Source organism: Cryptomeria japonica, chromosome 8, assembly GCF_030272615.1.
Source record: "Cryptomeria japonica chromosome 8, Sugi_1.0, whole genome shotgun sequence".
NCBI lineage: Eukaryota > Viridiplantae > Streptophyta > Pinopsida > Cupressales > Cupressaceae > Cryptomeria > Cryptomeria japonica.
Genome location: NC_081412.1, coordinates 442,150,948 through 442,223,036, shown reverse-complemented (window position 1 = coordinate 442,223,036; position 72,089 = coordinate 442,150,948).

Below are 72,089 nucleotides of genomic sequence, written 5' to 3'. Positions count from 1 at the left end.
ACCAGCTAAAGGCTTCAGCTAGAAGAATAAACAAAAAAGGAGAAAGGGGGTCACCTTGTCTCAAACCTCAAGAAGAAGAGAAAAAACCACATGGAGACCCATTTACCAAAACCAAAAACCTAGCAGAGTAAATACATGAATATATCCATTTAATCCAAGACCTCGCAAATCCTAGTTTTGCTAAAACTACACACAAAGAGCCCCAGTCAACCCTGTCATATGCTTTCATCATGTCCAACTTGAGAATCATAGCTGGAAGTTTATGTGATACAATAGAATGAAGGACCTCATGGGCAACAATTGCCCCATCCGATGTCTCTTTACTTAGAACAAAGCCCCCTTGTTCAGCTGTAATGATCTTAGGGATGATCTTAGCCAAACAAATAGAAATTGCTTTAGTAAAAAATTTGTACAAAGTATTGCAAAGAGCAATTGGCCGAAAATCTACAAAGGATGCAAGGTGTTTAAGTTTTGTTATTTAGAAATATTAGAAATGATTTTTTATATTTTTAAATCTTAAATACAAAATAATAATATTTTTAATTTCAAAAAATCAAAATTACATGTCTATACAAATAGTACAAAAATAGTGTTTAATTCTTAATTTTTAAGTTCAAAAATCAAAAAGAATTTATATGATTGTAAATATGAACACAAAAATATAATGTTTCTAAATTCAAAAAACCAAAATTACATGCCTATATAAATGATGCAAAAATAATATTCAATTTAAAAAGATCAAAAAGAATTTATATGTTTCTAAATTTTAAAAAGCAAAATTACATGCCTATACAAATGGTTCAAAAATAATATATAATTTTTTATTTTCAATTTACAAAAATCGAAAAGATCTTTTTATTTTTTAGAAAGATTTTATTTTTTAAGATTTAATTTTATATTAAATTTAATTGTTTTTCATTAAAAAAATTAAAAAATAGAGTTTAATTTAATTTTAGAATTTGAATTGATTTGTATGTAAAAAGGAAAAATCTAATAGAAATGTTTTTTATATATCTACATTAATTGCTATTTTTTTCAGTTTCACAATAAAAAGACAGTCTTCTTTTTAAGGTCCCATAATTTCTACTAATGCCTACACAAAAATATAAGAAAACATAAAAATATCAATTACTATTTATCTAATATATAAACATTAATCAAATATTACTAATCAAATAAATATTTATTTATTCAAGATATTTATTAATCAGATATATATTGATATAGCTTTGTTAATTTGACGTTGTACATGGATTGAAAAATTTAAATACAATTAAGTCCAAGCATTATTTTACAATTGTAATCCTAATTGTAGCATAACCCTTATTTAACCATAACTTTAATTATGTTTTAATGATAATTAAACTATAACGAGAACCATATTTGATCTAGCCACAATTGAACCCTAACCTTAAACTTAATGCTAATCCTAATTTAAACCCAATAATAATTAAATTATAACCCAAACCCTAATCTTACTTGAACTCTAATCCTAATGTAAGCCTTACCTAATGTAATTGAATCATAACTCTAATTATGATTGAAACATAGTTCTAATTAAACTATAACTACAATGATATTTGAACCCTAACCACAACCAAAATTTATCCTAGAATAGTAACATTAATGATAACATAATATTAACCCTAACCCTAATGTAACCCCATCTCTTGCCACAAGAATTATCCTAGAATAGTAACTCTAATTATAGTGTAACCTTAACCCTATTAAACCTTATCTCACCCTAACTCTTACATAACCTTGACCCTTAACTCTAAACCTAACTCTTACTTAACCATATCCCAAAACCCTAACCCTAATAATAATCCTTTGTCCTAACCCTAATACCTAACCCTAACCATAACTCAAAATGTACCTCCAACCATAACCCTATTCTTAATCTTAATCATGAAGTCGACCACATTCTTAATTGTAGTCCTAACACTAATTCTACACCCTAATGCTAACCCTAGTTCTATCCTAAACATAACCATTATTTAAACCGTAACCCTAGCCCTAAACCTAATCCTAACCATTATTTAAACCCTTATGTCATTTAAAACTAAACCCTAACCCTAACCTAACCATAATTTTGTTCACAACCCAAACCCTAAACATGATGTAAACCCAAACCATAATCCTAATCCTAACACTAACCCCTAACCCAAACCCTAAAATTGATGTAAACCTAAACGATAATCCTAATCCTAACACTAACCCCTAACCCAATTCATAACCCTAAACCATAACGGGATCCTAAATGTAAATATAACCTAATTGAATTCCAACCATTACCTAACCCTAATCATAACTCTAACTATAGAATTAAACCCTACCTACAACTTCAACCTTAATCTAACCCTAATTAAACCGTAACCTAATCCAAACCCTAACACTTATTAAACCCTAATCCTAATTGAATTTTAGCCCAAACCCTAATCCTAACTAAACTTTAGTCCTAATTTAACTATAACCCTAATGTAATTGAATCATAAAGGTAATTCTTACCCTAATTGAACTCTTATACAGACCCTAACTATAATTAAAACCTTACCATAATCAAAACCTAACCTTGACAATATCCCTAATCTAGATCTAATTGAACCCTAAACCACAACCAAATCCTAAACTTTAACCTTAATCTAACCATAATTGAAACCTAACCATAACCTAACCCTAAATTTAAATATAACCCTATAATTAAGCCCTAACTACAACTTGAACCCTAATCTAACAATAACTAAACAATTATAGTAATTAAATAATTATATTATTATATAATTATAATATAATCCTTAAAATCAAGCTTTATTATATGTTCCTTAAAATCAATATTTATTATATAATCCTTAAAATTAAGCTTTATTATAATCCTTAAAATCAAGCTTTGTTATATAATTCTAACCCTAACACCATGCTTTATCCTTAAAACCTAACCTTATTTGAATACTAATTCTAACTCTAACCATAATTAAACCCTAAATAAATTGTAATACTAACCCTAACCCTAACGCTAACCCTAACCCTAATCAAGATGTAAATCCTAACCCTAACAATAACCATAATTATAACCTTAAAACTAACCATAACCCAAACCCTAAAACTAACCCTAATCCTAACAATAATGTAAACCCTATCAATCATCCTAATCCTAATCCTAAATCCTATCCCAAACCATGATTTGAACCCTAAACCTAACCATAATCCTAGGTCCTAGCCCTATCCATAATCCTAACAATATCCCTAATCATGGTGTAAATCCTAACCATAATGCTTACCCTAAACCTAACCATAACCATGATGTAAACACTAACATTAATCCTATCACTAACCCTTAACCCTAACCCTAACCATGATGTAAACTATAACCCTAACTATAATACTAACATTAATCCTAACCCTAACTCGAACCATGATGTAAACCATAACCTTTACCATAGTCCTAACCAAAAATCTAAACCATTACTCTAATCATAAACCTAACACTAACCTTAACCTGACCTAATCATAACCCTAAACCCCAACCTTAAAAATAGGGAATGGCTCGACAACCCTTAGGATGCACCAATCATGTATTACAATGTATTCATAATATATGAAGGGTATTAATATCTTTGTGCATCCTACAGGCTGGATAGCTGTTTCCCTAAAAATAACCCTAAACCTAATGCTAACCATGATGTACACCCTAAACCTAACGCTAACCATGATGTACACCCTAAACCTAATGCTAACCATGATGTACACCCTAACCCTATCCATAATTCTAACCATCATGTACACCCTAACATTATCCATAGTTATAATCATGACATAAACCCTAATCCTAACAATGATGTAAATCCTAACCCTAATCATAATGATAATTATAAACCTAAACCCTAAACCAAGCAATAACCCTCAGCCTAACCCTAACCCTAACCATGATACAAATCCTAACCCTAACTCTAACCATTATATAAACACTAACATTAATCCTAACACTAACCCTTAACGCTAACCCTAACCAAGATGTAAAACCTAATCCTAGCCATAATCCTAATCATAATTGTAACCCTAAGCCTAACCATAAACCTAACCCTAACTCCAACCCCGACCACGATGTAAACCATAACCCTAACCATAACTCTACGCCTTAATCCTAACCTAACCATAACCATAAACCCTAACGCTAACAATAATCCTTAGCCCTAACCCTAGAACATGATCCTAACAATAACCCTAACCCTAACTTGAAACCTCTCCATAATCCTAAGAGTTACAAATCCTATCCATAATCCTAATCCTAACCTTAAACCCTAACCCAAACCCTAACCCTAACCCTAACCTCAATCTTAAACCCTAACCCCAACCATAATTCTCACCCTAACCCTAAGCATGATGTAAATCCTAACCCTAAGACTAAACCTAACCCTAACCATGATGTTAATCATGACCCTAACCCTAACCTTAACCTTAACCTTAACCCTAACCCTAGCTATGATGTAAACCCTAACCCTAGCCATAATCCTAACTATGATCCTAACTATAATCTTAAACCTAACCTTAACCCCAATCATGATGTAAACAATAAACCCAACCATAACCCCAAACCATAACCCTAATCATAATCCTTACCCTAACCCTAATCATAACGCTAACCTAACTATAATCTAAACCCTAACCCTAACGATAATCCTACGCTAAACTTAACCCTAACCCAGATTGAACTTTAATCCTAATCTATACCTAACATTAATCTAGCTCGAACCCTAATCCTTATTGAACTTTAATACTAATTTAATCCTAACCTTAATGTAATTGAACCATAAGCATAATTCTAACCCGAATTACTTTGATGTAAACCCTAAATTTAATTGTAACATTGACACTATACACTAACCATAAACTTAACCTTAGCACTAAACCCTAACCATAACCATAATTCTAAAGCAAAACCAAACCCTAACCTTGATGCTAACCCTAACCATGATATACACCCTAACAATTATCATAACCTAACCTTAAATCCTAACCCTAATCATAACCCTAACCATGATGTAAACCTTAATCCTGACCATAATAATAACATTAACTTTGATCCAAAACATAACCATAAACTAGATCCTAATCCTAACCATAGGGTGAACTCACAATACTGGTTCCCACTTTTTGACCAACTTTGACACTTAGGTGAGCATTTTGAAAAAAACTTCAGTTTCCGAAACCTTTAACTTTTAAACCATTGAGAATTTGAAGATCATGTAAACTAGTGATTTGTAACATCTTGTTTGTATATTCTAAATATTTTTTTTTCAAATTTGTTTGAATAAAATTTTATTTATTTTTCCATCTCCCTCAAAAAGTAGTTTTTTACAACAAACAAAATTTTTTAAGAGTGATGTGCATCCCAAAATGGATAACTTTTTTTCTATAAATGATAAAAACTTAATTCTTTTGAATTTTGGTTTGTAACATCAATACCCAGGGCATGTAGCTAGTTTGATAGTGATATGTTGAATATTTTTCATTTTATTAAGTTTTGAAGTCCGACTAATTATAATTTAGATATAGGTGTACGTTTGAACACATAACTTGTTGTATATATATCAAAATTTAATTTAACTTTATTTGTTAGAAAGAAGACATCAATACCTAGTGCATAGATATTTTTCAGATTTTTTTTGAATTAGTTTACTATTTTTCGCAATGCGTTGAACAAAGAAGTTCATGTTCGGTGAAAAACCTACATTCATAAGAAATAAAATAAAAATATATTAATGAAATTAAATATATTAAAATTTATACTAATAAACTCCTGAGGAAGGAAAAGAGAACAGGGTGCACGAGGGTCTGCAACTAGGGTTTCACCGATGTGGACCTCCCTTCCAGGCTCGACGACGAGGTTTCCTCATGAAAGTGGAGGAGGTGGTAAGGCCCTTGATTTTTCCTCATGCCTGCATTCATTTCTCCCTCATTTAATGTGTGTGGTTTTACTCTGTAACATGCGTTGTTGTACATGTTGCCCTATGGGCTAGAAATTAATAGGTCCGAGCATTTATTCGATCAAGCCATTGGTTTCTACGACTGAGGCCGATGTATTTAATGGAAAAACCTTTAGAGATTCCATTGTTGGCTCGACGTTGCAGGTTTTGGATGAAGCCAAGTTCATGCTAGTAAGTGATTCTGAACTAGGGAGCGATGGTGGTGGAGGAAACCTCGACAAGGACCCTCCCTCTCCTTTACCTACCTTGTCCATTTCGCCTAATGAATAGATGGCTAGGGCTACAGATTTAGTAAAAGTTAGGCTCCAAGATATTGCTATTTTTTTTGCTACTACGAACATTGATAGATTCCTGTCTGGGAATTTTTTGGATGATTGGATGAGAAATGTTTGGATTAATAAATTAGGGTTTAAGTTTTCTTTCTGTAGAATGGTTCAGAAAGGTCTGTTCATTTTTATCTTTAATGACAATAAATCTCAAGCAGAAATCCTTAAGAAGCAATTTTGGGCCATGGGGAAAACCACACTTGGGGCTCTTAAATGATCTTTTGATGCTAACAATGAGGAAATTCGGGCTCTATCAAGCCCCCGTTGGATATAAATTAAGAATCTTCCTCCCATTTTTTGGAACTTCATTCCTCAAATCGTGGAACCAATTGGCATAATGATTAGGGTAGATTGCTCATCAAACTTGGTTCCTCCCCTGGATGCCTGCATTCTTGTTTCTGTTAACCCTCATGTAGATATTCCTAGGTTCTTAGCCATTGATCTTGGAGATGAACGATTTACATGTCTTGTTGAAACCCTAGGTGGACTTAATGCTTGTTTTCTGTGTAGGAAGGAAGGGAACATTAGAAGATCTTGCCCTATTATTAACTCCAAGAAGAAGACTTCTAAAAACCCTACCAATTTTGTTTCTGAATATGATGTTTTCCCTCCTTTGGCCCCCAATCTGGGCGACATCTCTCCCTTAGTGGGCAAGGTTGACTCTCTTAAAGATGCTATTGATAGAGCCATTTTAGGCTTCCTAAGTGAGAAAGATGTAGTGCTCCCTTCTATTGATGACTTTGCTATCTTTGGCACCTTCAATGCCAACCCTCCTCCACATTTAGCTATATTATAAGTCATCTCGCATTTGGAGGAATCAAATGATATGGGCTTTTAGGTGGTAACTAGGAAGGACAAGTGGTCAAGGAGGAAGAATGCACAACAACTCGCGTTGGAAAGTATTAGGGCACGTGGACATGTGTAGAAATGCCCCTCCATGCCATGTATGGAAGAAGATGTTCCTGAAGCTCTGCCTGAGAGTAACTTGTCTGATAAAAATGGTAGGTGGTTTCTAGTCAAGACTATCATTAAGAATTTTGAGGGGGTTGATCGAGGTATCTCTGGCTTGGGGACGATGGTGATAATCATCCCTCCTCTCAACAATGACCCCATTCTACTAGAATCCAATCAATTTCAAATTCTTGATTCTCAGTTTGGGCCAATTAAGGATTTCATTGATCATGTGCACTCTCGAGAGGAGGGAGATTGCCCTCGCCATTGTCAAGACACTAAATCCATGATATCTACCACCCCTATGTCTAAAAAGTTGATAGATATTGACAATGTGGTCTATGAGATCATCCATGTTGACCCTTTGGTTGGCAAGTCAAAACCTAACGATTCCCCCAGTCTTGCCAAAGTTGGCATAATTGAGAATGATAACTCGTAGGATGGCTCCTCGTCGGGCATCCATGAGTTCGAAGTTGAGATAGAACTAGTTTCCAACTGCTTGGTCATGAGTGGTGAGGGGGTCTGGGAGAGAGGAGTTTTGGATGAGGAAATTTCTTAAATAGAGGCTAATGTGAGGAGGAAAAGAGGCAGACCTCCAAGATCCAAAAATAAAAACTCTCTGCTGCATACAAATTCTAATCATAGATCTAGCATGCCCAAGTGTTTTAGTAGCTTCCAATCTACTAAGGAAGAAAATTAAGTAATTGTTGATTATGAAGTGCATGTCATGGAATGTTCGAGGGTTGGAATCTCTCGATAGGAAATATATTGTTAGAAGAATGCTTAACCAACACAGAGAACTAGACTTTGTCATGCTTCAAGAAGTCAAGGCAATTAGTTTTGCATTGGATGTTAATCTGAATTTTGTCTGGAAAGATGCTCTGAAGTTTTGTACCAAACATGAAAAAGGGAAAGGGGAGCCATGATCCTAGTCAACCCAAAATGGAGAGAAGCAATTGTGTGCTCCGGTGTATCCCCATGTAACAGAGGAGTCTGGATTTTTGTTCAAAGTAGTGACAACACATTTGGTATTTGTACAGTCTATGCCCCTAATGATTATAGGGAGAGAGCTAAGTTATGGAAATGGCTTGCTTCCCTACCTGACATGCCATGGATCATTGGAGGAAACTTTAACATGATTGAGCAACGAGGGGATAAGAAGGGAGGTTTCAAAGTGGATTGGAAAGGAGGAAAGAAAATGATATGGGACAAATTGAAAGGAATGAAGAAATTGTATAACCCATTAGAAAGTATGAGATCTTCCCATAGAGGTATTTGGTTTACTTTGTGCAACTACCAAAAAGGACGAAGTAGGATTTACCCTAGATTGGATAAAGTTTACGCCAATAAAGACTTTTTTTTCTTTGCTCGTGACTCTAATGGTTGTCTAGTGAGATCTTGGCCTTCCTTTCTCTCTTAACATCACCCCATTATTGCCCAACTCTCACTCAGAGACAATTTCAAAGGACAGCCAGAGGGCAGTAGAAAATTTATTCTTAATACTAAGTTGTTAGATGATCAGGATGTCCTTGCTGCCCTCCACATTGTGAGGTTTTTTAATAGATGAAACTCTCACTCTAGTTACCATATTGCTAGATGGAATGCCTTTGTGGTTGGTTGGAAAAATGTTCTTAAGACCATGGGAAAAAAGAAAGCCAAGGATGGGAGGCATGTTGAACTTATCCTCACATCCAACTTGCAAGAGGTTGAAGCGCAGATCCAATCTGACCTGAGTAATGAGACTCTTGCCCAGCCGGTGTCATTGACAAGAGATAAACTTAGAAAGCTACAACATGATAGATCTTTAGGAGCAAGGGCAAGAGCCAGAATACAATGGTTGCAATAGGGAGATTCAGGTTCTAATTTTTTCTTTAAGTATCTTAAGTAGAAGAAAACAAGGGACATAATTGATAAGTTGTGGATTGAAGATAGAGAGATCTTTAGTGAGTGGTAGAAATCCTTTCCTTTTACAAGAATCGCTTCACTACTGAGGACTCACCCATCTCCATCTTTGCTTGGGATAGATGTTTCTCTCTCATCCCTTAGCTCCTTTCACCTGAAGATAACCATAGGCTAAACCAACTTTTATCTGTGGAAGAAATCAAAAGTGTCATTAATTCACTACACAATGATAAGGTCCCAGGCACAAATGGGTTATTCATTGAATTCTACAAAACCTATATCAATTGGATTGTTGATAACTTGCTGGAAGTGTATACAGAATGTCGTGCCCAAACTTTTGGGCAAAAAAGCGGAACAACAAAAAAAATTTCTGAACACATAAACTCATAACATAGTCTGACTTTATAATAACTTCAATAGAGTTTTGTCTTAACTAGGATGTAAATAAAATTGTTTTCTAAGGTTGGATTAATTAACTAACTCAAACGAGCGACTTTATTCAGTGGAGATTAATTAATGTCGCAAATTAGTTAGTTAGTTCAATTATCTTAATTAAGTTGTCACTAATTAAAAATGAGGAATAATTAGTTATCTCAAATGCATTTAAATCATTCCCGACAAGATAATGATAATGCTATTAATTAATTGATACACACGCAAATTTATTATTTAAATCCAACTGATAAGGGTTCAAAATTCTATAATGATGTTTGCCAACTAAATCCGATACTAAGATAAAGTCGGTTTTAATTCCCCTAAACCTTTAAATTTGACGATATAATTAATCTGGCCAATATTGGCCTCAAGGGCTAAGAATTCCTAAAAAAACTTAAAAATCTTCAATTATTAATTTTTTTCCAATTTTTACTTTACTGACTATATACAAATGAAATATATTAAATAAATGTAAAGTGTCCTTAGCCGAAATAATTTAAATCAACTATACGATTAATGTAAATGATATTAATCTACCATATTAATTTTTTAAGAAAAAGGCCACACTAAAATTTAATTCTCTTCCCAAACGAATTAATGATTTTTTTTATTTAAATAACACATATGACTAAAGTTATATGGGGGAAATTCTTTTCCAAAATTGAAAATCATTTCGCCCCCCCTTTTTCTTATTTTAACTTAAACTTTTAAATTTTAAACCCTAAATAGGGTTGAGTAAATTTTTCCTTAATCTAATTTAAATTCTTTTAAAATCTCTTATTCTTAAAATGTTAACCCTAACGCGAAATTGGGTTAGGGTTGCATTTTCTTTTTATTTTAACACCTCTTTATTTTCTTTCTATTAACTTATACCCTAACCCGAAATGGGTTAGGGTTTATTGTATTATATTTTTCTTTTGTTTTGTGGTGTGTGTGTGTTTGTGTATGCAAGAAAAGGGTCGGATTAGGGCACGATGGCCATACGAAGCGAAGAGGGTTTGAACAGGGAGGAAAGAAAACATAGGGAGACCACCGTGGAAGCCCACAGTGGTGCCCCCAATGCCACCCACTGTGGACACCCATAGTGGTGGCGCCGACGCCGCCCACTATGGTTGCCCACAGTGACGGACTCGGCTCTGCCCACTGTGGTTGCCCATAGTGGCAGACTCGGTTCTGCCCACTATGGGTTTCCACAGTGGCGGCACGGCCCATGACGTCTCTCATGAGGAGGGGTAGGGTTTCGGCCCCCCCACAAATCATTATTTTTTTTTGTAAATTTTTTTTTATGATTTTTTTTTAATAAAATAAACATATATATTTATAAATATTTATAGGTATATATATAGATATATTTACATATATCTATATATAAATGAATATAGAAACAGATCTGAACATATTCTAATGTTTTCATTTGAGTATGTTTTTAAATACATGATTTTATATATATATATATATATATATATATATATATATATATATATATATATATATATATATATATATATACATTTATATATATATAAATAAATATCAAGCTATTAGGGTTGGAAATCTTTATTTTTTTTTAATAAGTTAACACCTAATCATACAGGCCCTATTCGTTTAATAGCAATACATATTTTTTTTGTTTTGTTTTAAAGCTTACAGGATTGGATAAAATAATGACAACATTTCAATGACTGTGTGTTTCATTTCCTAGGTGTGTTTTATTTTAATATGCAGCATTAGGGATTTTATAACAGTTATACAAACAAGTTTTCTACATCAAATTTTTTTTGTGTATGGGTTAATTTTCTATTATGTAAAATCAGAAAATGAATAAATGATAGAATTTAACAACATTTAAACTTTGCAAGTAAATACTTATTAAAACATATTGCATTTCTTTTTTTTCTTTTTTTTTTTCATTTCTTTTCTTTACTTAAATTTGCAGAATAAACAAAGTAACAAAATTCCTTTTGAGACAGAATTTAATAAAATTTACAGCAACATTATAGATTTTAGAATTCAAATAAAATGCACTTTTCTTATAGAATTTTTTTTTTGAATACAATGGCCCACTATTGCGATGGGTGAAATAACCCAACTGGTCTCTCACTCTTAATAATGAGGACTTGAACAAAAGAATACATTTCCTTATACAGAAATAAAAACAACATTGAGTTTCCCTATTTACATTGCTACAACAAATCATACTATTACATTTCCTATTTCCTTTTCTACAACTGAATAAAATCTGAACCAAATAGAATCTACAACTCCTAGCTTACTTTCCTCTTTCCAAGCAACCTGTAAATAATCATAAGGCTGTGACCATGGGGTGCTCACCTCCCAGCCTAGGCTTACTAGAAGCCACCCCCAAGCTTGGAGAACCAAATCCTAGATGGGGTTACAATCAAGCAAACACACAACAAGCAGGGGGAAACAAAACGCCACAAACACATTCCCTTCCCAAGCTGAAACTTCATCACATAATGTGATGTTTTACTAGGGTGGAAGTGGACCAAGTACCCTAGGGGAGATTCTGCTAGATAGAACTCACAGCCAACTCATGGCATCCAAGAAAACACAACCAAAACTCATTCTTAACCCCTACATCCTTATGACCCCCAAAAAGGCAAACATGCCATATTTGCTCCCCTTATGACCCCCAAGTGAAATAACACAAAAATGCAGCAAGGGTCACATGGACAGACCCTTGAGATCACTCTCATAATGACAACCTCTCACCCTAAGGTTGTCATACTGCTTCCACCCCCAAGACCAATCTGCCCTCCCAAGGGAAAGATGGTCTTGGGCACTCCCCAAAACACAACAATGCATAAAATAGAAAATAAACAAGAAATCACATAAAGCTTTCATAAGTACAACACAAATAAAATACAACATTTTCCATTCAAGCATTCTACAACAGATTCTCATATTCACAAGTAAGAAAAGAAAACACCAAGGATTGAGAGTGGTTGATTAGCTCACTAAGCTTCCATTCCTAGCCTGAGAAGGCTTCTCTCACTCCTTCCAACCTCTTGGATAGAGTGAGGGACTCCCATTGGTTGGCCTTGCCTAGATCTTACACACTCCCTAACCAAGGCACCTAGAGGAGGGGAATGAAATGAGGAAGAGGGATTACACCTATCAAGAAGGTTACCAAGGATGGCACTCTTATAGATGGAATTCGTCCATCTTGGGAAATCCACTTTTTTGGGTGGTTAACAAGGCCTAAGAGAAAGACACATGGCCAATTTTGGCCTTCACCCATAGGTACCCCATGAGGCCTAATAAAAATGCTCTAAAATTGACTCTAGGAGTTGATTTAACCCTTAGAAAGTCCACCTAAAGTTAACCTACGGGTCAACTCTAAGTTGACCCTCCTTGTGGCTCACTAACCTAGATATCTTGGTTCCTTCAAGGATAATTAGGAGATATAACAATTAAGAAAAATAAAAACTTTCCAAAAAGGTGACATGACAAATTGCCAACACAACATACAACATAGGTGTCAAGTGACACTACAAAATAATTCCACATCACAAATACACACATGGCAATTGTCCCTTAAATAATTTAAACAATTCAATAAATACAATTTACACTCATGCAACATTTTACATTTACAAATAAAATACAATACATACAGGGTGTTGTCTCTCCAAATAGACAACCCCTAGTTTCACGAATGCACATAGACCTAGGCTTGGTTCTCCATAATATTTCCATGGTCACATGGATTATTTCCTGCACATCTCAATTTAAACATTAGTACTTTCCAATAGCCTCATATAATATAAAACTCATAATTAGATTACAATACAATCATTCTACACAAAATTGACATTATTCAATATGATTGTCACATATCAAAGCAATTCACATAGGCAATTCATCATAATCCTCAAAATTTGATCCATTTACAAGATATGCAAACATATTTTTAGCATCATAATCAAGTCCTGCAAATCAGATAATGACATACATCATCTCAATGTTACCCTATTCTAGGATCATATAAAATTCTATATCCACAAAGCATAGAAATGAAGCATCAATATATATCAATATTACCAAATTTGTGGGACCAAATAAAGCCCTATATCCATAATGTATCAAAATAAGGCATCCATAATAGTTTGAACATGAAAATAACTGAAAAGATAGGATGGGTCAGGGTAGGGCCTCACACCCTCCCCCTCTAGGCATGAACGTCCTCCTAGAGTTCATCAAAAAGATGAGGGTACCTGTGATCTCATACATGCTGCATCCTCCCATGAAGCCGTAACCTCATCATAGCAATCCCACTGGACCATAACCTAGTCTAGATCTCAACCTCAAAGGGCCAACGTCTGGTGAGCCAAAATGCGAATGGGCTCCAAAGCTAGCTTCCCGTTTGACTCCACCTGCAAGGCATCCCAATATAAAATATGAGACTCATCATAGATATACTTCCTCAAAATTGATACATGAAACACATCGTGGATGTGTGACAGGATAGGTGGAAAAGCTAGGCGATAAGCAACTGGTCCTATCCTCTCAAGGATCTTAAATGGTTCAACAAAATGAGGTGCGAGCTTAGAACCCTTTCCATAATGGATTGGACTCTTATGCGGTCATACTCTCAGGAAAAATCGATCCCCAACCATGTAGCTCCGGTCTATCCTCTTTGCATCTACATATTTCTTCTGCCTATCCTGTGCCCCTCTAAGGTGCTGTCTAATCAAAATTACCTGCTGCTCCATATCATGAACCATCTCAGGGCCTATGGCCACTCTATCCTCAATACGTTCCCAACTCAAAGGTGTCCTGCAAGGTCTTCCATACAAGGCCTGAAAATGTGACATCACCAAGGATGTGTGATGCCCATTATTGTAGGCAAACTCTACTAAATGCAGGTACTCCTCCCATCTGGTCTGATGATCCATGATGTACATACAGAGCATATCCTCTAATTCTTGATTAACCCGCTGTGTCTATCCATCCATTTCCGGATGATAGGTTGTGCTGAAATCGAGCTTGGTGCCCATAGCTGCCTGTAATGCCTTCCAAAAGGAAGAAGTGAAGAGGGAATCCTTGTCAGATATAATCTTGCATGGAACACCATGAAGTCTAACTATGTCTCGCAAGAACACCTATGCCACTGCTGGAGCTGTGAAGGTAGTCCAGACTAGTGAGAAGTGGGCCACTTTTGTCAACTTGTCAACTATCACGAAGATAGCATCATGGCGATGAGATGACATGGGAAGACCAATGATGAAGTCCATGGATATAGTATCCCACTTCCACTCTAGTATAGCATGAGACTGGAGTAACCCACCTGGATGCCGGTGCTCCGCCTTGACTCTCTAACACTCAAGGCATCGGGCTACCAACTCAGCGATAAGCTGCCGCATACCTAGCCAATGATATAACTGCCTCAAATCTGCGTGCATCTTCTTAACCCTAGGATGCACTACATAAGGAGCTCTATGAGCCTCCATGATAATGAAATCTCGCAATCCCCCAGGAGAAGGTACATAGATGCACCCTCTATAGCGTAATAAACCATCAGACTCTAAAGAGTAATCCACAAATTTCCCCTCCAAGGTCTCCTGAGATCGGATCCTTTGGCAACTACTGCAAAATATAGTCTCTCAAATCTATGCTCATAGATATGGTGTAAACCTCATTTCATCTCCTACTCAGGGCATCTACGACTATGTTCTCCTTCCCTTTGATGTAGTGGACATCAAAATCATACTCACAAAGGAAATCCATCCATCTCCTCTAATGCGCATTAAGGTTAGACTGGGTGAAGATGTACTCCAAACTCTGATGGCCCGAATGAAGCTCGAAGTGATGACCTAAAAGGAAGTGTCTCCACCTCACAAGTGCATGTACAACTACTGCAATCTCTAGGTCATCCGTAGGGTAGTTAAGCTCATGAGTCTTAAGTTTCCTAGATTTGTACGCTATAACTCTACCCTCTTTCTTAAGGACTGCTCCTAATCCATCTAAGGAAGCATCTATGCATACCATGAAATTGGTTGTGGGGTCTGGCACAATAAGAATAGGTGCACTAGTAAGTGCCCTTTTCAGATCCTGGAAAGCCCTCTCACACTTCTCTGTCCACTCAAATTTCTTTCCTTTTTGCTGGAGGGATGTGATGGGGTGTGCAACTCTGGAAAATCCCTCAACAAAGCGTCTGTAGTATCCTACTAAACCCATGAAGCTCCTAACCTCTATCACACTAGATGGCGCTGGCCAATCCATAATAGCTCTGATCTTTGATGGGTCAATTGAGATCCCATCGTCGGATATAACATGCCCTAGGTACTTGACCTCTGATCTAAAGAAATCACACTTTGACAAACTACCAAACAACTGGTTGTCCCTCAAACACTGCAAAACCTAGCTCAAATGCTCCTCATGCTCCTTCTCATTCCAAGAGTATATCAATATGTCATCGAGGAACACAATCACAAATCAGTTGAGGAAGGTGTGGAATACCCCATTCATGAGACTCATGAATATAGATGGAGCATTCGTAAGACTGAATGGGGCCATAGTGAACTCATAGTGGCCATATCTGGCACGAAACGTGGTCTTGTGGATATCACTTTCCACAATCCTCAACTGATGATACCTTGACTTCAGATCTATTTTGGAAAACACTTTAGCACCCTGAAGCTGATCATACAAGTCATCAATCTTGGGAAAGGGATAGCGGTTCTTGATGGTTACTTTATTCAGTTGCCTTTAATCCATGCATAACCGAAGGGACCCATCCTTCTTCTTCACGAAGATGACTGGTGCCCCCCAAGGGGAGACGCTAGGATGAATGTGACCCTTCTCTAAAAGTTCCTCTAGTTGCATCTTGAGCTCATTAAGCTCATGTGTGGTCATCCTATAAGGTGCTCTTGAAACTGGCTTGGCTCCTAGTACCAAATCTATGTGGAAGTTAATCTCTCTGCTAGGTGGTATACTAGGTAGCTCGACTGGAAACACATCTGCAAATGCTTCAAAGATGGGATGATCATCTATGGAAGGCTCCTTCTCATTTTCTTCCTCTCTATCACTAATAGTGATAGAAAACAATTGGCATCCCTTCTGCATGCTCTGCTTAAGCTGCATAGCAGAAATCATACGAAGAGACACGGGTCTCTGAATCCTAGTGATTACTATGGGAGCACCATGATCATCCTCACACTCAATCTTTTTCAAAAGACAATCCATCTTGGCTCTATGGGCGTAAAGCCAATCCATGCCAAGTACGATGCCATAAGATTTGAGTGGCGTAACTCTAAGGTCTACTAAGGTGGTGGTATTACCAATCTAGAGCAGACATCCCCTAACCTCTGAATCCACTGACACTCTAGCCCCTGAAGCTAACTCCACTTCCCAATTGACACCTTGCCTAACTACCACTAGCCCACAATGCTCCACAACCAATGGAGATATAAAGGATTCAATCGCTCCTGAGAAATGTCATTACCTCTGATCTTACCTGCAGCCTCAATGACTATGGCTTGGTACTTTTCCTGGCAGTTGTCAACCACCGTGAAGACTCTATGGGACTTGCCCATATCTCCAACTATAGGCTCTGATGTTGCCATCCTCTAATTTCTTGTCAGCTGACCCTGCAGACACTCTCTCGCCATGTGCCCCATGGCTCCACATGTGAAACAAGCACCACATTCCTGAAACTATGTGCCCTGAGGCCTGGAGAAAGGCTGCCCACTTGTCCTACTAAAGCCACTGTACCCACCCCTGGAGGACTGCTGAGTTCATGCCAGAGGTGTGTATGTACCCTGCGCTCTCTGGTCACGCCTAAGACCCTGTGACTGCCATTGCTTGGGCCTGGAGCCCTGCTGTCCTTGAGGGGGCCTCTATCTTTGACTCTACTATGACTGCTATGGAGGAGGGGGTTTATAGGACCCTGATGCATTTATATGGTTTCCTTTCCAATGGGGTTTCTAAACCCCGAAAGACTGGGGTGTCGGGTTTTAGTTCTGGAATCGATCCCTCATGTCCTGTGGCATGATCTGAATCTCCTCGGCTATCAAGGCCTTCTCCATGGCAACCTGAAGGCTTCCTAGAGTGGCCATCCTCACCGGTCCTGCTATCCTGACATTAAGTCCCCTGATAAATCAGTTGACGAGAAGCTTCTCGTCCTTCAGGTAGTCTACATAAGGTAGGAGCTTAATAAACTTGCTCTCGTATAGGGTCACTGAGAGACCCTTCTGTTGGAGGTTGTGGAACTCATCGATCCTACACTGCTTGAAGTGCTCTGACAGGTACCTCTCCCTGAACCTCTCTGTGAAGATTTCCCATGTGAGGGTGTTTGCAGTGAGACCACACTTGAATTCCTCTCGTTTCCACCATGTGGAGGTCGTCGATCTCAGAAGGTGGACTGCAACTCATGCCTTCAGATTGCTTTCATAAGAACACAATGTGAAGCACTGATCCAGGCTCAAAACCCATGCCTCGACCTCTACCCCATTGGTAGATCCCCCAAAAGATGGTGGCTGGAGGCGCAAAACCTCCCTAATCAGATCTCTTGGTTCCCGACGTGCTCTCTCAAGGTACACAGGTGCTGCTACTAGAGGTGGTCCGGGTAGGTGAACGGACTCAGGCTCATGCTCAGCCTCACCCTCTATGGGATTAGGAGGTGGACTCCTACTCTGTTCCCTATCTACTGACCTATGGCTCCCCGAGTTCTGATTATCTGCATGACGGTCAACTACTGGAAGGCTATCCTGCACTATCCCAATTAGGTTCTGTAGTGCTACTAAGATGTCTTGGTTAGGGTCAACCGGTGGTTCAGGAGGGGATTCTGGGATCCCTTCTGGAACTAGTTCCTCCCTATCAACATCCTCATGTGCCATATGTGTACGCTTAGGACCCCTTCCGCGCTTGCGAGCTTGTCGCGTAGTCAGAGGCATCCTTATGAGAAAATAAAAATAAAATAAAATGAATAAAGAAAAAAATAATTTTTGGGGAAATTTTAATTAATTTAAATAATTAAAGTGAAACATAATGGAGAAAGGTTCCTAGTGTTGGAAACCTTTCTCTGATACCAAAATGTCGTGCCCAAACTTTTGGGCAAAAAAATGGAACAACAAAATTTTTTTTTGAACACATAAACTCATAACATAGTCTGACATTATAATAAATTCAATAGAGTTTTGTCTTAATTAGGATGTAAATAAAATTGTTTTCTAAGGTTGGATTAATTAACCAACTCAAACGAGCGAGTTTATTCAATGGAGATTAATTAATGTCGCAAATCAGTTAGTTAGTTTAATTATCTTAATTAAGTTGTCGCTAATTAAAAATGAGGAATAATTAGTTATCTCAAATGCATTTAAATCATTCCCGACAAGATAATGATAATGTTATTAATTAATTGATACACACACAAATTTATTATTTAAATCCAACTGATAAGGGTTCAAAATTCTATAATGACGTTTGCCAACTGAATCCGATACTAAGCTAAAGTTGGTTTTAATTCCCCTAAACCTTTAAATTTGATGATATAATTAATTTGGCCAATATTGGCCTCAAGGGCTAAGAATTCCTAAAAATACTTAATAATCTTCAATTATAATTTTTTTTCCAATTTTTACTTTAATGACTATATACAAACGAAATATATTAAATAAATGTAAAGTGTCCTTAGCCGAAATAATTTAAATCAACTATACAATTAATGTAAATGATATTAATCTACCATTTTAAATTTTTAAGAAAAAGGCCACACTAAAATTTAATTCTCTTCCCAAACGAATTAATGAATTTTTTTATTTAAATAACACATATGGCTAAAGTTATATGGGGGAAATTCTTTTCCAAAATTGAAAAGCATTTCTCCCCACCCTCCCCCCCCCCCCCTTTTTCTTATTTTAACTTAAACTTTTAAATTTTAAACCCTAATTAGGGTTGAGTAAATTTATCATTACATCTAATTTAAATTCTTTTAAAATCTCTTATTCTTAAAATCCTAACCCTAACCCGAAATTGAGTTAGGGTTGCATTTTCTTTTTATTTTAACACCTCTTTATTTTCTTTCTATTAACTTATACCCTAACCCAAAATGGGTTAGGGTTTATTGTATTATATTTTTCTTTTATTTTGTGGTGTGTGTGTGTTTGTGTATGCAGGAACAGGGTCGGATTAGGGCACGTCAGCCATGGGAGGCGAAGAGGGTTTGAAGAGGGAGGGGGCCGAACATGGGGATACCACCATGGAAACCCATAGTGGCAGCCCTGCCGTCGCCCACTGTGGACAGCCACAGTGGTGGCACTGACGCCGCCCACAGTGGCGGACTCGGCTCCCCCCACTGTAGGTTCCCACAGTGGCGCTGCCCACGCCGCCCACTGTGGTTGCCCACAGTGGTGGACTCGGCTCCTCCCACTATGGGTTTCCACAGTGGTGGCGCGGCCCGCGACATCTCTCATGAGGAGGGGTAGGGTTTCGTTCCCCCCACAAATCATTATTTTTTTTTGTAATTTTTTTTTTGAATGATTTTTTTTTTAATAAAATAAGCATATATATTTATAAATATTTATATGTATATATATATATAGATATATTTATATACATCTATATATATATATTTATATATCTATAAATAAATGTATATAGAAATAGATCTTAACATATTCTATTGTTTTCATTTGAGTATATTTTTAAATACAAGATTATATATATATATATATTTATATATATATATATACATATACATATACATATACATATATATATACATATACATATATATATACATATACATACATATACACATACACATATATATACACATATACATATACATATACATATACATATACAATATATATATATATATATATATATATATATATATATATATATATATATATATATATATATATATATATATATATATCAAGCTATTAGGGTTGGAAATCTCTGGGTTTTTTTTAATAAGTTAACACCTAATCATGCAGGCCCTATTCTTTTAACAGAAATACATATATATATTTTTTCATTTTAAAGCTTGCAGGATTGGATAAAATAATGATAGCATTTCAATGACTGTGTGTTTCATTTCCTAGGTGTGTTTTATTTTAATATGCAACATTAGGTGTTTTATAACAGTTATACAAACAGGTTTTCTACATCAAATTTCTTTTGTGTATGGGTTAATTTTCTATTATGTAAAAAAAAAAAATGAATAAATGATAGAATTTAACAACATTTAAACTTTGCAAGTAAATACTTATTAAAACATATTGCATTTCTTTTTTTTCTTTTTTTTTTCATTTCTTTTCTTTACTTAAATTTGCAGAATAAACAAAGTAACAGAATTCCTTTTGAGACAGAATTTAATAAAATTTACAGCAACATTATAGATTTTAGAATTTAAATAAAATGCACTTTTCTTATAGAGTTTTTTTTTTTAATAAAACGACCCACTATTGTGATGGGTGAAATAACCCAACTAGTCTCTCATTCTTAATAATGAGGACTTGAATAAAAGAATACATTTCCTTATACAGAAATAAAAACAACATTGAGTTTCCCTATTTACATTGCTGCAACAAATCATAGTATTACATTTCCTATTTCCTTTTCTACAACTGAATAAAATCTAAACCAAATAGAATCTGCAACTTCTAGCTTACTTTCCTCTTTCCAAGCAACCTACAAATAATCATAAGGCTGTGACCATGGGGTGCTCACCTCCCAGCCTAGGCTTACTAGAAGTCACCCCTGAGCTTGGAGAACCAAGTCCTAGATAGGGTTACAATCAAGCAAACACACAACAAGCAAGGGGAAACAAAAGACCACAAACACATTCCCTTCCCAAGCTGAAACTTCATCACATAATGTGATGTTTTACTAGGGTGGAAGTGGACCAAGTACCCTAGGGGAGATTCTGCTAGATAGAACTCACAACCAACTCATGGCATCCAAGAAAACATAACCAAAACTCATTCTTAACCCATACATCCTTATGACCCCCAAAAAGGCAAACATGCCATATTTGCTCCCCTTATGACCCCCAAGTGAAATAACACAAAAATGCAGCAAGGGTCACATGGACAAACCCTTGAGATCACTCTCATAATGAGAGCCTCTCACCCTAAAGTGGTCATACTCCTTCCACCCCCAAGACCAATCTGCCCTCCCAAGGGAAAGATGGTCTTGGACACTCCCCAAAACACAACAATGCATAAAATAGAAAATAAACAAGAAATCACATAAAGCTTTCATAAGTACAACACAAATAAAATACAACATTTTCCATTCAAGCATTCTACAACAGATTCTCATATTCATAAGTAAGAAAAGAAAACATCAACCTTGACTCTGCCAAGGGTATTCTAGGGGAAAGCTTGATGAAGAGCAGCCCAATCCTCAATCTTTTCTGCAACACTTAGCCCAATTTTCTATCCCAAACTGGTTTTCCTCTAGAAATTCTCAAAAATCTCCAAGGATGGAGAGTGGGTGATTAGCTTACTAAGCTTCCATTCCTAGCCTAAGAAGGCTTCTCTCACTCTTCCCAACCTCTTGGATAGAGTGAGGGACTCCCATTGGTTGGCCTTCCCTAGGTCTTACACACTCCCTAACCAAGGCACCTAGAGGAGGGGAATGAAATGGGGAAGAGGGATTACACCTATCAAGAAGGTTATCCTACCAAGGATGGCACTCCTATAGATGGAATTCGTCCATCTTGGGAAAACCACTTTTTTGGGTGGTTAAACAAGCCCTAAGAGAAAGACACATGGCCAATTTTGGCCTTCACCCATAGGTACCCCATGAGGCCTAATAAAAATGCTCTAAAATTGACTCTAGGAGTTGGTTTAACCCTTATAAAGTCCACCTAAAGTTAACCTACGGGTTAACTCTGAGTTGACCCTCCTTGTGGCTCACTAACCTAGATATCTTGGTTCCTTCAAGGATAATTAGGAGATATAACAATTAACAAAAATAAAAACTTTCCAAAAAGGTGACATGACAAATTTCCAACACAACATACAACATAGGTGTCAGGTGACACTACAAAATAATTCCACATCACAAATACACACATGGCAATTGTCTCTTAAATGATTTAAACAATTCAATAAATACAATTTACACTCATGCAACATTTTACATTTACAAATAAAATACAATACATATGGGGTGTTGTCTCTCCAAATAGACAACCCCTAGTTTCACGAATGCACATAGGCCTAAGCTTGGTTCTCCATAATATTTCCATGGTCACATGGATTATTTCCCGCGCATCTCAATTTAAACATTAGTACTTTCCAATAGCCTCATATAATATAAAACACATAATTAGAATACAATACAATCATTCTGCATAGAATTGACATTATTCAATATGATTGTCACATATCAAAGCAATTCACATTAGCAATTCATCATAATCCTCAAAATTTAACCCATTTACAAGATATGCAAACATATTTTTAGCATCATAATCAAGTCCTACAAATCAAATAATGACATACATCATCTCAGTGTTACCCTATTCTAGGATCATATAAAATTCTATATCCACAAAGCGTAGAAATGAAGCATCAATATATATCAATATTACCAAATTTGTGGGACCAAATAAAGTCCAATATCCATAATGTATTAGAATAAAGCATCCATAATAGTTCCAACATGAAAATAACTAAAAAGATAGGATGGGTCGGGGTAGGGCCTCACACGGAAGCTACTGTAAAAGGCTCTCTTGGGGATGAGAATAAGAGAGGACTTATTAAATTGCTTCCTAAAGAAGGGGACAAGGCCCTCACAAAAAAAATGGAGACCTATCACTCTAATCAACATCTCATATAAAATTATAGCCAAAATCATAGCCATCATATTGGAAAATATTCTTCCTAGGCTTATATGTAGCACTCAAACTGGCTTTATTAAAGGCAAATACATACTTGAAAATTTGATCACTACTTTGGAGGAAATGGAGTGGGCTAATAGTTCAGTCCAGGAGGTAGCTATGTTTCTTCTTGACTTTGAAAAGGCCTATCATAGGGTTGAGTGGAAGTTCATTATCACGACGCTTGAATCTTTTGGTTTTCCCAAGGTATTTTGTCACCTTGTCTAGGTCCTACTCACAAAAGCCCATGCCAAATTGAAATGAATGGCTCTATTTCACAGGCTTTTCAGCTTAGTAGATCCATTAGGCAAGGTTTCCCTCTTGCTCCTACCCTTTTTGTTATTGCATTGGAAGTGCTATACTATCTATTAAGAGATGCCACCTTATCTCCTAGAATAAAAGGAATCACTCTACCAGATAACTCTGACCTGCTTAATATTCAGTTTGTAGATGATACTGCACTATTTTTAGAACTTGCTAAAAGAAACATGGACTCCTTATTCCTTAAACTTAAGATCTTTTGTGAAGCTTATGATGCAAAAATCTCTCAGACCAAATCAACCTTGCTCAATTGGTCGGATCACCCTCCTGATTGGCTTGCTCCCTATGGGTTTTAGTGGGGGGGTCCTGACAAGATTGTCAGATACCTCGAGACTCCGTTCTCAGTTTCCCCATGACTCAAGGATATGTGGAATTGGATCAAAAGCAAGATTGAAAAGAAGCTTAACAAATAGAATACCCAATACCTTTCACTTGCTGGGAGAGTACAAGTGTGTCAAAAAACTCTCTCTTCATATAGCATTTACTATGCATTGGTATGGATGTTCAGTAACTACCAAATTAATGAGATTGAAAAAATTATCAAGAATTTCCTATGGTTAGATGGAAAAGGGAATATAAAATCTCACTCAGTCAAGTGGCAGTGGTGTTGTATGGATAAGGCTATCGGAGGTTTGGGGTTGAAGGATCTTAAAATTCAAGGGATTGCCCTAGCAACTAAATGGATCTTTCATGCATTGGAAGGAAATGAGCCATAGAAGGTGCTTATTAGGAATAATATTAAGTTAGGTGTTCCCAAGACTGCTAAATCCTAGAAATCTCTTCCTCTTAGTGACCTCTTAGCTGAAAATTTCTTTGTCTCTACTGCTGGCTCATCGGTGTTCAAGTCAGTTTGGAAGGTATGGGAGAGTGTTAGGTATAACAAATCTAACAATTGGGTCAATAAGGATGATCTCATTTGTGGGGAAAGGTCTATTTGGTAAAAATTATTCCACAATGGTAAACCCCTTGTCCTCACTCAAGGTTTCTCGGCTAGAAGTTGGGCTAGCAAAGGTATTTTCTATTTTAAAGATATTTTGTTAAATGATGATCTAATCTCTTGAGATAATCTCTCCGGTAAGTATCATCTTCCTACCTCCAATAGGATAACTTACAATATAATGTTTAATGCTCGTGTTGCCTTCCAGCTCCCCAAAAGATGTGTAACTATTGAAAACAAGTTTGTTGACCTCTCTTGGTGTGACGACACTAAGTTATGTAAGTTGAATTCTATCTCAGTCTATAAATCTCTTATGTATAATGATTGTATTCTCAATCACATTAACTCTCTTTGGCATACTGACTTGATGCCCATACAATGGGGTAAGCTGTTTAAATCAGTATGGAACAGGCAAATTGCTCCCCAAAAGAATATTTTTAGATGGTTGCTAATTACTGATAAGCTTCCTATCAGATTTGACCATAATAGTGATGTGCTTTCTACCATTTGTAAAGTTATTGAAACTACCAGGCATATTTTCTTTGACTATATTATTGCTAAGGAAATCCGGCTAATGTTTGGTTTCTCATTCCCCTTGCATGTCAATTTTCTTGATATTGTTATCGGTTATATTAAAGGTCTCAAAAAAGACAACAATTTATTTTGGAATATTTTATCATGTGAAATTATTTGGTATATATGGAAGATAAGAAATGAAGATAGGTTTCAAGGAAAAGAGAGGGTCCTTACTGAGTCTTTTTGTAGACTCACTCATTATTTTGTCTCTTCTCATGTGGACTTAGTGATCAGGATGAACAAGGAGAAGTTCTAGAGATTTCTGAGTGATGGCCATACTAGGATCTTTGTACATGAGCTCTCTCAGAGCTACACATGACATAGGTTCAACGTTGAAGGTACACCCTTTGTTAGTGACTTGGACACCCTTTTGGAGGAAATCAGAGGTAATAGAGACCTAATTTACCAACATATGATATACTCAGCCCCGATGAGAGATGACTAGAGGCTGGTCTATATGGAAGGCCCCATGAGTTGGGTTGCAAGGATGTGAACTTTTAGTCATTGTGCATAATTTCATAATTTTGTATCTAATGAGATGTATTTCACTTGTCATTCCTTCATAATTGGGGATGTAGGAGGGTTGATCATTAACAATCTATTATTGTAGCATGAGTTTTTGAGGCCGATAAGGCTTTAAAACTTTTAGTTTTGTACTTTTGTTTTGTTACTCTATAATCAATATATATATATATATATACTGATGCTCTAGAAAAACAAGATTGTTAGGTTGAAAAACACAAGCAACAAGCAAGAAACCAATTGTTAGTGTTAGAAATCACAATTTAAACAATAGGCTAATCACGCATATCGAGAGAGATACTAATTAAGAAATGGAAAGAATTCAAAGACAAAATAGGTAAACTAAACTCCTCCAAATGTTGACCAAAACATTCATAGTGGCTCCTCCCTTGTTCCTCTCCTCTCCAAGTTCCCAAATGAGTGTAGCTCTCAGTAGCTTTTTGCACTATTTTTGGATGTCTTATGGAGGTTCAAGATTGTGAATAAAAGCTCATGAAAATGCAAACATGAACAAACTAAAAATGAGATTATTATCTAATCTAGTGTTGATTTTAGTCCAAAAGAGTAAATGTAAATTCTTATGCTAAATGCTCTCTAAAATTCACTATAGGTTAAATGCATACAAGTTTTTCAAGATTATGGATGTGCTTGAGAATGCTTGAGGATTTTAAAATGAGGAATGTGAGCTCTATTTATAGGAAAAATGGAGCAATGGATGGTTGAGATTGAGTAATCTCAACAAGGGTCGGTATTGAAAGTTTTAAGATCCATGTGAGAGCTTTCAACCCAATCCCAGGATGACAAATGTCAACAAGAGATGGGTTGAGAGGAGAGGGAATAAGTATTAAATGCTTGACATGACTTGAGGGTTAACTTGGGAGGTAAGGTTAATATTGAGTTCAATGAATAAAGCCATTATCTAATAAATAATGTCTTTATCCAATGGATAAACTCTTGTGCAAGAGTTAGTGGGAATAACCATGGTCAAAGAAATAAATGCTTGAAGAGACCCATGAGTCAAATGAGGGTTGAGTTAGAAGTAAACTATTTAACCATGGGAGCAAGTGGATTTAACAATAAATGGTTATGTAAGAGCCATTAATGGTCATGTAAGAGCCATTAGTGGTTTGAAAGACTTTAGGGGTTAGCTTGTTGAACACATAAAGCATTAAATGCTTTTCAAAGACTTTGAAGGCTTTGAGAAGTGACTTGAAGTTGCTTAGGAATGTGACAATATTTAGGGGATGGATTAGGCTAATTAGGAGTGATTAGAAAGTGATTTAGAAGGGTCTAGAAGGGGATTTAGGATTGCAAGTGGATTTGGTGGGTGAGGGAAAATAGAATTTAAATTAAAATAACATTAATTTATTTCAACTTGTGGTTGCAACTTTCATTTGTAGGAGAATGCAAGTGGGGGGGGGGGGGGTTTAATGATTTAAATAAATATTATAATTATTTATTTAAAATAAGAAAGGGGACTAAATTAAATAAATAGGATTTATTCATTTAATTGATTGTGAATTTGGTTTAATGAATTAATTTAAATAAATTGAATAATTTATTTAATTAATAGGAGATGGGGATGATTTAGTTAAATGTTAATTTAATTAATTGATTGTGGATGGCTTATTAATCAATTAAATAGCAAATATCCATTTAATTAAATTGGACAGATTTATGTGACTACATTTGCCCCTCTTTGAGAGAGTGTGGTTTATTGCATCATTTCAAAGAAAGAAAAATAGGTGTGAAGAAATATGCCCCATAAATGTTAATTTAATGAGTGGTTTGCCCCCTCGAGAGATGGGCTGAAAATTTTCAAAAAATCGGGCGATCTCTCGAAAAAGAATGAGAAGGAAGTGGAGGGGAGGTAGAATAGAAGAAATCGGAGTGAAACAGAGAAACAACAAGCCAGTGAGTACCTCTAGGTCAGACAAGGAGATACGGTGCAAATGCAGTGTTGTGCTAGCGATTGATACTGTACAACTGATCAAAATTGGGTGGACAATCTGGTGCAATCGGTTGAATTTCCCCGGTCGAGTCAAAGCGTGACAGTTGATGTCAGTTGTTCGCTTGGACAAGATAAAGTCTAAGTAAGTGAATCAAAGTGACCTATTGGTGACTTAGACATTTGATGTTGTAGACACCCAAAATTGTCCAGTCTAATTAAATAAATATTTTATTTATTTAATTATCTAAGCCTAATTCTTCTATTAATTAAATAAATCATTATTTATTTAATTAATTCATTTATCCTCTTCTAGCCTTATTTCTTATTTAAATAAATACATTTATTTATTTAAATTATCCTCTTCCTAAATTAAATAAATATTTTATTTATTTAATTATCCCACTTCTACTGTTAATTAAATAAATCTTTATTTATTTAATTAATTCATTAGTTTTTTCTACACATGACACATGTCATTCATCTCTTAACTCCTACACTACCTACCTCTTTCATTATTTTATTATTTCCTCTACCTACCCTCTAATCCTAGCCGACCTCTCTTTTTACATCTCTCAATCTTAACCCTCCATTTCATATTGTGTCTTCTATTTAAGGAGATGCTTTCTTCATTGTCAAACCCTAATGACCCTAATCACTCATGCTAATGATCTTTCATGCAACTTGCTACACTACGATCCTACTTGCAACCACATTCCATTCTTTGTTGAGCTCTTGTGCATACAAAAATCTGAGAGCAAATATATCAAGCAAGATCAATGGAGATAGGAAGAATGGAGATCAAAACCCTATTGGACATGTGATGGTATAATCTTTGTGATTTCAGTTGATTTGCATTGTCTTAGGTAATCTTCATATGTTATGGTGGATCTTTGTTGATTGTTAGGCTAGGGTTTAGTGGTTGGATCCATTTAGTCTTTCAATATTGTTATTATTGTTATCCATTTTCACCATACACATTTTGGCATGCCCGGTGGGACTCTTGTCCCTTTGCATTTAACCTTTTTGTTGCAGATTTTGCATTTTTGAAGTTGCAGATCGGATATTTTTTTTTCGACGACATTTTAGGTATTTCCGGGTCTGCGAGTGTTCGGATCGCGTCTCTGAGTTTCAGGAGCATCTGCGAAGGCGGGAATCGCGTCTGCATTTTCAACAAATTTTGTTTTGCAGGTCTCAGACAGGGGTGTTTGTGTTACATAATCGCGTTTGCGTTACTTATGATTGCGTCTGTGTCCGAGACAGGCGTCTGTGTGTTTTGGCCACGTCTGTGAATCACAGAACTGCGTCTATGTAATAAAGACACGTCTGTGTCTGGTATAACTGCGTCTGTGTTTTTACTGTTTTGAAATTTCAAACTTTCTTTGATTCAGTTTTTCGGATTTTGTACTTAGGGTTTCAGATCTGGTTTTTTTTTGGACTAACCCTTGTAGATCTAGCTAACCAAGTTTGTGCAGCTTGTTTTGGAAGCAAAAATGTTTTTGTTGAAGGCCCCTTTTTCACAAAGTCTTTTTGGGTTTTTCTAAAATTTACCTAACTTGTGTGCTTGCAGGAAGGGGTGATCATTTGAAACAACCCAAACTACTAACAAATTTTGTTGCAGGGCCTTGGCTAGGGTTTTGTAATTTTGTTGTGTGCCTTGTTTTCATAGATTAGCAAACACTTCCATTGGTGCACTAAAATTGAACCATTGTCTTTTGTGTCTTGAGCAATAGGCTCTTTTTGTTTAATCTTTAGAGGGCCTGTCTTCCCGTGTGGTCATTAGGACTACTAGTGAGAAGAGAATGACCCAAGTGGTAGCGAGGAAAACCCACCTCATCCGAACCACTATAATCAAATGTATTCATGGTGAAAACTATGGATAACGTGTGCTGATTAGTTCATACCGACACTATGTCTTCCCATAAACCCGTTTGATCAAATTTATTTGATCATTTGTAGGGCGTAACCCCTACCGGCTGGGAGCCTTCTGTATTTACAGAGCTGAAAGTGCCGCATGTATGGCCACACGAGCGGATGCCCTTACTAGCACCATTTTGTTTTAGAGGCCCAAATCCTTCTAGTTGTTGGGGCAGGAGGTCGGACCTCTGGTAGTGACCCACACACATACGGTTCTTAGTAGAGATACAAAGTTCGCCATGGGGAGTTTTCATGGGGATTGATGCTTGGCTGACCCGAGAGGTGAGTGCCGAGGGTGGAGCCAGTGAGGTCAAGCATCTAAGTATCCGCTCTGAATAGCGTAGCCTCGGGGGTAAAACCCTATGTGGGATCAACAACTATTGTCTTGGCCAGCCATAAGAATTGTGCTTGACTTATGTTAAACATTCAAAGCATTCAAGATCAAACAGCAAAACATTGTGTCTTTTGTGTCTTCAAGTGTATGCAAAACATTTTACATCAAACAACACACTTTTGGAGTCTAAACATTGAGTCCTCATCAACATTGTGTCCTCTTGTCATGAAAAATAGTCAAACAGTCAGATTTGGTCACAACAAAACAATTTCACAGATTGGAAAAATTGCACAAAGTTTACAGAAACGCGTCTATGTCTGTTTTAACCGCGTCTGAGTCATCTAGGTGCGTCTGTGAAGGGCAGAATAGCGTCTGTGTGTCTAGCAGCGTCTGTGTCTAATAGAGACACGTCTGTGTCTGGAAATCGCGTCTGTGAAGTATACAGTCGCGTCTGTGTCCAGAATTGCAAAAAACTTTATAGTCCAGCAAACATAAACAAGAAAATCACAGAAGCGCGTTTGGGTTAAACATAGTAGCGTCTATGTTCGAAAACCACGTCTGTGCAGTATACAGGCGCGTCTGTGTTCAAAATTGCAAGAAAATTTTTTTTTAGAGTCCAACAAACAAGAGAAATCAGTTTCAGAATACTTGAGCTTCCTAGGTTGTTTCTTCAAGTTTCATCTAGCATTCAACTTGTCTTTGGGTCTCACACAGTCCATCATTGCTTCACGTCTCATTTTACATTCATACTTGTCTAAACTTGAGTCAAAAGGTCACTTGCTTGTCCTCATCATACTTTGTCAACATACTACATACAACTACACTTTGCTAAGTGGTCCCTCATCAAGGTTTCTTACCTTTGGGTCTCATTTGGTCTTACTTAGGGTCAAGGTCAGCTTACCTCATCAAGAGAAACTATCCTCTCTTTGGAAGTCACACCTACTCTACTACATACATACTTGGTCTTACACTTTGGACATTGCAAGTAAACTTCAGATTCATTTACACTCCATTCAACTCTTGGTCTTCCATACTCTTTCCATTTTTTCATCTAATCTTACACATCTTGGTCAAACACCTAGTTCATGGTTGAAACCCGTCTTCAAAAATCTAGGAGAAAAGCTAAAGAAGCTCAAGAGTCCACAAACATGAGTTCTTATGAGTATGACAATGATTTATTTTTCAATCCTGAGCACACTACACTGCCTGACATGGATGTTTATAGACACATTCCAAATGTTGAGAACACAGACACTACAAACAACAATTCTACACACAATGACAATGTGGACAACATTTCAATACAATCAGCAGATATAGAAGAATCCATAATGAATCCTCATTTCAATAGATTGGTTGAAGAGATAATGAAGAGGGATAGACAATACTTCTTACACATGATGGCACAAAGTGGAGCTAAAATACCTCATGACTTTGACATGTCTCAACTTATGGAAAGTCGACCCTCGCAACAAACTCACTCCAACATGGATCAAAGGAGACCCAATAGTGGAGGAAATAGAGGACCACATATGGTACCTGAATCACCATCAACTTTGCTTCAAAAACCAGAGGTCTCACATACACATGCTCAAACATATGATACTTACCTTCGAAGACCATTATGGAAGCCTTATGCAGATAGATATGCTCAATCACATGCTCCCGCTATGGATCAATCAAAACAAGTGGATACTCAAAGGCATCCTCAAAATTTGGACATAAGGAAACCTCATGTCAAATTTGGGGGCAACACAATGGAAAATGAAATGCCTATTGAATATGGTATATATGCACAAAATAGATATGGGGTTCCTCAACATGAAGCTATACCAAGTGCTCCCTATATGCCACATCAATATAGACCTCCTCCATATGAACATGTCTATGATCAATATCATCCATACATGCAGCAAGCTCCTCCTCAAATGGGTGTTTCAAACACGGGGTATGTTACAAGAAATAGATCTCACCACCTAAGAATAATTTGGAGCAACAAATTAGAGATTTACAAAAGAAAATGGAGGACATGAGTACACCAAAACCAACATACACTATGAGAGACATATGTCCTTATCCATTTGATAAGAGCATTCCAATGCCTCCATTTCCGGCACACTTTGTGACACCAAAATTTGATAAGTATAGAGGAAAAGGGGATCCTAAGGCGCACATACGGCAATTTTTCACAGCTTGCATAGAGGTAGCGGCAGAAGAAACATATTTGATGAGGTTATTCCTGCAAAGCTTAGGCGATCAAGCTATGGAATGGTTCTCTCAATTACCTCCCGGTATTAAGTCATGGGGCGACTTAGTAGAGGCATTCATTCAGCATTTCTCCTACAATATAGAAACAGATATCTTAGTCACTACTTTGTGCAATACTAAGCAAAAGGAGGGAGAATCTTTTGCGTCATTTTTACAAAGATGGAGAAATCTAGCCAGCAGATGCTCTTGTGAAATTCCCCAAAAACAAATGGTAGAAATGTTCACTCAAAACGTTAACAAGGATATTGGCTATGATCTAAGGAAAGCTTGTTTGTCCACCTTCAAGGATGTTATTGAAAAGGGCTTAGCAACAGAAAAGGTCCTAATTGAACAAGGAGTCATCAAGCTATTCAAGGAAAACAAAGATGACTTTAAAGGAAAAGACAAGCCAAGATTTTGGAATAAAAACAAGAACACAGTCAACGATGGCGTTGTTGATGCTAATACAGTGAGACCCAAGTTCATCTTTTCAGGATCAAGTTCTACAAACAATCAAGTGAATACTCAAACAACTTCCAGATCATGAAGGAAGTACACTCCATTGGGAGAACCACTTGAATCAGTCTTCAAAAAGCTAGTGGCAAACAAAGTGATCACAGTTCCAGATTTTCCTCCATATGAACCAAAGGTCAAACCAAATTGGTGGAATGATGATGAGTATTGTGAGTTTCATAAGAGCAAGGGACATAAGACAGGAAATTGCCATCGACTGAAGAATATTGTGCAAGATCTCATTGATAGAGGTGACATTGAGATTGAGGGACATTCGTCTAATCAAGAACATGAGATGTTTAAGGAACCATTCCCAAAGCATGACAAAGGAAAAGCCCAAGTCATAGATGATCAGGCCAACTATACTAGAGCACCTTACAACTATGACTCAACTATCAATCACATCTCAATGGACAATCATATCTCTACTATTACCATCAAGAACAAAAGTCCTGAGAATCCTCCTCAGAGACCCAAGATTGTCCTAAAAGGTGTTGGATCTTTTTCTGAGCCTACCTCTGAATGTCATGTTACAACTCGTCGAGGTAAAATTACTTTGCCAGGTGCCTCCACTAAAAACACCTCTTCTTCATCTACTAAACCTGAGTATGACCTTGTAGAACAGTTAGGGAAGACACCCGCACTCATTTCAATCCTTGAACTATTACGCATATCTCCCACACATAAAGCCATTCTTGATAAAATCTTGAGAGATACTGTTGTTCCTACTGATCTAAATGTGGACTAGTTTCAAGCCATGGTGGGATACTTATCCATTCCACATTCCCTTACATTCACAGAAGCTGATGACGCCTCCATAAGTCAGCCACATAATGCACCATTACATATTGAAGCCTTCATACACAAGCATCGAATAAAGCGAGTCCTGATAGATGGAGGAGCTGGTCTAAACATTTGTACATTGAGCACCATTAAACAATTGGGATATTCCGATAAAGCTGTGAATTCAAAAAATCAAATTACCATCAAGGCATATGATGATGAAGAATGCTCATCCAAGGGAACGGTCACCTTACCTCTAAGAATTGGGCCAGTTACAAAGGATGTGGTTTGTCAGGTCCTGGATTTAGATCTCACTTATAATATATTGCTAGGACATCCTTGGATTCATGAAATGAGGGCAGTCCCATCGACATATCACCAATGCATTAAGTTTCCTCATAATGGAGTCGAGGTAACAGTTAACGGTGATCCTAATCCATTCATATATTGCAATAACTTGAGATCACATACTGAGACTATCATTCCCAGTAATCGTGAAGCTGTTCCTTCTTCGGCATACATTGACCCTGAGTCATTAAAACCTTCAACATCAAAATAGGGCAAACTTAAAGGCAGATTTCAGGACAAAGGAATGGGAGAATACACTTTAAATCAGACAATGTATTTATGACAAGTCATGAGCTCTCCAAAAGAATTTGGAAGGCCACATCCTAACAAGCAAACATTCATCATGACGCTCAAATGGGATCCTACTACCTTTCAAAGATGGGGCGAACTAGAAGAGGAAGATTTATACAAAATGCTCTATAAAGACATTGAAGATGACACACATGGTCAGATCAATATACCTTGTGAGAAATATGGCAAAGGCTTCAAGATTCTACAAAAATTTGGGTATGATGGAAAAAGCCCTCTTGGGCTACGCAAAGAAGGCGCCATGGAACCCCTACAACCTGAATTGACTATAAGAAGGGAACGCTCAAAGGGACTTGGTTTTCTGACTTCCAAGATCCACACAAAAAGGACAGAAGAGGCATCACAAATCAAAGTTGTCAAAGTTCAACAAGAAGATTGCTATTCCACAGATTCCAACAAATGGGAATGGGGTTCAGACAAATCCTCCAGTGACTACAAGCTCACCGAGACATTCAGAGAGCCAGATGAACCCACAGAAGAGGAGGAGTTTTATAACAAATTCAGAGTTGGTCAAGAAACAACCCATGAGGAGTCTACACAGTCATTGTCTCGAGGTTCTAGGTTGAAATCACATAGGATGAGAACACCTGTTCCGGAATGCGCTACTAGTAACGACAATTTGGATTCGCTTGCGATCGAAACTGACGAGGAGAGTGCCATCGATGACCTCGACGATTGCCTCGATATACCCGAATATAACCATATCTTCACTCTTAGCCCTGCAAACTCTGAAAACATTAAAGGCCTTCCCCTTGTTCATCCCCAACTCATTGACTGGGATTATGAAGGATCAGCACAATTTGACACATTTCAGAATGACAAAGCTATTATTGACTATCTTGGCATACGAGATGATCTTCCCCTTGGGGACCACAAAGCAGGATACATCATAGAACTCAACAACATGGCATATTTTGGTGAGGGTGTCGGACCTTCCAGTCGCAAAAATGTGAAAATAAGAACAAATCAAGGGTCTTATGGTGAAAACCACATTGTGGCGCTATCTGACCCCAAAAAAGTAAAAAGAAAGGACGTATCTGAGGGCGAAAACCTCTCTCAGGCACCCAAAGATGGAAGGCTCGACATTCTCCCATCATCATATGAGGAAAAGTCATCCATGTTGGTAGAGGAGACTATCAAAACAAACATTGGTACAGAAGAGGTTCCACACAACATATTCCTGGCTCAATCATTAACAGAGTCCGAAAGATCAAAATTCATAAGCTTCTTCAAAGAATGACAAATCAACTTTGCATGGTCATACGCTGATATGCCTGGACTGGATCTGGATTTGGTAATGCATCATTTGACAGTCAAACCGGGGGCAAAGCCAGTGAAACAGAAATTAAGGAAAATGCATCCACAAGTGGCATTACTAGTCAAAGCAGAGCTGGAGAAATTATTGGATGTCGGATTCATATGCCCAATTGATTATCCCGAATGGATCTCCAATTTAGTACCTGTCAGTAAACCAGATCGCAGCATTAGAATTTGTACAGATTTCAGAGACATCAACAAAGCTTGTCCAAAAGATGACTTCCCATTACCAAATATCGACTTGATCGTTGATCTCACAGTAGGTCATGAAATGTTATCTTTAATGGATGGGTTTTCTGGTTATAATCAAATCAGGATTGCACCTGAGGATCAACATAAAACATCATTCACTTGTCCGTGGGGAACTTCTTGTTGGAATGTCATGCCCTTTGGGCTGAAAAATGTAGGTGCTACATATCAAAGAGCTATGACTACTATTTTTCATGATCCCATGCATGTAACTGTGGAAGATTATGTTGACGATCTCTTGGTCAAATCAATAGACAGAAATACACATTTGGACATACTTTCAGTTGCCTTTGATCGGTTGGAAAAATACAAAGTAAGATTAAACCCTAAGAAATGTGTCTTTGGAGTAACCTCCAGGAAGCTCCTAGGATTCATCGTGTCCAAAAGAGGAATTGAAGCGGATCCAGCAAAAGTCAAAGCTATCTTGGAAATGCAACCACCAAGAAATATCAGTCAACTTCGATCCTTACAAGGAAGACTCCAGTCCATCTGAAGATTCATAGCACAACTGGCGGATAAGTGCAATCCTTTTCAACACTTGCTACATAAAAACATCAAATTCAAATGGGATGATAACTGTCAACAGGCTTTCCAGATGCTCAAAGACTATCTCCTAAATCCACCAGTTCTGATGCCACCAGTTCCAGATCAGCCTTTGCTACTATACATATCAGCTACTCCAACAGCACTGGGGGCACTCCTAGCACAACAAATTGTTGACAGCAAGGAAAAAGCAGTATACTATATCAGTCGCACATTGGTGGGATATGAGCTAAACTACACACCAATCGAGTGTGCATGTCTCGCTGTGGTCTTTGCTTTGCAGAAATTACGATATTATATGCTCACTCACAAGACTAAGTTGATTGCAAGAATTGATCCATTAAAATACCTTCTCAACAAAGCTACACTTACTGGGCGACTGGCCAAGTGGGTAATGATCCTGAGTGAATTTGACATTGAGTATGTGGACAGAAAAGCAATAAAAGGATAAGCAATCATGGATCAATTAGCAGATGCCCCCATGATTGATGATGCTCCTCTAAATTCAGAATTTCCAGATGAATCCATTTTAACAATATCACATGAAAGACCATGGCAACTATACTTTGACGGCTCATACACATAGCATGGGGCAGGAGCTGGTATTCTCTTTATAACTCCTCAAGGCGATTCTATACCAAAATCATACCGCTTATCATTTCCTTGCACTAACAATATAGCGGAAAATGAGGCATTAACAACTGGATTACGAATTGCAGTTCAAAGGAAGATCCAAGAACTTCGTGTTTTTGGGGATTCTCAACTTGTCATCCATCAAGCAACTGATGATTACCAAACAAAAGATGAAAAATTAATACCTTACAAGCAACTAGTAGATGATTTGAAACAGCACTTCACAAAGATAGATTTTGAGCAGATACCAAGAGAGAAGAATCGTGCTGCAGATGCCATGGCTACAATTGCTTCACTAATTGACCTACCTCAAAATGAAACCTGCTATGAGTTTCTGGTAGACAACCTGTTGGTTCCTTCATATGAGATCACTCCTACTAAAATGATATGCGTTGTCGGTCCCAAATCCCAGTTATATAGTTCCATATTCACATATCTTCGTGACAATATCTTACCTCCTGATCTATCAAACAACCAACGCCGCACTTTCATTCACCAATCCTCTCGATATGTCATTCTAGCTGATATCCTATACTGACGAGGTCTAGATGGCACTCTTCTTAGATGTTTAGAAAGCGACGAAGCTCAGATTGCGTTACGTGAAGTGCATGAAGGGATATGTGGTCCGCATGCTAGTGGTCCTACCTTGGCCAAGAAACTCATCAGGACTGGATATTGCTGGCCCAATATGGAAAAAGACTCATATCAGTTTGTCAAGAAATGTAAGCAATGTCAAATTCATGGAGATCTCATACATGCACCAGCACAAGAACTACAACCACTTGCGTCTCCTTGGCTCTTTTGTCAGTGGGGACTCAATCTCATAGGCAAGATTCACCCTCCTTCTTCTAATGGTCATAAATTCATTATCATAGCCACAGAGTATTTTACAAAATGGATTGAAGCCGTGCCTCTCACACAAGTCACTGGAAAACAAATTGCTACTTTCATCCTTAACTATATCATTTGCCGATATGGTATTCCTAAGTCCATTATTACTAATAACGGGCGTCCCTTCAAAAAGTAGGATGTTTGTGAACTCTATGAGCACTTCCATATCTCCCATCGTTTCTCCACACCATATTACCCCCAAGGTAATGGCCAAGCTGAGGCGTCTAATAAAACAATTCTTAAAATCCTCAAAAAGACAGTTGACGACGCTGGTCGTAACTGGCATATCCAACTCAATCCTGCACTTTGGGCCTACCGCACAAGTGTCCGCACACCTACAGGAGCTATACCCTACTCACTTGTCTACGGCGCTGAAGCCATCTTGCCTATTGAGGTCGAGTTACCTTCTTTACGGGTCTCTTTGCAAAACATCATCAACGATGAAGATTACAGGGTCTCTCGCTTACAAGAACTAGAACTGTTGGATGAACGGAGACAAATTGCTTTTAATCATCTCAAGGCTTACCAACAATGAATGAGTCGCAGCTACAATCACAAGGTCAAGCCTCGCACATTTGAGGTAGGTGACTTGGTTCTCAGAGAAAACCCCAAGAATCAGCAAGACAGAGAGAAGAAGGGCAAGTTTGAACCAAACTGGCTTGGTCCTTACATCATCACAGCCGTATATGGATCTGGGGCATATCAGCTCTCAACTACAGAAGGTGAACCTTTGGAGGATCCTATCAACAGCATGCACCTTCACAGGTTCTACACATAGCTCATCGGAATATCCTAATTCAAAAATACAAAAAAAAAAATCAAAAAATTCAAAAAATTCAAAAAAAAAAAATTATAAAACAAAAAAATCGTTACTTGGTGAAAACCTGGCAAACAGGTGCCTTGTGACACAAAAAAAATTTGAAAAAACCGAAAAAAGTAAAGAGAAATAATTTCGTCCAACGGTGAAAACCACTTCGGTGGCGCCTTGGGCAAGTACCATGGTGAAAACTGGGTCACCAGCGCCATGCATAGAGACTTTGCTCCTCTCTCCTTCAGGATTCTCTTTCATCCTTCACTTTGCACACACTCACAACCTATTCATTCATAATAAACTTACCCATTCCCATCATGGCTTGTTATTGATCTACCCAAGATTGGTTAGCCATCCATAATAAACCTCCCTTTCCATCCATAATAAATCAGATCCTATCTGTGGCTAAGGCAATTCCTGCGTCTAGTGATGGGTGTGGAACTGAGGACATCACATGTCTTGAGGAGTACAGTTTCTTCCAGCTTCCTTCAGTCTATTCGCGCACAGATCCGCAATAAAGCAACATATGCATCGTAGATCCGCAATAAAGTATCAGTTTCATGGATTCAGTCAGTTTCAGATGAGACACAATAGCAACAATGGGTTTCAAAAAATCAAATCTTTCAACAGACTCAGACAACAATATGGTTCAGTGCTATCTATCCTTTCTCTGAAAGTAAACATTGTGACCACAATCAAACATGACTTATACAAGTGACAAGAGACACTAAACTTGAGGACTATAGTGGATGTTGGTGTCGAGTCTTGGTTTTCTTTTGATTTCATCTTTTTTGGTGACATGTCTTTTAGCTTTTCTGGGATGTCTTTGACTAGAGATTCTATCTCCAGGATGTCTTTGACTAGAAAGGCGAGGATGGGGTATCGTCACCTATTTGTATTTGCTGTCTGTGGATTGTCCCTTAGTAATGCTATGACTTGTCCAAGGATATGAGGACACTGTGAGTCTAGTATGAACTGGGGCATTCCTTGTTTGTGACTGTCTTGTCTCCATGCAAACAGGTACAATGACTTTCTGGGTCGAACATATGCCTCGATTGTCATAACCTATTTTGCCATAATAAAGCTCAATGATGATAATGCACAAGAAGCTCTTTCACTTTCATATCTTCTGTCTTTCATCCCCCCTTTCTTGATTGACTTCCATCATCCTTCTCGAGTCTGCATAGCCTGCTATCACATGACTAAGTATAATGACACACCAAAAACATTTGCATTTCATATAGTTGCACCTGTATTACCACATATAAGTATTTCATACATACATATAGATATCACAACTGCATCACATCCTGCACACAACACCTGTTAGCACATCTTACATTTTTTATGTTTGCATTATCATATTCATCTGCATTACATACATTCACATTTGCATTAGCATAACATATAGAATCATAAAAGAACAAAAATATTGCATTGCATCATATACATATTTGCATCCATATCATAAGCATCACATAAGAACATCTCATCACATAAGTACACATGCATATAGTTGCCGCAAAAATGAATCATCTCTCATATAGAATCAAAATGTGTCATGATACAATGATGTCAAAAATCATATGGCTACAAAATCACCCGCAGGTGTCTACAATACAAAAATGGTACATATACTGATACAAGGGAGCCCTCTATGGCTATGATGAACTCCCTCCCTCGGAGCCGCCTGGCCTCGACGAAGTCTGAGCTCTAGAAGGACCCGCTCCAGGATCACCCTGCCTATCTAGTGGTGGTGGAGGACCCATGACCCCACCACTAGATGCCTGTCTCCTCCGGCTCCCTCCCGTAGCCGTCACTGTCCGCGATGGTCTATGGAAGCTCCTCGCCCGCTGATTTGCTGGCATGGCACCATAATACATGTCCCTCCAGTAGGCGATCTCCTCTCCAGCTCGCAGCACATATGCGTAGCCTGCTCTTGTGTCCTCCGCTGCCTGCCTCCCTGCCCTCAGTGCTGTCTCAGCCTCAGTGTAGCACTGAATTGCCTGATCCCTCTCTCGCTCAGTATCCCTGAGCTGGGTCCTGAGCTAATCCCTCTCCCTCTCCAGATCCTGAATCTCATCTACCTGGCCCTGGCAGATCTCCCTCAGATCCAGCAGCTCAGCCTCCACTGGGTCAACCCCCTCTGCCTCTGCCTCTGCCCGTAGCTCTCCCTCTGCGGGTGCCTGCCCCTATACCTCTCCCTATACCTATCTTGGTACATGCCTAGGTCCCTGTACCTGTCTCTGTCCCGGTGCCTGTACTGGCACCTGTCCCTACACCTGTCCCTGTCTCTGTCCCTGTGCTCTAGGACCCTGTGTTGCTGGTACCTGCAGGGGCACTCCACCGCGACCCCTCACCACCTGGGCCTGTCCCTCTTGTCCACCCTCTCTCCGAGGTGCCACCCTCCTCTCCCCAACTACTCCCCTCCACCACCGTCGGCCTCTACCCCCATCACCCCCACCATCATCATCGTCATCTCCTCCTCCATCTCCATCCAGTAGCTCCCCTGGATCTGTTAGTCGAGGGAATGGATGCTCTGCCCAGTAAGCTATATACTCTGCATCCATACCTGCATCCTCAATCTCAGGCCACATGTCCCAGGGAAGGGATATCATCTCTGCCATTTGTGTAACTACTTGATCATACGACAATAATGGCCCGAACTGTGCCTGATCCCTCACTGTGCGGCATACATACCCGAGCCTCGTGGCATCCTCTGGATCCTACCAAACTATCTGCCAACCCTATCCACCAGCTGTCTCTCCAATATATAGGGCATTGCCCAATCAAATATCTGCTCCTGAAGGTATAAGGCAGCTCCACTGCGTCATCCTCCCACTCCTCACACCCCAGGTACGACCTCCAGATGACTACATCAATGTCATCTATCACACGCCTCCAATGCTCTAACCTGCCAATCTAAGGCTGTGAAGTAATCATATCATAAAGATGCACAAAGCTCCGCCCCTGACCTCTGCCCCTGAAGTGTATTAGCCGTGTGATAGGTAGATGCTCGTATGCCCACACCTGTAGCAGTGTCACTCCACAACCCAGTCCCACTGATCCATGGTAGACGAACTAGTGAAGCTCATAATACAGATGTGCCAAAACACATGGACCCCATGCATATCTGGTGTGATGTGTAACCAATATCTCCAGTGCTCCTCCCCAGCCCACTGCCAACCCCCGTGTCGCCCTGTTCGGACACAGGAAACCACTGATAACTCCTCTAATCACAGCTGGCAAAGCTAACCCTGTCGCAGTCATGGTATCCCATGCCACGTGCCCTGCTCTCATCTCTAGCCCGGGATCCTGGAACACCCATCTCAAAGCCTCCCTGTCTCCGTCACGATCGTATGGGATCAACTCTCCATCGATCGGTATATGCAATATCCTGTAGACATCCTCAAGGGTGACTGTCATCTCACCCATCGGCAAATGAAATGTGCATGTCTCGGAGTGCCATCTCTCCGCCAGCGCAGTCAGCAAACCCATGTTTGCCCGAAACTCAGGCACATATAATACGTGTCTCAATCCCATCTCCTCAATGGAAGCTCTATCCTGAAATGACAACTCTGGTCGCAACCTCTGTGTGGATGGGAATCTCTCCCGTGACTCTAGCATAGGCAGATACTCCTGCAGTCAAACAATCAATCATGTCAATTATCGTGGCATTCCCTGTTCATCACAAAATGCTACTCGCTATCTAAATGCATATGGTTATCTATTCTAGTGACACTCACTATTCATCACAAAGTGTTGCTATCTATCCCAGTAGTGCCTCCTGTTCATCACAAAGTACTATGTGTGTGATATTCCCTGTTCATCACAAAGTGTTACTCACATTTAGCACTCCCTGTTCATCACAAAGTGCTGCTCACACTTTGGGTACTCCCTGTTCATCACAAAGTACTCTATCTTGGTGCTCCCTGTTCATCACAAAGTGCCTTGATCTATCCTAGTCTTCTTAGAGGACTTGCTTGAGTGTATCCTCTCAGCAGCTTATCCAATTGACAGCGTATGTTCATCACAGAACTGCCGATTTGACCTAGAAGACTAAAACCGTACATTTTTTTGACATATATGCGCTTTTACCTCACAGACGCGTTTCTGCCTCACAAACGCACCTGAAGACTGCATAGACGCGCCTGTACAACGCAGACGCGCCTGTTTGACATAAACGTGCCTAATTTACTCACAGACGCGACTTTGGAACATAAACGCCCCTACAAGACATAAACGTGCCTGCCGGACACAGACGCGCCTGGCACCGACACAGACGCGGTTGCATGTTTTTGCACTTTTTTGTGCCCTATTCCTAAGCGCATTTATTGCTAAACTACCATGCATTAATGACAAAATTGAAATGCGTCAAGTACGAGGAGGTTTGGTGGTACTTACCGGCTCTCCTGCCTCTGCTGGCCTCTGAAATCGGTGAATGCGGTCGAATTTGTGAACCAAAGCCATCGCTGCTGACTGTTCCTGCTCTTTTCTCGCTCTGCACTGTGATCTCGTGAGGGTGTAGATGACAATGATGATGTCTTTTGCCCGTGGTCTATCTTATAGCCTACCCTAGCCCTCGCATTCATTTTCCCAGGTGAGTCTTCTTCATCCCGTGACTCTGTCACTTTATCCGGTCTAGCCATTCTAGCCTTTCTTTCTTATCGAGAGATTGTCTGCAATCTTTTCAGACATTTTCATCCAATCTCTCGAGGGGGCATATCATTCCCATGCTGGGGCAACTTTGTATCAATTCATCTTATCTTCTTTGAAACAACGCGACAAGTCGCATTGTCTCAAAGAGGGGCAAAATGTAGACACCCAAAATTGTCCAGTCTAATTAAATAAATATTTTATTTATTTAATTATCTAAGCCTAATTCTTCTATTAATTAAATAAATCTTTATTTATTTAATTAATTCATTTATCCTCTTCTAGCCTTATTTCTCATTTAAATAAATACATTTATTTATTTAAATTATCCTCTTCCTAAATTAAATAAATATTTTATTTATTTAATTATCCCACTTCTACTGTTAATTAAATAAATCTTTATTTATTTAATTAATTCATTAGATTTTTCTACACATGACACATGTCATTCATCTCTTAACTCCTACACTACCTACCTCTTTCATTATTTTATTATTTCCTCTACCTACCCTCTAATCCTAGCCGACCTCTCTTTTTACATCTCTCAATCTTAACCCTCCATTTCATATTGTGTCTTCTATTTAAGGAGATGCTTTCTTCATTGTCAAACCCTAATGACCCTAATCACTCATGCTAATGATCTTTCATGCAACTTGCTACACTACGATCCTACTTGCAACCACATTCCGTTCTTTGTTGAGCTCTTGTGCATACAAAAATCTGAAAGTAAATATATCAAGCAAGATCAATGGAGATAGGAAGAATGGAGATCAAAACCCTATTGGACATGTGATGGTATAATCTTTGTGATTTCAGTTGATTTGCATTGTCTTAGGTAATCTTCATATGTTATGGTGGATCTTTGTTGATTGTTAGGCTAGGGTTTAGTGGTTGGATCCATTTAGTCTTTCAATATTGTTATTATTGTTATCCATTTTCACCATACACAGATGTAATTGCCCGATGAAGTCAAGGTATCTAAAGCAAAATACTCATTGAGACTTAGACAATTGATGTAATTGTCTGTGTTGATTGTGTTGGATTGATTGAGTAATTGATAGTGTGTGCATGTAATGGATGGTTGTGGTGAATCATAGCAGCCCCATTGAGACTAGGTCATTATGATAAATGCCTGTTGTAGTCTAGGTTTGCCATAATCTATTACCTATTGAGACCTGAAGATACTTGATCAAAGTATCTGTTGATAGTCTAGGTGTGTGTGAGTCAATGTGCTTATGTAGATAGAGTAATTGGCTTGGCTGATAGGATGGGAAGTGCAACCCCTCCTGTTAGAGATGGATGGTGATGAATGTAGCTTTATTGAGTTGATGGAGGCATGATGTAGGGTATGCAATGTTGATGACCTAGAGAGGGAGGGGGAGGGGGGGATTCAATGTTAGATAGAAGATATGGAGGACCTAGGACTCATTACTATGGAAGAAGATCGACAAAAGAGAGTATGAATTGTCATTACTATGTATGAATGATATGAAACTATTATGAATGTATGGATGGATGGAATGCAACGAAATGAAATATATATAACTGAGATGGAATGATGATCCATAGTGCTTTATTTTTCATCATTGAGCAATGGTAGTATCAATCTTGGATGAGGCAGTAGGAACCAAGTTTGGAGCATTGTACCTGTAAGCAAGCAACATAAATAAAGAATATGGACCCTTCATAATGGTTCATACTCATATGATCAAGGTATACGTTGTATTCAGCAAGCCATAGTGATCCATGATTGTATTTTGCATAAGATCACATAGCTTAGTGAACTTCCCACATTGACACCATTAGTACATGCCCCAAAATTTCATTGGAATAATTCACAGAAGATAAACAAACAATGCTTAGGAACCATCCTGACTACTCTAATCACTTGTGGATATCCCAAAGTAGCATAGGAACCTGATATAAATGAATAAATAAATTATTAAACTGACCAAGTACTTGATAGCTTAAACATAATTTTCTTGTCAAAGAAAATGTTATCATGTCTTTGTTTTGGTAAAGAAGGATGCATCCTTGTTAAGATAGTTGTGTGTTGATATTGATTGTTTGGTTGATTTGATAAGTGATCATTGTTTGAGTAACTCAAAATGTTTGTTTGATGTCTGTTTTGATGTGTATGTATAATGGATTTTTATGTGTTCCCATGTTTTTGGTTGATTTTGTTGGTATTTTGGTATGGTTTTGTCATTGATGTCAACACCTACTAAAACACTAGCACCTTGGAGATCCAGAAGCATTCACCAGCAAGAAACTATTGCACAGTTACTGGTATATGGTTCACCAGAAGGATATAATGATCACCTGCACTCAGAATTATATGGAAGACACTTGGTAATGTCGAAGACATCTTTTGGACATCTTGTCCTGGAGTTTTGTTCATTGGTATATTCATATTTGCATATTTGCTTTTACCAGCAAATAGGTCTAGGGTTACCTAGGGTTACACCAGCAAGTTTATCTTTTCTAGATCAACATGGCATGCTAAGGAAATGATTAATGCATTAATCCGACATGTTCAATTGGTTATTGCATCAGACATTATATTGTTTGTAAAATGTTTTTATTGTAATGTCTTGTAGAGCCGACCTAATAAAATTGGTCTTAGGTTATGGTATAGATGTAAGATCCTAATTGTAAGATCGAATGTGGGAATACAAAAAAATAATTGTGTGAAGGTATATGCGAGATTAAGCAGAGATATACACGAAGACATCATTTGAAGGTGAAGTTAGGTTTTTGTGAAAGCATATCAGCATTACACCGGTATTGAATCCAACATATGAAGATGCTATTTTGTGCAGTACATTCTTATTAGATTTAACCATCCAACTATAGTTAGTGTGACTCCCATTTTATGATTGAGCAGTGAGCTCTAGGCTATTGGCCTTTCTACATGTGCAGACCCCATTTATGTACACTTACTATCTGTAGTAGTATCATCTGATTGTGGGTAAGGTTTCCCACCATGGTTTTTCCCCTTACAGGGTTTCCACGTACAAATATTGGTGTCATATGTTGTGGATGACTTTGTGTTTATATTTCATGCATTAACCTTTACCGGTATAGCTATTAACTGTTAAAACTATCTACCAGCATACTTAAGTGGTTTACCGGTATTAAGTATTAAGTTATCTTTTGGTTTAAAATTAGTTGACAACTGATTCACCCCCCCTCTCAATTGTCTCCGGGACCTAATAGATTTTTTATGTTTTATGATGTTTGTGAATGTTTTTGAATTTTGTGAGATAGTTTTGATTTTTTTTGGATTTTGTGAGATAGTTTTGAATTTTTTAGGTATTTTGAGATAGTTTTGAATGAAGAACTCAATAATTCACAAGTAATGAAGAATCCACTTCCATCAATAGGTTAAGGGCATTACCCCCAGTTTAGACATGACTATAAAAAAGCGGGATGCAAGACACATGAAGTACTATCCTTGATTGCAGATCAATAACAAGCCATGGTTTGACTGATGGATGAGTGGGTGCAATGAATGTGATCACAACAAGTCTGAAAGATAATGGAGCCATAGCCTTTACGAGTGGCACCTGTTTTCTAGGTTTTCACCATCGCACTTACCCAAGGTGCCACCAGAGTGGTTGTTCATTGTTTGGATGCATGATTTTTCTTTACTATTTTGATTTTTTTGTATTTTCTTCAGGACATTTTATTTGAATGTTTTTGGTGTTTTTCTGGTATATATGGGAGTTTGGTTCTCTGTAAAGCTTATGTATGGAACCTTTTGAGGTTCATGATGTTGATCAAATCTGTTAGCAGTTCTCCTTCTGAAGTAGCCAATTGATATGCCCCAGACCCAAATACAATAGTGATAACATAGGGACCCAACTAGTTTGATTCAAACTTTCCTGATGTTCTTTGTTTGGTTGGTTATGAGGATTCTCTCTGAGAACAAGATCACCTACCTCAAATGTATGAGGTTTAACCCGATGATTATAGCTTCTGCTCATGCACTGCTGATAGGCTTTGAGGTGGTTGTATGCAACTTGTCACCTTTCATCAAGTAGCTCTAAATCTTGGAGACATAATACTCTATATGCTTCATCATCTATGAGATTATGCAAGGAAACCTGTAGAGATGGTATCTCAACTTCAATTGGTAAGATAGCATCTACGCCATAGACCAGTGAGTAGGGAGTTGGGCTTGTAGGGGTTCGAATGCTAGTTCAATATGCCCATAGTGCTAGATTTAATTGAACCTGCCAATCACAGCTGACATCATTGACTATCTTCTTGAGAATTCTTAATATGTTCTTGTTTGATGCTTCGGCCTGACCATTTCCTTGTGGGTAATAGGGAGTGGAAAAGTAGTGTTGGATGTGAAACTTCTAACAAAGCTCACAGATGTCCTGATTTTTGAAGGCAAGTCCGTTATATGTGATAATGGACATGGGTACACCATATCGGCAGATGATGTAATTTAGGATGAATGAGGCGATTTGCTTGCTAGTGACTGATGAATACTAAGAGGGGGGTTGAATTAGTATTCCAAAAATCAATGCACTAAAACACTTAAACAGTTTGAAGATAATCCAGTAAATGTGTTTAACAGACAGACCGATTATCACACATGCAAACCAAAATGCAAATAAAGCATTCACACACAAAAGCAATACAACCATAACACAACATATTTGACGTGGAAACCCGAATGGGAAAAAACCATGGTGAGATGGAACTCAAAAGTCACTATCTGCAGAATAGAGACTAGACCGGTTAAGGTCTTACAATGTTCTTCACTAGAACAAATCCTGTTAGGAATCTCAATCTTTGTTAGGAGATAAGTCCAATTAAAGACTACCTTGCTAGAGGATTTTAGATTCACAGAGGTGAACCACCTTGTTAGAGGATTTTACAAAAGGCTTTTGGGCCTACCCGATTAAGGGCTACAAACTTGTCAAGGATGTGAGTAATCAACAAGTGTTTGATCTATCTAATAGCACAGACTGCTTGGTTAGATCCAGTATAGGTCACAGTTAATGCATTCTAGCATTACTTCAGTCTTCTCTATCTCTCACTTAGTTACAACTTGATCTTCTCAGATAAGATTGCTCTTACAACTCATCAACCACCTTAAACCCTAGCACAACATAAACCCTTTTAGCAACACAATAAAACCCTAGACATGATGTCTTTTAAAGGAATCTGATTTCATGTCGATCCACTAGGATTACATTACAATTTCCTAGGTTCAATGAATCTAGACATACTTAGTAACACGACACAAAAAGCACCATCAGTGTGTTGGCACCATCAAACAATCGGTGGATTGGTAACTCATCACAAAATGCCGGTTGGTAACTCATCACAGAGTATTACCGGTTCATACAAAATACTAGTTGCCAGTTTGACAAAAGTGAAGACTGGTAAGAATGTGTTATGTCACTTTTCTCCCTCGTACCGCTTGAGATCTACAAACCAATTGGGGTCGATATGCCTCTTCAGACTGAGAAGCACATTCTGCAAAATCACCAATAGTCTAAAGACTAGAATACAACATACCAGTTGGAACAGATACCGGTTGAGCTCTAGCTCATACATATAAAGGGGATGTCAATGCAAGTGTGTGTCCATCAATGACAATCACAACATAAACATAAAAAATGCCAACAATCTCCCCCTTTGGCATTGATGGCAACACTTAGGAAAATAAAATTTTGACATCTAAGTGTTTTACAACAAAAACATTCCATTAACAAAATTGCTCCCCCTAAGCATATACACTATCCCTTAATCAATACAATGTATAGCAGTTTTGCATATAGAACATAAACATTGAGATATCAGAGCATAAAGCATATATCAAAATTTTAAAGCCAAATACTTCTCCCTATTCTTCTCCAAAATAGATAGAGTACTTCTCCCCCTTTGCCAACAATGACAAAGTACTGCTAAACAACCCTGTTTCCATTTGATATTAAAATAATAAGAGTTTATGACAATAAGGAATAATACTTGTCAAAAATCGATTTATAAATCTGCAAAAATTGTTTCATTGATAGAGACTAGGACTCAAGTAGGGAGGTGGCCACTTCTTTCTCTGTTTGCATCTGGGATACCTATTCTTCCATGGCATCAACTGTGCTCATCTCCTATGTAACTATCAAGGCATCCAGGTTTAGATAACACTTCTGAAGAATTTGCAGACGTGGAAGTAAAACCAGTTGTAGCTCCTGCAAATCTCTAGACCGTGTACTAATCTCTTGTTCCATTTTGGCTGATTGGATCTGAAACCAATGAATGGTTTGCCCATAAGTTGCAAAGGAATCATAAGGTGGCTTAAATGTGCTTAAGTAAGACTGTAAGTCCATTTGAAGCTTTTTCTTCTGGGCTAGCAAATCATCATAGAATAGATGGGGTTGACAGATTTTGCTTAGTAGCGGGTTTCCCTCATCCAATACATCCCTTATATCCTTTTGGTCTTTTAGCAATTCAGACCAGAGTTCATTCAACTTCTTCACCAGAGTAATGTTAAGAGCCTTTTGATGCTCTTTATTGACATTTGCCTCAGCTACTTCTTCCAAACTTTGCACTTGATCATCCACTACAGTACATAGTAGCTTAAGCTGTGCTAGTGATGATTCAGTGTTGGGAAGATTGGTACCGGGGATCAAACCGGTAAGGGTGTCTATAGCCACTTGAATTATATCTTGCTCCTTTTTCCTCCGTATGATTTCAAGGCACTCTTGAGAAACCTTGATGCTCTGCATTAGCTCTGACTCACTTGTAGACTAGAGATCGATAGGACTGGAGATATCAGCTGGTTTGGCTTGACTCCTGGTTGCCTTCGGAGTCTCCATCTGTGTGCTCTTCATCACTTCCGCTACCTTGTCTGCTTCTTCCTTCTTCTTTTCTTGTTCCTTGTCTTCTTCTTCTTTCTTTTTCTTCTCAGTTTCCTTCCTCTTCTCCTCTTCTTTCTCTTCCTTTTCCTTCTTCTTCTTTTCTTCTTCCTTCCGCTTTTCCTTTTCTTTATCTTCCTCTTCCTTTTTCTTCTTTTTTTCTTCCTTCCGCTTTTCCTTTTCTTTATCTTCCTCTTCCTTCTTCTTCTTCTCTTCTTCCTTCTTCTTGTTTTCTTCCTTATCCTCTTCTTCTTTCTATTTCCTCTCATCTTCTTGCTTCTTCTTCTCTTCATCTTTTCTTTTCTCCTCTTCCTCTTTTCTCTTCTCTTCTCTTCCTCTTTCTGCTTTTTCTCATCTTCATCCCTCTTCTTCTTCTCTGCCTGTTCCTCAGCTGCTTCTTGTCTGTCCTCAGCTTGTTCACTGCCCTATTCAGCCTGTTGCAGCTATTATGTTCCCTTAGAAGGTATGTCCTGAGTGACATCTTCTATGTCCAAGGCATTGACATCAATAGTGTCGATTGGTTCTTCAACCGGGTTTCCTTCTTCATCAAAAACTTCATCCGGTTTGGATATAACCGGTTCTTTTTCCGCTTGCAGGTTGGCCATACGTGCTTTGTGAGCTTGGATAGCATGATTCATATGCTGATGAGTGTCTTTTTCAACATCATCAATTCTTCCCTCTAACAGCTAGAGTCTTCTTCTCCTTGTGAAGAAGAGTCCCTTATTTTGGTCCAAAACATCAAATAATTCTGAGTTTGAGAGGTCGGGAAAGTACTGTGCAAAGACTTTCTCCCTAATCTCCTGTTCTTTTTTTATGGCAATGCATCATTTATTATCTAGTGCCTTATATAATGAATCCGGTGTTTGAGATTTAATCTCTGATGGTGACCGGTCATTCTTACACAAATAAATAATAATTTCCTATAGTACTTCCTCTTTCTCCTCATTACTAAAATCATCATAGTAATCTACTAAATCATGAAGTAGTTTTCTCCTAATATTCTTTATTGTTCTTTAACAATGTGTCAAAGGTTTATATGAGGAGATATTGATATTTACTGGTGCAGATGTTGCTGGTTCATTCTTCTTCATCTTCTTTGTCTATCTGGCCTTCTTTGGCATTTCATCAGACTCAGTCTCTTCAGAGTCCGGTTCATTTTACTTAGTCTTTCTTTTTCTTTCAAAGACTTTTGCCAATGCCACTTCTGGTTTCTTCTTTGTAGGTGACCACTTGGTCACTCTTGGAGTTGCAGTAGTAGCCCAAGATGGCTATGTTTAGTTCATCTTGGACTCCTTCTTTTTTCATTCTTCTCTCATGAAGGTGAGTAGTCAGTGCACTAATCTATTGTTTCAACTTGGAGATCTCATGATCTTTGTCCTTCACCAGATCTTCATCTTTCCTCCTATTCTCAAGCTCTTGACTAAACTAGATAGTCAGTCCTTCCAACTCCTTTCTTAGGTTAGAGTTTTATTCATTCAACTTATTTACTTTTTCTATCATGGCTTCCATATCTGCTTCATCTGCAGAACTATTTTTAGATAGCTCCATCAACTTTTCTGCTTGCTCTCTCCTTTTTCCTTGAGATGCCTTGCATTTGACCATAAGATCATCATAGGCTTGCTCAGACTGAGTGAGCCATTGAGTAAGTTCCCTCAAGGTGTATTCCCCCATATCTCTTTTCAAGTGGTTAAACTTATAGAAAGGTAGGCTCTAATACCAATTGATGAATACTAAGAGGGGGGGGTGAATTAGTATGCCAAAAATCAATGCACTAAAACACTTAAACAGTCTAAAGATAAACCGGTAAATGAGTTTAACAGGCAAATCGGTTATCACACATGCAAACCAGAATGAAAATAAAGCATTCACCCACAAAAGCAATACAACCATAACACAACATATTTGACATGGAAACCCAAATGGGAAAAAACCATGATGAGATGGAACTCACAAGTCACTATCTGCAGAATAGAGACCAGACTGGTTAAGGTCAGACCAGTTAAGGTCTTACAATGTTCTTCACCAGAATAGATCCTGTTAGGAATCTCAATCTTTGTTAGGAGATAAGTCCAATTAAAGACTACCTTGCTAGAGGATTTTAGATTCATAGAGGTGAACCACCTTGTTAGAGGATTTTACAAAAGGCTTTTGGGCCTACCTGGTTAAGGGCTACAAACTTGTCAAGGATGTGAGTAATCAACAAGTGTTTAATATATCTAATAGCATAGACTGCTTGGTTAGATCCAGTATAGGTCACAGTTAATGCATTCCAGTATTACTTCAGTCTTCTTTGTCTCTCGCTTAGTTACAACTTGATCTTCTCAGATAAGATCGCTCTTACAATAACTCATCAACCACCTTAAACCCTAGCACAACATAAACCCTTTCAGCAACACAATAAAACCCTAGACATGATGTCCTTTTAAAGGAATCTAATTTCATGTCGGTCCACCAGGATTACATTACAATTTCCTAGGTTCAATGAATCTAGACATACTCAGTAACACGACACAAAAAGTACCGTCAGTGTGTCCGCACCGTCAAACAATTGGTGGATTGGTAACTCATCACAAAATGTCAGTTGGTAACTCATCACAAAGTATTATCGATTCATACAAAATACCGGTTGCCAATTTAACAAAAGTGAAGACTAGTAAGAATGTGTTATGCTGCTTTGCTCCCTTGTACCGCTTAAGATCTACGAACCGCTTGGGGTCGACATGCCGCTTCAGATCGGGAAGCACATTCTACAAAATCACCAATAATATAAAGACTAGAATACAACATACTAGTTGGAACAGATACCAGTTAAGCTCTAGCTCATACATATAAAGGGGATCTCAATGCAATTGTGTGTCCATCAATGATAATCACAACATAAACATAAAAAATGCCAATAGTGACTTGGGTAAGTGGAACAACTTAGATCCACTTTGTGAAGTATTCGTTGGTGGTAATAACAAATTTATGGCCATTGGATGAAGATGGATGAATTTTACCCACAAGGTCAAGTCCCCATTGACAAAAGGACCATGGTGTTGTGATTGGTTGCAATTCCTATGCTGGTGCATGTATTAGATCTGCATGAACTTGGCATTTCTTTCATTTTCTGGCAAAATAGTAGGAGTCTTTTTCCATGGATGGCCAATAGTATCTAGTGCGCATGATCTTCTTGGCTAAGGAAGGATCTCTTGAGTGAGTCCCACAAATTCCTTGATGTACCTCTTCTAAGGCCTTTTTTGTCTCATCCCATTTCAAACATTGAAGGAGAGTACCATCAAGACTGCATCGGTATAGGGTTTCAACAATGATGGTGTATCGAGCAGTTTGGCGAATGAAGGTTTTGCGTTGGTTATTTGGTTGGTTAGGAGGAAGTGTGTGATCGTGGAGATTGGTATAGAACTCACCGTACCATGGGGATTTGGAACTAACAAGGCAACATATCATCTTAGATTCGGGGATATCATAAGCAAGAATCCAAAGTTGTTCTACTAAGAACTCGTAGCGTGTTGAATTCTATGGAAGATCTAGGAGAAATGCAATGGTAGCCATGGCATCAACAACTCAATTCTGATCTCTAGGTATCTTCTCAAAGGTGATAGTTGTAAATGATGCTTTTAAACTGTCCACCATTTGCTTGTATGTCATGAGTTTATCATCCTTGGTCTGATATTTGTCTGTGACTTGTCAGATGACCAGTTAGGAGTCACCATTTATCTATAGCTCTTTCAATTTCCATTGTATGGCTAGTCCAAGTCCTGCGATCAAGGCCTCATATTCTGCTATGTTGTTTGTACATGGAAAAGTTAGCTTCTAAGACTTCAGGATGCTGTCACCTTGAGGTGTGATAAATAGAATGCCTGCCCTTGAGCCATGCCTAGTATATGGACCATCAAAGTATAGTTTCCATGGTTGTGCTGCTATGATCATGAATACCTCTTTATCTGGAAAATTTGAAATAAGAGGATGATCACCTATGAGGGGTACATCGACCAATTGATCTACAATAGCTTGGCCCTTGATAGCCTTACGGTCCACATACTTGATGTCAAATTCACTTACAATCATCACCCATTTGGCCAAGCGGCCTGTCAATGTTGCTTTGCTGAGTAGGTACTTTAGTGGATCGATCTTTGCAATGAGTTGTACTTTATGTGTTAACATGTGGTGCTTTATTTTAGTGGCTGCCAAGATTACTGCTACACAAGCTCACTAAATAGGTGTGTAATTGAGTTCATAGCCAACTAGTGTGCGAGAGATATAGTATACAACACACTCTTTCCCTTGTGCATTGTGTTGTACCACTAGTACTCTTAATGCTATGTTAGTTGCTGAAATATAGAGCAATAGAAGTCTACTTGGATCGATCAACAACAGTGTATTCATGAGATAGTCCTTAAGTATCTAGAATGCTTGTTGGCATCTGACATCCCATTGAAAGAAGATGTTTTTGTGTAACCGATGTGTAAAGGGATGACACTTATCTGCTAGTTGTGCAATGAATCTTCAGATGGATTGAAGCCACCCTTGTAATGTCCTTAGCTGACTGATGTTTTTTGGAGGTGGCATGTCCATGATTGCTTTGACCTTTGTCGGGTTAACCTCAATGCCTTTGCTTGATACAATGTATCCTAGAAGCTTCCCTAAGGTTACTCCAAAGACATATTTCTTTGGATTGAGTCAAACATGATATTGTTCTAGTCTGTCAAAGATTTTATCTAATATTGCAAGATGAACTTCTCTTGTTAATGATTTTGCCAGTAAGTCATCAACATAATCCTCTATTATGGTATGCATCATATCATGAAAGGTGGTTGTCATGGCTCTTTGATAGGTCACCCCTGCATTCTTTAGACCAAAAGGCATTATGTTATGTTCCCCATGGACATGTGAAGGCTATCTTATGTTGATCCTTTGGTACGATCTTTATCTAGTTGTACGCTGAAAAGCCATCCATAAGAGAAAGCATGGAATGTCTTGCTATTAGGTCCACGATCATGTCAATGTTTGGTAGGGGGAGGTCATCTTTAGGAAATTCCTTGTTTAGATCTCGAAAGTCAGTACAAATACAGATGCCCCCATTTGGTTTTCCGATAGGTACAATGTTGGATATCCAATCTGCATAATCAATTGGTCTAATAAAGCCAACATCCAAGAGTTTCTAAGTTCTACTTTGACTAGTACCATAATTTGGGGGTGCATCTTGTGAAGCTTTTGTTTGACAGGATTAGCTCCTTTTGCTATGGTGAGGTGATGCATGACTAAATCAGGATCAAGACTAGGCATGTCTACATATGACCATACGAAGTTGATCTGGTGGTTCTGGAAGAATTCTACAAACATAGGTTGTTCCTCTAGAGTTAAAAAGAGATTCCAAATGTATGTGGTGAGGAGTTTCAGGAGTCCCCATGTTGAATTCTTTTGTTTCCTCAATAAGGATCATTGATCATTCCTAATTTGTACTAGCAGGGAGGATGTCAAACCTTTCATCTATACGCGCCTCAGGGAGGTTTTCACCATTGGATACGCTCTTTCTCTTTACTTTTTTGGGATCAAACAGTGCCATAGTGTGGTTTTCACTAGAAGATCCATGTTTTATTGTAATATTTTTGTAGCTAAAAGGTTTGGCATCCACCCCGAAGTAGGCTACGCTATTAAGTTCAATGGCAAATCCAACTTTGTGATCCCCCCTTGGTATGTTATCTCATAGTTCCAAAAAGTCAATGATCACCTCATCATTTTGGAATTGGTCAAGGCATGGGGGATTTGGTTGGTTCCATTCGATGAGTTCAAGATGGATAATGGGCATTACCTCATCGATCAGGTTAAGTTCATAAGATGTGTCAGTGAGGGTTAAGACGTTGTGGTGAAGGTCATTGATGGCACTCTCCCTGTCAGAATCAGGCATAGGATATGACGTAGGGTCTGTGGAAGGTGTTTCCAGTTCAAGAACCCAAGAGGTTTTAATATGTGCTTCTTCATAAATAGGGATCTCTTTGTGAGGTGGAGGTGGTGTTGCATCTTCCTCATCTAAAGTATTGAGATGTACAAAATCAAATTCCCACTCATGTGAGTCAGTCTCTGATCCCCTTTCCAGTATTCGATTACTATACCAAACTGGGATATCTTTTGAGTTGAATAGTGCAGGCGTGATCGACTGATGTACTTCTAGAGTTGGAATATTTGGTGCTGCAGGGAGGATTAATGGGATCAATGAATCTAATACTGGGAGTATTGGTATTGTTGAATCTACTGCTTCTGATGGAATGATCAGTGATGTTGATACTGCTGGGGGTTCTGATACTGCTAATGGTATTGTTGATGCAGTTACTGTTGCTGATGGGGTTGTTGGTTTGATTGATGGCATGATTGGTACTATAGAAGGTGTTGTTGGGATTCTCTGCCTCATTGGGGTAGTTGGTGCAGTTCTTGGTGCTACTGATATAATCAAGGGTGGCCTCTTTAGAGTATTAGGTTGATATAGAGGTTTGTTGGGTTTCCCTTTGAACCTGAGCTTAGGAAGAGTCTCTTTTTGAAATCCTAATCCAGTGTTATCTTTAGGCTTTAATTCAGGCTACAATGACTCATTTCATCCTTGCTTGGAAGGTCCCAAAGAACTTTGACCATCATAGCCCATTCTTTGCATAATGATAAGGCCTTTTCCATATTGATATGTGGGAAGCTTAGCTTGTGGGATTTTTGTGGTGATGGGTCTTTATAGATCCATTCTGCTAAGTCCTCATCTCTAGTTTCCTCTTCTTGACTCTTTCTAAGGATAAAAGGCACCAAAGTGCATGCTAGCTTGACCAGTGGTGCTTGAAGTAACCTTTGAGGCTTGCCATGAGTTCTAGGGGAAGTGGGTAGTTTCCCAACACAAAAGAGTTGGCTTAGATTGTACTCCCCAGGACCTTCCTCTGCCATTTTCATCTTTAGCTTCTCTTGCTTTGGCATAGTGGTGTTTGAACTGGAAATAAAAGTTGGACTTACATATGATGTGGATGGAATAACTTCTCTATTGTTGGGAATGGTAATCTCTGGCTGATGGTTGATATTATTACAATATGCAAATGGATTTGCATTGTCGAGGATTGTAATTTCTACACCGTTACGAGGGAACTTGATACATTGGTGATAGGTGGATGGAATGACTTGCATGGCGTGTATCCAACATCTTCCTAACAACAAATTATATAGTAGAGGAAGGTCCAAAACTTGACATATGATGTGCTTCACCACTAGGCCCACTCGGATTGGTAACACATGTTGGTATTTTGGATGTGTTGCACTGGTTTTGTCATTGATGTCAACACTTGTTAACACTTGTCAATATCTATCAGCACTTGGAGATCTTTGATTATGTTTACCGGCATGTTCAGTGACTTATGTATAGTCACCAGTATCTGGTTCACTGACAAGTTATATTGTTCACCGACACTAGGAATGACTTGGAGACTACATGGTTATGTCAAAGACATTATTTGGACACTTGGTTTTGGTGATTTAGTTATTGGTCTATTCGGGTTTGCATATTTTCTATTACCAGCAAATAGGTCTAGGTTATAGACTGACAAGCATAATCTATTCTAGATCAGCATGACACGTTATGGAGATGATTTTTTATCATTGTAAATGCATTGAGCCAACATGATGCAACACATATTGATTCATTTGTAATTGATTTTATTGTAATATTCTTAGTGAGCTGACCTACACATCTGGTCTTAGGTTTTGGTATATATGTAAGACCTCATTTGTGAGATTGATATATCTAAGAATCTGGTATTTCACTCTAAAACTAAACATGTTTCTATCAAATTCAATTTTTTGAAAGAGAATGTTGAAGAAAAGGAAGAGAAATTAGTTTATGTGAATACTAAAGAGCATATTGTAGACATCTTTACTAAACCTTTGGCTAAGGAAGCTTTTGAATATATCAGAGAATAGCTTGGGGTAATACCCTCACTGGTAGAGACTTAGATAGTTGGAGATTGACATCAGACCAACAAATTTGAATGGAGAAATCTTTTTCCGGCTTTGATGAAGGAGAGCTACTTCTCAGGGGGAGTAGATTGGACAAGTTGGATAAGTTGGTATTTTGTAATAAGTTATATGAACTTTTGTATCTGGTTTTTATATTGCTTTGGCATTTGATGTCAAAAGGGGAGTAGTGGATAGAGAAAAATGGCTATTAAGAGGAGATCATCTTCTCAGGGGGAGCACATCTTTTTGGTAACTTTTTGGACTTCTCTTTTTAGGACAGTTTTTGGAGTTTTGGATTTTTCTCATCAGTGTTGCCATCAATGCCAAAGGGGGAGAGATATCTATGGAAAAACACATTATTATTTGGAGAGATTCTTCATTGGGGAGAGATTTTTACTCTCTATATTTGTATTTTGATTTCTGGTTAATGATCTCTTTGGGAGATTGTCGGGTTTTGGTTTTTGGCATTTTTGCTTTGGCAGTTAGATGGTTTTTCCATCTTGTGTTGCCATCAATGCCAAAGGGGGATATCGTTGGTATTTTGGATGTGTTTTAGGATGTCAACACTTGTTAACACTTGTCAACATCTATCAGCACTTGGAGATCTTTGGTTATGTTTACCAACATGTTCAGTGACTTATGCACAGTCACTAGTATCTGGTTCACTAGAAGGTTATATTGTTCACCGACACTGGGAATGACTTGGAGACTACTTGGTTATGTCAAAGACATTGTTTGGACACTTGGTTTTGATGATTTTGGTATTGGTCTAATCGGGTTTGCATATTTGTAGTTACCGGCAAATAGGTCTAGCTTATGGACCGACAAACATCATCTATTCCAGATCAACACGACATGTTATGGAGATGATTTGTTATCATTGTAAATGCATTGAGTTGACATGATGCATCACATATTGATTCATTTTTAATTGATTTTATTATAATATTCTTAGTGAGAAGACCTACACATTTGGTCTTAGGTTCTAGTATATATGTAAAACCTCATTTGTGAGATTGATATAGGATTGAGAAAAAGGTTTTATAAGGTTGTGATATTCAGTATATGTGAATATAAGAAGAGCTATACACACAGACATCATTTGAAGATTGAAGGAAAGTTTTGGAGAAAACAATTAGAGAACAACCAGTATTGAATCCAACATATGAAGATGTTATTTTGAGTAGTACATTATCATTGGATTTAACCATCCAATTGTAGTCAGTGTGACTCCCATGTTGCATTTGAGAAGTGAGTTCTAGGCAGTTGGCCTTTCCACATGTGCAAACCCCATATTGTACACACATACTATCTGCAGTAGTATCATCTGATTGTGGGTAGGGTTTCCCACCGTGGTTTTTCCCCTTACAGGGTTTCCACATACAAATATTTGTGTTATGTGTTGTGGATATTATTTGTCTTTCTGTTTCATGCATTAAACTTTACCGGTACTGTAATTAACTGTTAAACTGTCTACTGACATAAAGTTTGCTTTACCAGTATTATGCATTAAGTTTGGTTAAGTTATATTTGGGTTGGAATTAATAGTCAACTGATTCAACCCCCCCTCTCAGTTGCCTCTGAGTCCTAACAACACAACTGCTCCTTTTGAAGAACGCTCCACATAATCATAGGCTTTTATGCTTATCTTTTTGTGGGGACCCACTGATTTAACTGCATATCCCAGTGCTATGACCAATTGTAATGTACAAATATTTAGGCCTACTCCATTGTCAATCAAGACTCGCTTGATCCTATGTTGGTTGATAAATCCTTCAATGTGGAGTGAGGCGTTATGAGGTTGTTGGAAGGATGTATTGTCGCTTTCAGAGAAAGTGAGACATGGTGATGACCTTAGAGTACCAGCCATAGCCTGAAATTGATCTGTAGGGATTGACGCCTCTTGGAGAGCTTGATCCAAGATTGTTTTATGAGATGGGGATAGGCGTGAAATCTCTAAGATGGATATAAGTGCAGGCATCTTATCTAATTGTTCCACAAGGTTATACTAATTTGGGATGGAGGTTGTGCCTTGTAGAGCTGCTTTAATGGTGATCTTGCTACGATGTGTAACAACATTGCAAGTAGGGCTTGGATCTTTGATGCTAATGGTTTCAATTTGTTCATTGGCATCATATAGGTGATTGACAATGTAATTCTAGGTGGCTCATGCATAATCATTGGTATCTGTGTTTCATCCTGAAGTCGAAGGACCCCTTCGATCTTATGATGGAAGCAGATTCTTAAACATGAGATGATCATTATTTGAGGTTTTTATGTCATGTCCTTCAATTTCAATCTCTCATCAGTCAATAAGATCCTAAAAAAGATCTTTCAATCTATGATAGTTACTTGTTTCATGCCCTTTCCCTTGATGGAATTCACAATGTTCATTATCCTTCCACCATGGAGGTTTGACTTAAGGTTCATAATTAGATGTCTTTGGTAAGGTCACCAGATTTAAAGAGACCAATTGATGTAACATTGTTTCAATAGGTTCCCCTAAGGGAGTATATGTACGTTTTGGTTTATAATTGTGTTGTCGTTGTCTCAGTTCCTCTTGCAGTGCATTGCGTCCTTGATTTAGTGGGGGAGCAACTATTTTATTTTAAGGAGGGGGATTTTGCCCCACAAATCAGACCACAGGTTGTGCACTTTTTATAGTCCTTGCATCTACAACCCCGTCATTGACGATGTTTTTGTTTTTATTCCAGAAGTTGGGTTTATCACTATTAAAGCACGGGTGAGGGCCATCTTTTGGTTCAATGTATATCTTGATAAGCCCTTTTTTGATGAGGGCCCATTCATATTTTAATCCCTGGGTGATCATGTCATTAAAGGACTCTATGCCTTTCATGTCTAGATGGAATTCTATTTCTTCGTTCAAGTTGGAAATAAATATTTCCACTAGCTCTTGTTTAGGTAGCTGAAGAGAACATCTGCTAGACATTTGTCGCCATCATTGTAGGAAAGCTAAAAATAGCTCCCCTTCTTTTTGCTTGGTATTACACAAATCTGCCATGGTGACATCAAGTTCTATGTTGTGTGAATAATGTGCAATGAACTTATGGACCAGCTCTTCGAATGTCCTAATGCCGCTTGTTAGTAGGGAAAACCATTGTGTGGTTGTCCCTCCCAAACTCTGAGGAAAGAGGCGCATGTGATATGTCTTCATATGCCACTTCTAGGCAAGCTAAGTGAAATTCTATGACATGATCTTGAGGGTCTACTTTTCCCTAATACTTTTCAAACTTAGGCATTTCAAACCCTAGTGGAAAAGGTGGCATATGCAGATTCCTATCAAATGGATAGGGACAAATATCATTAAGTGAAAACCGATTAGTTTTCACACCACTGTGGAGTTGTTGGGCTAGATTCTCAACTTGTTACCTCAACATGTCAATGTCATTAGGAGGAGGAGGAGGTGGGGGATTTCCTTGATTGAGGTCATATCTGAATTTATCTTGACCTCTTCCACCCCCATTACGACTATGGTGTTCTGATGCTTTCCATAATTGTGCAGTATCAAAATCAGAGGGTAGTTTGGCTCCCTCCTGGGCAAGTCTCAAAAAGTGAGCATTAGCATTGTTTTTAAGGATTTCATCAAAAAGTCAATTGAAGAAGGGGTTGTGTTATGCCCTTTCTATTGCTTCAAGAGTGGGAGTACTAGGATTTTCATCATTTGCATTTCCTCCAAGGGCTTCTTGGAATTCATTGAGATTTTCCTCCTCTTCCTCCTTGATCTCTAATTGTCTAGTCCTTGATCTGGTTTGAGCCATTTTGTGTGAAAGTTGTTGTTGAAGTTTGGTGAAAATGATTATGAGTTGGTGATGGAATGAGAGATAAATGTTTGGTGAAGTGTTTAGCATACGAATCTCTAACACTAAAGGTTTGATGTTACCAAAGTCCTTCTAAGAATTGCTTATTTGGTTGATGATAAGGTATAGCAAAGTCTGAGATGTGTTACAGACCAAGCTACCTATTAATGAGAGGATGCACTCATAGACTAGTTTTAACCTGCGTAGAAATGCCTCTTAGGAAGAGTTTATCCTAGATGTAGAGACACTCTAAAGAGTGATGTGTTGTTTTGATTCAAGGAATATCTAAAAAGAACTTAGGACAAGACCTCTTTATGTTTCGAGAGTTTGGAATGGATTGATGATGCATGAATGTGAGAATGGATGGAATGTTAACTTCAATAAAAACATTGTGTTACAAATGGGACAAATTCTTCCTCTTCTCTTTTGGGGGTTGGTGGTTCTTCCCGAGCTATGTTATATGTTATACAGACATCTGGAAAGAAGGCAGGATTGATTTTGCCTCATTTTTATGATAACTCAAAGCTCTATATTGAGTAAAAGCTCTGCGGTTTAAAGGCTCTTGATCAAACTCGTTGGATTTTTCTTGAATATATAGACGCATGTGATGCAAGAAGGCTCTATGTGAGACAAAAAATTATCTATTGAGATAGAAAAATATCCTTCTTTTGATGAAAGCCTTTGAGCTTAATGGTCTTTTCTTCAAATTGATATGTTGATGAAAATTCTTCCTTCTCAAAATGTGAAGGATGGTCATATAGTTTGATATCTTATTTGCGCTTTGTTTTGATGTTTGTCAAATGTTGGTTTTGAAAATTTTGTGTTGGATGAATACTTGTTTTTGAATTGGTTTTTGATTTTCTTTGACAAGAAAATAGAGCAAGCACACAAACACAATAATGTTGTCTGAAAAGGCATAAATAAGTGTGGGTCTAAATCAACCCAATCTTTGAACTTTTTGACCCCTTTTCAAATGTTTTTGTGTATGTTTTTCCAAAAGCCTGAAGTCATCTCAATTTATCACTGCTCTGACACAAAATGAAGACACTTCAAACACATTTTATCCCTAAGGTCAAATGACCAGTTGTGATAATTTCAGCCCACATCTTGATATTTCTTCAACTTTGGTACTACACACCTTATGAATCCCGCCGTCGCAAGTAAGGATGTGATATACTAAGTCTTGTGCGAGCATAACAGATAGATGATCCCTATGACATGGGAGTCACCACTTTTATCAAGCTACAAGTAGCCTTTCAAAAAGCCCTATTTCTACTCAAGGAAATATGTATGGTGAGTATCTTGGGAGAAAAACCATCTATGCTCTTGCACTAAATTTATCACAAATATCCTCAATCAATAGAACGGGTGGGTTTCTATATAAAAAGGTGTATAGTAATTTTTGATGTTTTTGGACATAAGTTCATTCTGCAGTGACTCACTTAAGAGCCTTGTAACTTGTGGTGAGGCCCATATGTCCTTTCAGCAAGTTACACTGTAGGAACAACTATACCCAAGGCTACAACTTTTGCTCACACTTGATTTCTATAGTAGCTCAAAGGATTTACCATGCGGGGGCGTTCCCAAGAGTGATGTGTCTCTTGGCAGGTCTCTCTTAAAAAGATAAAATTTTGAGTGTTACTAACAATTTTCTCTTGCACCTAGGACCACGAAAGCCAAGGGAGAGGATAGTGTGTGTTAGAAGTAGGACCACTCGACAAACTTTGCACAAGTGTGCCAATGACCAAAAACACTTGTTCTTTTTAACTAATTTTCATTGTAATGTGATGTAACTATCTGGAGATGTTGCTCCAACAAAAATGGTGTTCTTTTTAACTTAAAGGCAAAATGTTTTGTAGTCTAAGAATTTGAAATCCTGGTCAACTGAATTGAGAACACGTTTTTACTTGAAGTAAAATTGCTTTGAGCTTTGAAAACTTTGACAAATTGAGGGTTCTTTTTAACTTGCACAAATGAAGTGTTGATTGTGATTTCTTTAAGTTGATGCAAGAAATGAAATTTGTGTTGTCTTGTTTTAAAACCCAAAATAAAATGAATCCTAACTTGCAAAAAATCAAATTTGTGGGGTTTGAGTTTGTGGTTCTTTTTAGTTTGCCAAAATGATGTTCTTTTTAAACCTCCAAACTAAAAAAGTGTGATTAATTTTAAAACCCAAATTTGAAGTGAAGTAAATTCCTTTAAGCTATAATAGAAAGTGAAGCTATTTTAAACCCAAGTTTAAAGACAAGGTTTAGCAAAAACAATTTAACTTCCTAAAAAATCTTGTAAAAAAAGGGGTTAGTCTAAACTTGCACAAAAACCAACTAGTTAGTAAAATCCAAATTTTTGGTGGGCTTCCACAAGCCTAATTTTTTGGTTTTTTGGTTACAAGAAATTCTTTTTACAACTCTCTGTTACAATAGCGCTACTCTGTGTGAAAATAGAAGCGCTATTTAACATGAAAGCACTAACTAACCAACGAAAGTGCTAAAAGAACTCTAATCAAACATATTAATTCAGTCAAACGGAGAGCTAAAAGCGCTAAAAGAAGATACAATAGCGCTATTTAAGGGTTAATAGAGCTAAAAGATGGACAATAGCACTAGTTGAGAAACAATAGCAGTAAAGTGCCCAGTTTCGAATGTGCTAAAGCGAGAATGAAAGCGTTAAAGCACGACCTATGTGTCAATTAAAAAATAAAAAATTAATAGTAGTTTTTAAAAAATGATATCGGGAGGTTGTGTCTTCGATTCACATTGGGTTCACCAAATGATGCTCTGCAAAATGGAGATTGTTACGATGACAAACACAAGCAACAAGCAAGAAACCAATTGTTAGTGTTAGAAATCACAATTTAAACAATAGCCTAATCAAGCATATCAAGAGAGATACTAAATAAAAAATGGAAAGAATGCAAAGACAAAATAGGTAAACTAAACTCCTCCAAATGCTGACCAAAACATTCATAGTGGCTCCTCCCTTGTTCCTCTCCTCTCCAAGTTCCCAAATGAGTGTAGCTCTCAGTAGCTTTTTGCACTATTTTTGGATGTCTTATGGAGGTTCAAGATTGTGAATAAAAGCTCATGAAAATGCAAACATGAACAAACTAAAAATGAGATTATTATCTAATCTAGTGTTGATTTTAGTCCAAAAGAGTATGTAAATGCTTATGCTAAATGCTCTCTAAAATTCACTATAGGGTAAATGCATACAAGTTTTTCAGGATTATGGATGTGCTTGAGAATGCTTGAGGATTTTAAAATGAGGAATGTGAGATCTATTTATAAGAAAAATGGAGCAATGGATGGTTGAGATTGAGTAATCTCAACAAGGGTCAGGATTGAAAGTTTTAAGATCCATGTGAGGGCTTTCAACCCAATCCCAGGATGACAAATGTCAACAAGAGGTGGGTTGAGAGGAGAGGGAAAAAACATTAAATGCTTGACATGACTTGAGGGTTAACTTGGGAGGTAAGGTTAATGTTGAGTTGAATGAATAAAGGCATTATCCAATAAATAATGTCTTTATCCAATGATTAAACTCTTGTGCAAGAGTTAGTGGGAATAACCATGGTCAAAGCAATAAATGCTTGAAGAGACCCGAGTCAAATGAGGGTTGAGTTAGAGGTAAAGTCTCTAACCATGGGAGCAAGTGGATTTAACCATGAATGGTTATGTAAGAGCCATTAATGGTCATGTAAGAGCCATTAGTGGTTTGGAAGACTTTAGGGGTTATCTTGTTGAACACATAAAGCATTAAATGCTTTTCAAAGACTTTGAAGGCTTTGAGAAGTGACTTGAAGTTGCTTAGGAATGTGACAATATTTAGGGGATGGATTAGGCTAATTAGGAGTGATTAGAAAGTGGTTTAGAAGGGTCTAGAAGGGGATTTAGGATTGCAAGTGGATTTGGTGGGTGAGGGAAAATAGAATTTAAATTAAAATAAAATTAATTTATTTCAACTTGTGGTTGCAACTTGCATTTGTAGGAGAATGCAAGTGGGGGGGGTGGGGTTTAATGATTTAAATAAATGTTATAATTATTTATTTAAAAGAAGAAAGGGGATTAAATTAAATAAATAGGATTTATTCATTTAATTGATTGTGAATTTGGTTTAATGAAAATTTAAATAAATTGAATAATTTATTTAATTAACAGGAGAAGGATTTGAGGATGAATTAATTAAATGTTAATTTAATTAATTGATTGTCGATGGTTTATCAATCAAATAAATAGAAAATATCCATTTAATTAAATTGGATAGATTTATGTGACTACATATACTATTTGGAAAGCTTATAATAAGGACTAAATGCTTAAAAAAATCAAACTTCTAAATGAATTCATTTGACCACCCAAAATCTAATGTAAAATTGATTTTTTATCAGCATTTGATAGATGCAAAGGAGACTCCATTAAAAGTATGATTTAGAAGTAGAGAGGTTCTATCCAAGAAATTTTGATTTAAGAGCCTTTGATCTAACTCTCTTCAATTATTTACTTCAAATGGGACCTCTTAAAACTTAAATCATTATATTTTTTTAAAAATGTATGATTTCAACAAAAAATAGGATGTACCAAAAAGTGGGAACCAACATTGTGAGTTCACCCCATACCCCCAATTATAATTATAACCCTAACCCTAATTGTAATTATGATTACCCTAACCCTACCTTTGATGTAAACCCTAAAGATAATTGTAACCCTGACACTAAACCCTTACCCTAACCATAAATTTTACCCTGATAGTAAACAGTAACCATAACCCTAACCCTAACCATAATCCTAAATCAAAACCAAACCCTAACATTGATTCTAATCCTAAACGTGATCTAAACCCTAACCTTAATCCCTAACCCTGACCCGACCCATAAGGTAAACCTTATCCCTGACCAAAACTAACCTTAACCCTAATGCTAACCATAACCATAATCCTTGTCATTAAATAAAGTTTAATATATCTTACATTTTAGTATTTGCTTTGATTTTGCAACACATATATATTATTAAAAATAGTCTACATAGATATATTAAATTCCATATTTCTCTACATAATAATATAAAAAGATACTATATAATTATATATTGATTTATTTTATATTTTCCATGTTGCGCGGTGCCACTGCCACTAGTATATATACCTTAAATTTTAATTTAATCTATATAAAGTACGTCGAGAGATATCCTTCTCGAGGCACCTATTTTTAATCAATTTTACACTCTAAAGTAAAATAGGCACCTCGAGAAGGATATCTCTCGGCGTACTTTATATAGATTAAATTAAAATTTAAGGTATATATTCTAGTTAATGATTTACAAACAAAAATGTTACAATTGATCATTTAAAAAAAATATCTATTATAAATAAAAAATTATGTATAAATGCACATAGAATATAAAATACCTAGCTTGAAAGCAATGGTTGTTTCATTTTCAATTAAAAGCTAAATAGGGAAAAGTACCTAGTTTGAAAGCAATGTCGTTTCATTTTCAATTAAAAGCTAAATAGGGGAAAGTACCTAGTAGTTGAGCGCGTTCCAATTCTTGTGATAGAAATTATTGATTTAATGCCCCATACTCACTGATCTAATGTCCAAATTTTGTATAACGTGTTATCAAATGAGGGATACCTCATGACTAATAGTATAGATGAGTAGTAGTCATTTATTTGGTCATTTTTATTTATGTGACTAATCATTCAGTTGTGTTTCTTACCTAATGACCAAAATAGTCATTTATAGTTGTGTTTCCTTACCTGATAACCAAATTAGTCATTTGTTTAGACATTATAGTTGTGTTTTCTTACCTGATGACCAAATTAGTCATTTATAGTTGTGTTGCAAAAAATGACTAAAATTTGGTCATTTTTACTTATTGTGACTAAAATTTTTAGTCACCTCGTCATTTATTGGCCTTATTTCTACTCGTGCTAGTTCCTAAGAGTAATCATGTTGTTTAGACCTTATATGATATCATTTCTATGTTAAGATTCATTTATTTATGTGATGCAAGAGCATCCCCGATCGATGGGCAATCTTGCATCAGCCAAAAATGTTTCCTTCTAGTTTTGTGCTTGTTTAAGTTCATTGTGCAGTTTTTTGTGTTCTTATTGGTTGGCATCGGTAGTTGCTTGTTCTTCATGGAAGTTCTTATTTTTAGTTTCTAGATGGTTTCATGTGCTTGATTCCATATTTTTAGTTCGTTTGGGTTTTTTTCCAGTTAGTTATCACTTTTGGTTGACTGTTTTTGGGTTCTGATATAGTCCTTGTGCTTACCGGTTAGTTTTCCTTCATTACCGATGTGATTCTTGGCATGTGGATCTATCTTGGGTCTTGTCCAATTTTCTTTGGCATGTGGCCGACCTTCCTACTAAAGTGCATCGCTTGCTTGTTATTTCCCAAAAATATTTCTTTAAATCTTAGGGCCGACCTAATTACATGTTTCTGTTGGCATTATGTGAACCGGTATGTGGACATAATGACATTGTATGTTGTCATTGATGTCAATATGTTGAAGAGGTATGAACTAGCATATGTGAGAACTGGTATAACACTGTGAATAGACATTTGTGCCAAAGTGAAGTAGTGTGCTTGTTCAAGATGAACCGGCATATGGCTATGGGAACCGGCACATGGAAGCATTGTATGACTACTGGTTGGTAGTCTCAACTTTAGGGTTTTCAGTTGAAGTGCTTCAAGCCTGTATGGCTCAATCGGTGATATTGTGTGATGAGTTAGCATTGTAATGAAGAACAGATCATGTTGCCATGTCAACCTTGTGCGCGTGAAGGATCTTGCATAAAGGAGATTGTTCCTATCTACCTCGGGAATGTGTGAAGTCTGTAAACAGTGATAACACATGATGGGTTATCAGTCACCATGAAATTAGTGGAAAACAAATGATGGAGAATGTCTTGAGATTGGATCAAGACTATTGCATTCAATATAGTATGATCAATGGTCAGGATTGAACTGTTTGAATTCCTTAACCTAACAGGTCTAGGGTTTAGGGTTTATGCTACCGACCTACCTGTTGTCCTATAAGGTTGATGTTGTGACTCTTTCAGAGGTTGTTGGCAAAAAGCTATGTGTGAGTATCCAAGAGAAGGGATACGAGATCCTTGCTAGACTAGAGGAGAGAAGTGATACTTGCAGACTGTAAGTGCAGAAGGTGAAGAGGAGCTTAAGTGGATTTGCATTGGCATTGAGTGCTATTACCAGATCATTGTAATACCTATTGATCTCTAACCACCTCAACAGTTGGAAAATCCTCTAACAGGGTAGCCTTAACCGACTTGCTGTAAATCCCTTAACAGGGTAACTCAAAGTTATTGAGATCTGGAAAGCTAGAGAGCTCTGGAAATCCTTTAGCTATTGAGTTCTTGAAATCCTCTAACAAGGTACCCTTAACAGGGTTTAACCCTTAATCGAGTATTGTAGCCATCCCTTAACCAGGTGATCTCTAATAGGATCGGTTCCTAGTAGAACCTTTTGTAATGTCTTTAACCGGACAAGGCTTCTAACTGAGCGGACTTCCAAGAGTTCAACAACAAACTTGTGGGTATTCATCCCCACCATGGTTTTTCCTAGTTGGGTTTCCACGTGAAAAATATGTGTGTCATATGTAATGCTTTTATCTTGTGATGCTTTGTTATTGCCTAATAAGCATATGATGGTTCTGTGTTTTATGCCTATCAATAAAACATGTTGAACTAGCTATTGTGAAGATATGATGATAGATTACCTGTTCATGCATAAGGGTGAAATGGTAGTGTAGTTTTGAGTTAAGTGGAAAACTCAGTGAGTAACTGGTTTATGATTGTTTTAGTTGTTTTGAGTTTTACTGGTTGCACTCTGTTTCAAACCGGTGTCACTGTTTGCCAGTCATTTGGAGGGATTGCTGCTGAACTGATTTAGGTCTGTATTTTGTCTGTACTGATTCACCCCCCCACCTCACCAGTTTGGTACTATTCATTCATCATTGAGTTATCAATTGGTATTAGAGCTTCCTCTAGGTCCTTTGTGCTATAAGCTTAACCGGTTGAGGTAAAGATCCCAGACAAATGATGAAGAGGGAAGGTCCAAAGTTTAACAGGGAAAATTTTGGTATATGGAAAGATAGGATGAAGATATTCATCAAAAGCATGGGTGCTCAACACTGGAGTTATGTTGAGAATGTCTATGTTGTCCCTACTCGTACTCTCATCGATGACCAAAAGAGTGAGATACAAGAAAATGGGCAAGTCATGGAAGCTCTCATTAGTAGTCTATCTGACATTGAGTTTATTGATGTTCAAGACAAGATAAATCCCAAAGAGGTATGGCATGCTTTTGAAAATATCTATGGTGGTGATGAACATGTAAAATAGGCTAAGGAAGAAAGCCTGAGAGGGAAGTTTGAAGATATGCAGATGGTTGAAGGTGAGACCATTGAGCAGTATGGGATAAGAATCAAAATAGTTGTTGGATAAATTAAGAGTGCAAGTGGTAAAATAGAAGACTCCATTGTGGTAAGAAAAGTCCTGAGATCCCTATTGCCGGTCTATGCAATACGGGTTGTTGCTATTCAGGAGCTGAGATCAATAGACAAGACTAAGGTATCCTTTGACTCCATCATAGCAAAGTTGACAGCCTATGAGCTAAATAGTTTCGATGGCAGTGTTCAAAAGACTGAATCAGCTTTCAGAGCTTCTACTGTACCATCCAGGAAAGGAAAAGAAGCAAGCACTAGTGGTGAACCAAGACAAAGCAGAGTAATGGATGATGAGGAGTTTCTGATGGAATTTGAACCTCTACTTGCCAGGAAGCTTCCTAAAGGAACTGGTAAATACAAAGGTAAGCTACCTTTGAAATGCTTTTCTTGTAATCGGATAGGACATATTGCTATAAATTGTCCTAATGGCGATACCAAGGACAAACCAGAAAGGTTCAGGACATTCAAAGGAGGAAATCGGAGAAACTATTTTGTGGCAGTTGATGAAGGTGTCATAGATGAAGAATCAGAGGATGAAGAAAATGAAGATATTGTGTTTGTTGCTGTCAAAGAAGATGTGTCAGACAAGAAGGCTCTTGTCTCCCGGTTTGATAATTCCAATGAGTGGATCATTGACAGTGGTTGTTCTCACCATATGACTGGTGACCGGAGCAAGTTTCTATCCTTTGAGGAATATGATGGTGGTGTGGTTCGCTTTGGCAATGATGCACCATGCATGGTCAAAGGTAGAGGGTCCATCTCTCTAAATGGAAAGAGCAGTGCTGACAATGTGTACTGGGTTGATGGTCTCAGACACAACCTTCTGAGTGTTGCCCAGCTGAATGACAGTGGCCTCACTTTGGAATTCAAGAATGGAGTTTGCAGAATCAAAGGAAAAGATGGTGAAATGGTGGCCACCAACATGTAGACCAAAGGTAACCTATTTCATCTAAATGCAAATATAAGTACATGTCTTATGGCTAAGTTTGATGATAGCTGGATATGGCATAGGAGACTCTGCCATGTAAACTTTGATAACATTGTGAAGGCTAGTAAGATCAAGGTAGTTAGAGGGTTGCTGGTGCTAAGCAAACTGGATAATACCTTGTGCAGAGAGTGTCAATTGGGGAAAATGCCTTCCTCAACCTTTAAAGGTAAATCTTTCACTGTTGACAACTTGCTTGATCTTGTGCATACTGATTTGTGTGGTCCTATGAAAACTAGAAGTGTGTATGGTGATAGGTACTTCATGATTCTCACTGATGACTGCTCAAGAATGATGTGGGTCACATTCTTGAAAGACAAGTCTGAAGCCTTTGTGAAGTTCAAAGCTTTCAGAGCATTAGTGGAGAAGGAAAGTAGTAAAAGGATCAAGTGTCTCAAAGCTGATCAAGGAGGGGAATTCACTTCCGGTGAATTCAACAAGTATTGTGAAGAATTTGGCATCAAGAGGCAACTGTCTGCCCCTCGGACTCCACAGTAGAATGGCCTAGTAGAGAGGAATAACTAGACTATGGGTGAAGCAACTAGAACCATGTTGATTCAAGGAAAGGTAGCTCACACCTTTTGGAGAGAAGCGGTGAGCACTGCAGTCTACACAATGAACCGGGTACTCATTAAAAAAG